The sequence below is a fragment of the Crocuta crocuta genome, unplaced genomic scaffold, assembly GCF_008692635.1.
Source record: "Crocuta crocuta isolate KB4526 unplaced genomic scaffold, BGI_CrCroc_1.0 scaffold331, whole genome shotgun sequence".
NCBI lineage: Eukaryota > Metazoa > Chordata > Mammalia > Carnivora > Hyaenidae > Crocuta > Crocuta crocuta.
Window position 1 is genome coordinate 1,225,139 of NW_027531015.1, and position 72,089 is coordinate 1,297,227.

General features: G+C 37.2%; 2 protein-coding genes across 3 annotated transcripts; one reads left to right on the forward strand and one right to left on the reverse strand.

Annotated features, from left to right (window-relative positions):
• Window positions 1-13,302: 13,302 nt before the first annotated feature.
• Window positions 13,303-17,158, reverse strand: LOC144237222 (centrin-4-like). Its single transcript, XM_077770896.1, has 5 exons — window positions 17,028-17,158; window positions 15,726-15,863; window positions 15,007-15,135; window positions 14,272-14,400; window positions 13,303-14,095 (listed from the first exon to the last, which is right to left on the reverse strand). The coding sequence occupies exons 1-5, from the start codon at window positions 17,028-17,030 to the stop codon at window positions 14,006-14,008; spliced, it is 489 nt and encodes a 162-aa protein (XP_077627022.1). The 5' UTR covers window positions 17,031-17,158; the 3' UTR covers window positions 13,303-14,005.
• A 198-nt stretch (window positions 17,159-17,356) lies between these two features.
• On the forward strand, window positions 17,357-29,979 carry BBS12 (Bardet-Biedl syndrome 12). Of its 2 annotated transcripts, XM_077770902.1 has the most exons (3): window positions 17,357-17,482; window positions 25,160-25,221; window positions 27,756-29,979. In XM_077770902.1, the coding sequence occupies exon 3, from the start codon at window positions 27,766-27,768 to the stop codon at window positions 29,905-29,907; it is 2,142 nt and encodes a 713-aa protein (XP_077627028.1). In that variant the 5' UTR covers window positions 17,357-17,482; window positions 25,160-25,221; window positions 27,756-27,765; the 3' UTR covers window positions 29,908-29,979. The 2 variants fall into 2 exon arrangements, with proteins under 2 accessions (XP_077627028.1, XP_077627029.1); XM_077770903.1 differs by lacking the exon at window positions 25,160-25,221.
• The last annotated feature ends 42,110 nt before the right edge of the window (window positions 29,980-72,089 follow it).

Below are 72,089 nucleotides of genomic sequence, written 5' to 3' on the forward strand. Positions count from 1 at the left end.
TTTCATGAGTGTATATGCATATATGTATACACATATAATAACATATATACACTAATCAAAACTGTAACATAACAATTGTATACATATAGGAATGTGTGTAACATAGGAATTATAAACATATGATTCGTTTTTAGAGTTTAAGGACTTAAGAAGGTGGCTTTTCATGTTAATAGCTTGATTGAGGACAACTTGGGGAGAAATTTTACCTATTAATAGGTTTGATACTTTTGGTCCACTCATGTAGTTCTTTCCTTTCAGGACTTGCTTCATAACAAATAATGGCAGAATTTACTAAAATAATAATGACAGTGTTTCTTAAAAAAAACTATTGTAATTTGTGAGAAATGAAATGAAGAAAGTTGGTAAATATAATGAATAGAAGCAAAAAACAGATTGAAGAGACAGATGTGTTGTGGTAATAAAAAAGGTTTTACCCTGGTTGGATAACTGCCTTAATTCTCTGTCTCATTTTGATCCTGTTAAAGGAGTTGATGAATGACATGAATTTTAACAGGATACTTAGTAACTTCAAAAGTGGTGTCCTAAAAATGATCATACTGATGATCAATTCAATTTCCAGCTATAAAAAAATATGATTATTTGCCCTATTGTGTATGTATATATTCAAAATTGTAAGATCTCTTTTATATAGACAACTCCTAAGGAGTTGAAATTAAGGTTGTGGCCATTAAAAGCCCACCAACCTGACAGAGAGAAATGTTCAGGTTTTCCTTTGAAGGTTGTAACCGTCTTAACCTAAATCTTCTCATGAATATTATGTATATTGCTCAACAGTGTGGCATAGACACAGTCCTTCCTCCCTTCAAACAGGGAAAAATTATGATGATTTCTTGACATTTCATGCCAAAGATAATTGATAGGTTATCCAAAAATGGTCTTATTTGAATACAAGAAGAATATTCTAAAAATTTAGAGTCCTTTAGATTGAATAATAAAGATCTAAGGCAAGGGGAACTGTAAAGCTATACAACTGCCCCATGTTGACTCCTGTCAGAGAACTTCCCCCCCCCACCAAATAATGCAGAGAATCTGCATAGCACAAATTAGACAGATATTTATTGGTTCATCACTCAGAGAGCCACATATATGTATAGGATTATTCACAAATGGTCACATGTATTAATTTTTAAATATTTTTCCACATCCTCTGGCTTAGACAGGCATCATGTTATAGTGATAAGAACAAGAAATGGATAGATTGACAGGCATGGAAAGAGGGAAGACGGGACAGTGAAGGGAAAAATGGATTCATTACGACATGCAAATGTCAAGTTCCCTAGCTAAGACCTATGAAGCATTTTAAAAATACATGTAAAGGTATTGCTTGGTACTTTTCCATTAATTTTTCAAAGGTCTTGACCTCCTAAAGAAAAATTTCTGACTAAAAGGGGTTTTCCTCACCACTCAGTTCCTTCTTCTGCTGGGTCCTACAGAGAAATAATGCTCCTATATTTGGCCCTTCAGACAGTTGCCACGGAAATGAGAGCTGCAAACACTTTCAGCTTTCTGGCTTCGCTGTGGGATCCAGCAGAGACCATGATTAAGCTGTCAGAGAACCTCCCTAAGTACAGTTTTACCTGATAAGTAAGAGTTTCCAGAAAAATGGTGACACATACAGGAAGGAAAATAGATTGTTTAACTCACTCTGAAAAATCCCTTTGATTCATAGACTGTCTCATGATTGAAACCATCTCTTTCTCTAATCAGACTCTTCTCAATTCATGGATGAATACCTCAGGGGGCAAGTAAAATGCCCCTACCTTTGCATGAGGAGGTGTCACAGTAACAAAAGGTAATACATTAACAAAAGGAACTCAGGGCTCCTCAATGCAGAAGAAATAAGAAAGCAAAATGCTAAAAATGGGGGGACCACAGTGAATAAGAAGGAGAAAATCAAATGGCATTTAAGCCATTTTAAGGAACATTAAATACCCAATTTGAAAAAAAGAAAGAAAGAAATTACTGTGGATGTCAAAGTATGCTGGCTTTTCACAACTAGAACCAGAGATGATTGTCTCATGAGGCACTCTACTGTAGTGGACTTGAAACTTTATTGGTTATCTTTTGTTCCCAGCAAATGAGACCTGGCTTCTCTGGGAAAGAACTCTTCTGAGTTCTACTTAGTTCTTCTACTCCATATCATTGACCCCTAACGAAACTCTATTGATTGAGTAATGTTAGTGTTTTCCATATTGGGATTAGAGAAGAGAACACACCACTCCACATAGCACCATGGCCATAAATGAAAGAACTGGTTGACAGAAGCCATTGTTTAGACAGCTACTTGGAAGAAGACTTTCCACATAATGGAAACAAAGTTGCAACTTGGACCGATTGTACCTTCTATCTCGGAGCACCTGGGTGGCTCAGTTGGTTGAGCATCTGACTTCAGCTCAGGTCATGATCTCACGGTTTGTGAGTTTGAGCCCCACATAGAGCTCACTGCTATCAGCATAGAGACTGCTTTCGATCCTCAGCCCCTCTCTCTGCCCCTCCTCTACTTGCTCTCTCTCTCAAAAAAAACAAATAAACATTAAAGAAGCAGAAGCAGAAGAAGAAGAAGAAGAAGAAGAAGAAGAAGAAGAAGAAGAATCATCCCCTGTCATCTATATACTTGCTGATGGGCATCTAAAATATTGCAACCATTTTGGAGAACAATTTGGAAAAACCCAGAGAAGTTGAAGATGTAGATTTCACAGATTTCATACAAGCTAGCAATTTCACTGTTGGTGGATGCTATGGACCACACTGTGTCCTCCCAAAATTCCTAAGTTGAAGCCCTAACACCCAATGTGACTATATCTGCTGATTGGGTCTGTAGTAGGTAATTAAGGTTAAATGATGTCACAGGGTGGTGGGGCCCTAAACTCATAGCATAGGAAGAGGTAGATCTCACTCTCCTCCTCTCTCTCATTCTCCCTCATTCTGCCATGTGATGACATAGCTAGAAGGTGACTGTCTACAGGCCAGGGGAGAGCTCTCACCAGAACCCAATCACACTGGCACCCTGATCTTGTACTTCTAGCTTTTGGGACTGTGATAATATAAATTTTGGTTGTTTAAACCACCTGATGTATGTTATTTTGTTATGGTAACCCAAGCTGATTAAGACAGTGGCTATCCCAGAAAATGTAAGGATGTTAATTATAGTGCTATTCTGAATAGTACAAATATGGAAACAATCTAACTTGTTGTAGAAAAATATATAAACTGTTCACATAACAGAATTGTACAGAGCAGTTGAAATGAATGAACAATAGTAGCATATATCGAATGTGAATGGATCTCAAAAATATAACGTCAAACAAAAAATCAAACTGTAAAGAATATTTATACATGCTTTCTATCAAGTAAACTTTGGAATACCAGCAACAATAGTTTATAGTTTTAGCAATACATACTTGTATAGTAAAAGGATAAACATATGGTTGGAAGTGATACACACCAACTACTTCTGAGAAGAAAGGGAGAGATGATAGTGAAGGCAAGAGAATGACTTTTGCTCTATCTGTAATGTTTTATTTCTTAATAAGAAATGAGATTTGTGCAAATTTCAGCAAACTGCATCTTTTAAATCTAGGTGGTAAATGCATAGTGCTTATTGTATAATTTTCTGTATTATATTTAATAAGTATGTAATCTGGGTTTTCCCTTGTCATCTGGGTTTTCAGTAGTTCAGTGGTACCTTTTAGACAGTTTTCTTATCCACCTTTTATGTATGCTGCAACAGGAAGCCCAGAGAAGTTAAGTGGCATGGACAAACTGTCCAATCTAGTTAAACGGTGACTTGAGGACTAGAAAGGCGTTGTGTGTGCACACTCCATATGTCTGTTAATTTTCTGCTATGGAGACAATGACTCCAACTTCATCTTCTAAACCGGAAATAATCCAAATCATGCCCAGGTGTGGAAGAGCACATTTGAAGCCGTTGGACCTTTTCTGTCCCCCAAGTCATACTCCACAGTTGATGTGTTACGTATTTTGCTTACTTACTGGGCATCAACACTACTTAGGAGAGTTCAGATCTTCCACTTTTGAGAAAAAAAAAAAGGACCTAAGGAAACAGGACTAGTCATCTGCAAATTTTCTGAAACAATTGAGAAATTGGTAGAAGCTTTGTTTGTCTTCTTATTTATTTATTTAGAGAGAAAGCACATCAGCAGGGGAGAGGGCCAGAGGGAGAGAGAGAGATAAATCTCAAGCAGGCTTCACATTCAGTACAGAACCTGACAAGGGGCTTGAGTCCATGACTCTGGGATTATGACCTAAACTGAAATCAAGAGTCGGATACTCAGCCAACTGAACCATCCAGGTGCCGCTGGCAGAAGCTTTAAAAATGGTAGTTTTACTGATTATTATCAATTTTGATTAGATTTTAATTAGGAAATATTCTTTGTAAGATAGATTTTTTTAATACTGTTCAGCATAGAGTTACAACCTGAGAACTAATAGCCATTTATACTGAGTTTCTGAATTAATCTAAGTAATTGAGTTTTGGAAAAATAAATGACATGAAGGATTTCATGATATAACATTGAAACAATGGGTAGGAAACACACAAGGACATTAAGAATAAGTGTTTTTTGGGGCGCCTGGGTGGCTTAGTCGGTTAAGCGTCCGACTTTCGCTTAGGTCATGATCTCGCGGTTCGTGGGTTTGAGCTCCGCGTCGGGCTCTTTGCTGACTGCCAGCTCAGAGCCTGGAGCCTGTTTCAGTCTGTGACTCCCTCTCTCTCTGACCCTCCTCTGCTCATGCTGTCTCTCTCTCTCTCCTAGAAATAAATAAAAATCTTAAAAAAAAAAAAATAAGTGTTCTTTCTGCCAACACCTAACATATTCAGACAAAAATAAGCATTGTTTAACACATGTTCTTTATCATGTTTTACAAGTTGGGGCAAGAAATTTTGGCTTTGTTAATTAGGTAGTGTCAACTCATTTTAGACAACTGATAGGATTCATTAATCTACATTTTATATAAAATAAATAAAAAGGACTTGGAGGACTGAACTTATTTTGAGAAATAATGACTAGATATATGATTATGCATAATTTCATACTAAAATTTATCAAAAATACACATTTGGGGAAGGGGGATGTTATTCACACACAGTAGCTGCTGTACACACACACACACACACACACACACACACACACGCACACACCATGCTTAGCCAGGCATGGGTAAGAAAATGGTCTCTACACTTGCTCAAATTAGATAGCTGCTTTCTCCCCATTACCTATGTTTTGCTGATTCTTTAGTGTGTCCCAAGGTATTCTCGGCTGTTGCTTCCATCATCAGAGCCTTTATCTCTATATGCTTATCTGACTGCTCAAAGTTAATTTTAAATCTTATCTTGTAAGTAGTTTTCCTAAAATATTCTCTCTTTTCAACATGCTTGGCAAAAAGTTTGTGTGTCCTTTGTCCTCTGGCCAAATGCCTCGAAGATATTCCCCTACTGTGTTGATGATGAAAGGGGTATTTCAACTTTAGTCCTTTGGCAAGAAGCCCTTTGATTAAATTAGTAGTAAAAACATGAGAGTCATGACACTTCTTATGTCCAGTCCCTAAACACTCCTGAGGGCACAGCAGGTCAAGGGTGTTTAGTAAGTGATAGCATGGGATTGCTACTCACAGTTATAGGTGTTTAAGTCATTATTTTTATACAGTTTGATATAAATGCAGTTGATACATATACAGTTTGATATGTGACTTATCCGCAGCATTTCCAAGGTTACTAGATAAATTAGATTGCTAGATAAATTACATCTCTAATTTCGATCTTTCTTTAAATCCTTTTCTAATTTATGTCAAACTATCAAAACAAGCATAAATCAAACCACACCTTCATTCGCGACACTGAGACAAGACCTTAACGCCCTCTAGTGGGGTGACCTCTATCCTTCATCCTGTGTGACCAACTCCCTGGATATGAAGTACCGTGAACTCTTAATGCTCTTAGCGTTAAAGTTGTGCTTCTCTCTTTCACTCATCCAGCAAATACTTAAATGTGTACTTTAAGTTTTCTGATTAAAATGAGCCATCACCAAGAAAACAAGAGAAAATTACTTGTGGAGGAAATGTCCATATAGAAAACATAAAGCAATAACTTTCATCACTATAATCAATCTCTGATCTTCCAAGTTATCCACTTGCCTTGACTGCCTACTCTTGGCCACCTCACAACTCTCTACTATTGAAATCATGAAGATTTAAATCTATTCTTTTATTTACAAAAGAAAAACAGATTCATCTTTTTCTTTGGTTTCACTTCTCTGGATTTATCACTTTCCCAAAGAGTTAATTCCACTTACTTTTCCAAACAATAACAAAAAGTGCTCAGGAACTAATGCATCCATTTGTCTCCTTTTCTCCCTTTGGAATATTGGCTATCAACCCTCCCTACCCCATTTAAAGGATCACACCTGTTGCAAGGATTGATGAGAGCACAGTGGCGGAATCAGCAGGCCTGACTCAAAGTCCATTTAATGTCCATGTGATGTTGAGATAGTCACTTAAACTCTCTGTATCTTAGTTTTCTCATCTGTAAAATCAAAATGATAATAATAGTGTCCAATAGGCATAGGATTTAAGCAAGTCCATGTAAAGGTGGTAGAACAGTGCCTAATTCAGTAATTGTTCCTTAATATTACTCTTTCATCAGAGTTCTGTGAATGAAAATAAGATAAGATGAATGAAAGATTTGAATCTCACCTCTTTTTTTTCTAAACCAAATGCAGCTATCTATTATGTCCTCACCATCCCTTGTTTAAATGATTGCAGTAGCCTCTTACCTGGCCTTTCAGCCAACAGTCTCTCCCAGTGCCAGTCCAGGGTCATCAGTCAGATTTATTTTCCTGAAAATAATATTGGCATTTTTAGTTCAGGATATGATAAACTTTTCTTCCTGCTGAAAACAACTATAAAAGCTGGTATATGAAAACACTGTGTGAAGGAACAGGTAAGTACCCAGTTCAGTTCAGACAAGATTGGAAAGGAAAAGCTACAATCCTTGAAAGAAGAGAAGCACTGGAGGGGAGTGCCACACTCATCATGAATTTTTCCCTGAGGGCATTTTCCAGTTCAAAAAACAGGGGACATATCCCTGATGATGAGTGATGTTGAGCATCTCTTCATGTGTCTGTTAGCCAATCTGTATGTCTTCTTTGGAAAAATGTCTATCCATATCTTCTGCCTGTTTTTTAATTGGATTGTTTTTTGAGTGTTGGGTTTTATAAGTTCTTTAGATATCATCTCACATCCATCAGATGGCTAAAATTAACAACACAAGAAATAACTGTTGTTGGCAAGGATGCAGATAAAGAACAATCTTATACTGTTTGTGGAAATGCAAACTGGTGCAGCCACTTTGGAAAACAGTATGAAGTTCCTCAAAAAATTGATAATAGAACTACCCTATGATCCAGCAATTGTACTACTAGGTCTTTACCTAAATACAAAAATACTAATTCAAAGGGATGTTTATATCAGCATTATCAACAATAGCCAAATTATGGAAAGAGCCCAAACGTCTATCAACTGATGAATGAAGAATGAATGTGGTATACATTGTATGAACGAATAAAGAAGATGTGGTATACATATGTATACAATGGACTATTTTCAGCCGTAACAAAGAATAAAATCTTGCCATTTGCAACAATATTGATGGAGCTAGAGGATATTATCCTAAGCGAAATAAGTCAGTCAGAGAAGGACAAATACCAATTGATTTTACTCATATGTGGAATTTAAGAAAGAAAACAAAGGAGCAAAAGGAAAAGAGAGACTAACCAAGAAACAGACTCTTAACTGTAGATAACAAACTGATGGTTACCAGAAGGGGAGGAAAGTGGGGTGATGAGGATTAAGGAGTGCACTTGTGATGGGCACCGGCTATTGTATGGAAATGTTGAGTCACTATATTGTATGCCTGAAACTAATTTTACACTGTGTGCTAAGTGGAATTTAAATTAAAACTTTAAAAAAAAATGAATAGAGAAAATAGGCCTCAAGCAAAAAGGCAGGAATCTACTGAGCTGAGGAGAAACAGGTTGGAATTTGGGGATGACAAAGTATCTAGCACTTGGGAGGAAAAATTATAGAGAGCTGGGATTCAAGGTAAAGTTAACTGAAAAACCATCCAAATACTCCTACCTCACTGGCTAATTCCTTAGTTACACATGCCTTGGGCGAGACCCCAAAAACCCAACAGAAAACAGCATCCAAGAGAACAAAGAACTAGGTGAAAATTTAATTAAATAGCTGTGTGATGCTGCGAAGATTAAAATTTGACTTTAAGCCCAGGCAAAATGAAGGGAAACAGGGATGTCTGCAGATACCCTGGGCTTTCAGTCAACACAGAAGTCATACATTTGGGAGTAAGGGCAAACATGAAATAGAAAATCCTTAATAATGACTAAAACTATTTATCAAAAGAATCAAAATTATCCTCCTATACTTTATATACCAGCTGGAAAAAAACTTAAACTTCTGTGAAAGAAGATGATAGCATTTATAGTCTCTCCAATTTTGCATCCACAATATCTGGCAAAAAAAAAAAAAAGAACCAAATAACTAAAAGCCAGAATTTAAAAGAACAACAAAAATGGACCTAGAAATAAGATATTAAAGTAATAAGACAAGGATTTTAAAGGTAATTCATGGGTTCAATAAAACTGAGGAGAATATGGAAAATTTTAACAGAGACCTGGAATCTGTGAGAGAACTTCTGGTAAACTGGAAAATGATGAGGGATCATTAGACAAGCAGACAGGGGCAAATATCCCCCATCCTCCCTCCCACCCCCAGGTGGGATGTGTGTGATATTCCTCAAGCACTCCTGGCTGCCCAAGAAGAAAGGAAAGGGGAAAAACAGGCGGTTAACTGATAGAGATCATAGTCCTGCAGGACCTATGTCTCCATCACCCCTCCATAGTGATGTGGGAAACAAAGGCAGAAGGAAATGGCAGATAGAACTAAATTTCCTTATATCCTGTACCCCACTGACAAGTACTTGAGACTGGTAGAGTAAAATGTTTCTCTAGGAACTCCTTACTGTCTTAATGCTAATACTTTGCTAGAGGGAAGAACAACCTTAGCTGGACAATAACTAGGCCTCCAGTATCCTGTGAGTCTTCAGCATATGAAAATCTCACCAGAAACTTCCACTGGACTTAACCTCCCCCCAACCCCAGAGTGTATAACCAGTTTCTCCTCGTGGTCCTGGGGCAGCTCTTCCTGCTCACGAGTGCTGTCCTTGTGCTTTAATACAATCACCTTTTTGCACCAAAGACATCTTCAAGAATTCTTTCTTGGTTGTTAGTTCTGGACCCCATGAACCCCACTATCACCCCCAAAAACCTCATCAGAAAACAAGTCAGTAAGCTATATTTAAATTTGAGGCATGGAGAGAAAAAAGGATAGAAAACCCAGAAAAGAGTGAGAGATAATGAAGAATGGTGATAAAGTCTAACATGCATGTATTTAATTGGAGTCCTAGGAAGACACTCTGTGAATCTCATGTAGAATACAAGCATAAGGAAAACCACACCTGAGTATATCACAGTTATACTGCTAATAACCAAGACAAAGAGAAAAATCTTAAAAGCACTCAGAGGGGAAAATAATCCCACACATTACCTTCAAAGAAGCAACAATAAAGCTATAAACTTACTTTTCAAAAGAAATTATGAATATCAGCACATAATGGAATGACTTTAAAATGCTAAAGCTTTAAAAAATACCATTCTACCACACCTAGGACTCTATACACAATAGAAATTATTCAAAAAAAGAAGGCAAAAATTAAGGCCTTTTCAGACAAACAAAAGCTGAGAGAATTTATTACCAATAGATCTTCACCATAAAGACTTATTCAGGCTGAAGAAAATGATTCTATATGGACCCACAGGCTTCCATAAAGGAATGAAGAGAACCAGAAAGGGTATGTAATTAAGTGAAACAGACTGGTTTATATGAGACAAATATAATAAAAAAAATAATAATAATAAATGGATTTGATTATAAATAGAAGTAAAATATATGACAATAGCACAATAGATCAGAGAGATAGATGGAGTTACAAATTTACTGTTGTAAAATTCTCTACTTGGGGGAAATTGTAAGAGTACTAATTAAAGGTAAACTATAATAAGTCTAGGATGAATGCTGTATTCTATTGTTGCTCCAAAAACTACCCTAAAATGTACTGGTTTAAAATAATAATAGGGTTTATTATGGGGCGCCTGGGTGGCTTAGTCGGTTGGGCGTCGACTTTCGCTTAGGTCATGATCTCGCGGTTCGTGGGTTCGAGCCCCGCGTCGGGCTCTGTGCTGACTGCCAGCTCAGAGCCTGGAGCCTGTTTCAGAGTCTGTGAATCCTTCTCTCTCTGACCCTCTCCTGCTCACACTCTCTCTCTCTCTCTCTCTCTCTCTCCTAGAAATAAATAAAACATTAAAAAAAAATAATAGGGTTTATTTTGCTTATAAATCTATAATTTAGGCAGGGCTTGGTGGACTCATCTTGTCTCTCAGAATCAACTATGGTGGCTCAAAGGCTGGATACTGAAACCATCCAAAGAGTTACTAACTTATCTGTCTGGTAGTCCGCACTCCCATTGGCTGGAATCTCCATGGGACTATACCCAGAATACCTTCATGTAGTCATGCCATATGGTTGCCTCACATAGCATAGTGGAAGGATTCCAAGGCTGGGTGCTCAGAAAAAAGAACCAGGCAGAGGATATATCACCTTTCCTAACTTATCATCAGAAGTTATGAAGTGTCACTTCCGCTACATTCTAGTGGTTCAGAAGCAAGTCACTATGTACAACCCACATTCGGAGAGAGGGAAAGTCAAACTCTTCCTGTTGTTGGGAGGAATGTCAAAGAGATTCGGAGAGAGGGAAAGTCAAACTCTTCCTGTTGTTGGGAGGAATGTCAAAGAGTAAGTTTTAAAAGCACACGTTTTAACAATATTCAAGTTGTATATTCTCCATATAAGTATTTAGTCAGGCATATTTATTGAAAATATCTTTTTCCAATTAATAGCATATGTCTCATTCTCTCCTTTCATGAAGATAAGTTCTTACTTATAGTACACTTTATCAAATGTTTTCCCTTAAAGATAATGGTTTTTGTGTGTCCTAATTAGGAACCTGACCCCAAGGTCATGATGATATATTCTTACCTTTCATGTCTTGATCAACAATAATTTAGAATTAATTTTTATGTATAGTATGAGGTTGGGATCATGTTTTCTTTTATTATTTTTAGATATCCTGTTGACTAGGAACAATTTATTATAATGGAGATGTCCCACTGCAGTTACTTGTGTCTTAAATCAGTGGCATATACATATGAGTGTGTTTCAGGACTTTCTGTTCTATTCCATTTGTCAATTAGTCTATCCTAGTGACCACCACACTATTTTGTTTAAGTTTATTTATTTTGAGAGAGATAGAGTCAGCATGAGCAGAGGAGGGGGAGAATCCCAAGCAGGCTTCGCACTGCCAGCACAGAACCTGATGTGGGGCTCAAACTCACAAACTGTGAAATCATGACCTGAGCCTAAACCAAGAGCCGTTAGTTCAACTGACTGAGCCACCCAGGTGCCCCAACATCACACTGTTTTAACTACTATGACTCTATAATAATTCTTGATAATCAGGTAAGCTGGCCTCTCACCTTGTTCTTTGAGTATCAGCCCCTTGGATTTCCACATAAATTTTAGAATTAGCTTGTCAAGTTTCACATAGGTTAGGATTTTGATTGCACTATAGCTACAGATCAATAAAAGAAGAATTGACATCTGTATAATACTGAGTCTTCCAGTCCATGAACATAATATTCTTCCATTTATTTAAGTCTTCTTTAATCTCTCTCAGTACTCTTTCATAGTTTTGATGTTGAAGACCTGTATGTCTTCATTAGATTCAGTCATAAGATTTTTATATTTTTAATACTATTAATCGTCTCTTAAATTTCACTTTCTAATTATTCATACCTGGTTTATAAAAATATAATTCCGTTTCTATTTGTATTTGCATAACAACTTGCATCCAGCAATCTCTAAATTCTTTTGAGTATGTATAAATATAATGTCATCTGCAAATGGAAAGAATTTTATTTCCTCCTTTCTGGTTTCTTTGTTTTCTGCTTCTTGCCTTAATGTACTGGCTAGCACTTCCATACAATGTTGAAGTAGCGATAAAGGACATTCTGTTTGGAGAGAACTGGGGATTGATGAGGAGACTTCTATTTAGAACTCTTAGAACTTGTTCATGCATATAATTTTTAAGTGTATTACCCACTTAAAAATATAAATCATTTAACAACTTGAAGGCCATAATTTTCACTTATGAAGCATGTTTATTAGTTATATTTTTCTTTAGCAGGAAATGCTAATTATGAATTAAAGATCCTGTGGAACACAGGATACGCATAATGCGCATAAGCATATATATGCCATTCCAGCTTCAATTAAAAAAAAAAAACCTGTGTTGACAGACTCGAGTCTTCATTTCAGTTGAACTAAAAATGAACTAAGTGGGACAATTAAAGTTATATTTTCTGCAAGCCTTTCTTGCCCCAAAAACCATTACTTAAGTTTAGGAAGAGTTGGTGTCCAGCAAGTGGCACCTGTTGCCTTTATCAGGAACAGAAATCTGAGAGCTTCTGCCAGTGCATCTTGGTATCAGTTTAGTTGCCAAAGAAAACAGAATGCAATCAGCTACTTGGTGGAACAATTCTTTACTCATATAGAGAAAAGACCAAGCAGTATCAGTTTCAGTAGTGTATGTCAGTTTTCCATGGCCAAGTGGTCCCTCCCAGAAGCCAATATAGGGCAACTGGCCTGTACCAACCCATCCTGTTGCACAGCAGAAGGACCCCACCCCCTGCCAAAGGGTATATCCTCTTTTCAAAGTGGAGTTGGCCAGGTGTCATATTACATATACAGGCACTATATTACACACAATGCTTAAGCAGAAAAAAGCACACATTGAGTCTGAAGTGGAAAGATATTCAGACAATTCCAGCACAAGCTATAGAGACTCTGTCTCTTGGTAAAGAAGTGTACTGGGCCCAAGGCCCAGTCTTGTGTGACCCAGTGGGAAATCAAAAGACTGTATCTTGAGACTGCCTTTGTCAATAGATTGGCTCTTTCATAGGAAACAAAGTTAAATTACAAGAGTCAAAATATTAAATGAGTTAGAAAATATATACTTATCCTGAGAGTTTTTATCCATAGCGAAGCTGCATAATGAAGCATAAGGATACAAGATTTACAATCCATGTTTTATTATCTATGAGCAATTGAGCAATGTTTAAATTTCTCTGAACTTTAGTTTTCTTGTATGTAGTAAAATGGAGCTAATACCACCAGCTTCCAAGTTGTAACATATTAACTGAGATAACATGTAAAATCCCTACCACGGCCCAAGACAGAGTCATTAAATGCTCACTTGCAGGGTCAAACTTACAGGAAAATCTGGGTAGTATAAGTGCTTTGAGTTTCTTTATAAGAAGAAAACTAGCAAATAAAGTATTTGCTAGGCAATTTTATTTAATACTTTACATATCTGAATAACTGATTAAAAAGCAAATATTTATCAGTTTTTAAAGAGTTACACAAAGGAAAATAATAGGGAAAGTAATTGTTTGTTTGCCAAATTCATTTGGATGTGGGCTCAGTTTCATTAAACTTGAAAAAATTCTAAGTCTTTAGACCCTGGGAGTCCAAAAATAGCAGTTGGAATTAATACTGGTTTTGGATTCACGGTTCACAGAAATCATTATATTTTCTTTCTTGATGCTATAGATGTTTAACAACATGTTGATAGAAGCCTAACTTCTTGGATGGATTATACATCAAGTCACCAATCTGTGCAAATAAACTAAAAATTGAAAATGAATACATTCAGATATTATGGAACTGTTTTTCAAATACAATGTTATTAACTTTACAGAATGAATTTTAAAAAGTATTAATAAAGAGTGGTCTTTTTCATCATTCTCAAAAATTCTTCCTCATTTATTTCTCCATCCCTATCACGATCAGCTTCATCAAGCATTTCCTGTAAAACAAAATGTAAATATGGTATGTGAAATCATTAAAAGTGAATGATACAATACTCAAATATATATACAAATTTTATTTTGAATGTATCTGAGTCCATCTAAACAATAAAACTGTAAATNTATAATTGTATATAAATTATAAATGTAAATTATAAAAATAAGTAAAATTTACCTGAAGTTCATCATCTGTTAAATTTTCCCCTAGTTCCTTAGCAACTCTCTTGATATCGTTTAGTGTTATGCTTCCAGTATCATCATCATCAAATAATTTGAAAGCCTTCAATATTTCTTCTTTTTCACTCTTTAAAAACAGAAACAACTAAATGTCATTAGATCTTTCATTTATTTATCAAATTGGACTTAATGGGTGTTTGAGGTCTAGAGCAGCAATGTGCCAGGTAGCTGAGTTTACTTACTGTTCTAGCTTTTAACAATTATTCCAATCTCACATCTGCTCTCAGGGTATTTAAATTCAGAATTTGTTCAAGTGGAAGAAGCAAGGGTGATAAAAATAATGGACATCTATTAGTAATTGATATCAATTACCAAAAATGTAAGCTCTAACAGGGAGGTCGTCTCATCCAATGCTCTCTAGAATAGTGCCTGGCAAAAATAGGCACTCAAGAGTAGTTTCCTGAATTCAAGTCTTCAAAATGCTGACCTCATTTTCTCCATCCAGCCATTTATCCTTATTATTTCCTAATAACCTTCTCCACACTGGACAGTCTTCATTACTACCCTGAAAACGTCTTTAATCTTGCTATTCCTCTCTATCTAAATCCCACCTATTTTTAAAGACCTAGTTCCAATTCTTTGATTGCTCCAGCCAAAAATAATAATAATAATAATAGTAATAATTAGAAGGTTATTGCTTGTATTTCTTTGAAAAACAAAATCACTACTATACCATTTTTACAGTCATTATGGCCAAAAAATCTTCGAAACTAATGGTGCCAATTCCTTCTTTGTCGATTTCAGCTATCATTTTTTTAATTTCTTCTTTCTTTGGTTCAAATCCTAAGGCTTGCATTGCAATCTGAAATAGAAATCAAATAAATAATAATATGCCACAATCTCGTTCCTAGCTTTTAAATTACCTATTACTAGATTTTCTCTTTTTTACTATGGACTAGGCATAAACCTAGCAAGTCAGTTCAGCAGGCCTAGGTTCCAATCCCATTGTGCCATAGGATATGTTACTACTGTTACACCTTGAGTTTTTGCTGTACTCATTCATAAAATGAGAATAGATATCATTTTGTTATTATGGGGCAGGTACATATACTGATGGTGTAGGTGTCCACAATAAAGAGACTTTATACCAAGCTTTTAGAAGGCTACTGTTGGGGCACCTGGGTGGCTCAGTCAGTTATGTGTCTGACCTTGGCTCAGGTCATGATCTCACGGTTGTGGGTTCGAGCCCCGCATCCGGTTCTGTGCAGGCAGCTCAGACCCTGAAGCCTGCTTCAGATTCTGTCTCTCTCTTTCTCTCTCTCTGCCCCTCCCCCACTCATGCTCTGTCTCTCTTTCAAAAATAAAAAGAAATTTAAAAACTATAGAAGGCTGCTGTTAGAGATTGAAAGATTTGTTTTTAAAATGTTTTAGAGTTAGAAGTAATTTCAAAACCTTCAATTCTTTCACATCTATGGTTCCAGACCCATCAACATCAAATAAATCAAAGGCCTCTTTAATTTCTTGCTTTTGGGTTTCATTCAATTCAAGTTTTGCTGCTCTTTTCTTCCATTGGTCTGAACTTGTGGATGCCTGTAATAAATACACATGTGCATGAAAAGCTACATAACAGGAAAAGTTACCAGAACCAGAATAATTGATGATAAATTAAATAAGCATGTTCAAGAACCCTATTCCCTAGTACATAATGACCATCACCAATCTCCACCTTTTCCCTTTGCTAACATTTATGCTATTAGTTATTAATATCTTGGTGGAAAGCCTGATGGTTCTTTTTACCACTTGTTTTTCCTTCAACCTAGTACCTTTTGAGAGAAAGAGGCAAAGGCAGGCATGCTATAACATAAGATGTTATGACAGAATAGGCTGGTCTTACTTGGTATATCTGAAAATAAGTGTTTAAGGCATACCTTTTACCTAGGCCTTAATAAGATTTATTTTGTGGGATATGCTTAACTGAAACGTGATATCCTTTCCCACCTTTTAGCCTACTTTTCTGTATTGCAGAGGCTACGAAGTGAAAAACTACATCTTCCAGGTGAAAAACTACTCCAGTGATCTGTATAAGAATAAATGTTAGGCCAATTATCAGTATCCAGGCAAAGTGGGTCATCTGCCTGCTGTTGTTCCGCAGCCTTATTTCAATATCTTGTCTCCCCATCTTTGGGTTAGGAAGCCGTAGCAGCAGAGACGGCAACTGGACTCCGCGCTCCTGTGCACCTAGTCACTAGTTTCCGTGGGTTCGTTGTGGTAGCGGCAGATTCTTGATCCCTGGACAGCGAATACACTGGTGTGGTCCCTAACTCCACAGTTCACCCTTCACAACCTTCACCTTCCCACCAGTGGCAGAGTTCGTAGCTACCCTGGCCAGTCACTTTTTCGGAGGTCAGGACCTCTTTTCCTAGAGCCCTAGACCCTCCAACAGACTTTTAAGTTTCTTATTCTCCGTATTCAATTCCTTTCTGGCTAGTGGTTTCTATTTTCATCATGGAACCTATAGCAGAGTGCTGGTATTAGCGGCTGGCGGGGGTAAACAGGAGAGCCGCTCCTGTGTCCCTAAGAGCCTTGGGCAATGTGCTTCCATTTGATCACGAGAGGAGGGGTTACTAAACGACACTCGAGGATCAGGTAGGCGAATAATGTATTTCATATACCAAACACAATTCCTTTTTTTTATCCGGAGAGAATCTTCAGCACCAGCCCTGGCCCAGCAAGCGGTTACAGCTTCACACTCACCATGTCACCAACTGATGCCCTCAGCCAGGACCTCCCGGTCTCAGCCGCCGGCAGCTCAGCCCAACGGCAGCCCTCACAGTTCAGAAATCGTTGCTAAGGCCGCTCTGGCTGGCCTCACGAGCAGCCCCGCCCAGAGAGGCCTACTGATTGACAGTAGTTCTACCCAATAATCAGAAAAGAAGGATCTTTAGGCCAACCCATTCTCTCTACTCTCTACCAATAAGGTAACGCTCTGCCTTTCCCAGCCAACCCTTAAGCAGAACTTTTCCTCTGGTTTCTTAGCGACCAGCTCCACCCAGCCAGCCGGCTGCCCCGCTTCGCACATGCGCAAAATGCGGGCGGGGAAGGGGGCGTCTTCTCCCCGGCGCTTCGGTGTCCCAGGGCCAGCCAGAACCGCGTCTGGCGGTGGGAAGCCGGGGACTGGAGCCTCACATGAAGATGGAGAAAAGAACGAGGTTAGTAACGAGGTGCTTCTACTGACTGCTAAGTCTTCAGTGCAGACGGGGAGAGCCCTTATTTGCTTTTTTGACCTCTTCGTGCCCGGGGTTAAGAACGAGAATCCAGGGCCTGGCGGGTCGGGTGAATTGGTCCAGTCTGGGTTTACCATCCGGCTGGGGTTGCCAGAAGTGGAGAGGACTGCCCTTTCCATACGCCGCTCGATATTTCTCAACCCCCACAGTGCTTGGGGATTGGCCTTTAGCATTTCCCTCTGGTTCGGAGAGATTCTGGCGCGGTAGGGGTATGGCTGGAAGGAGGTGGGGATGGAGACTGGAAGGAAGCGGGAATGGGTGTTGTGAGGCACCAAGCCTCACCACATAGGAAATGGTTTTTACCTGTATTGTAGTAGTCATTCGCCTGGCAGGACTGTGGCCCCACACATAATTACTGTCTGACTTCTNGGCTTTCCAGACATCTCCAGCATAGAGCCACAGTCACGAGTCAGACACAGGTAGCTTGATAATCCAATAGACTCAGTAACTGCCGAGATTTAGAAGCCCATAACTGCTGAGGCACATTCTTGCCCAGAGGGCCTGACTTGCTGGTTTGCCCAATCATGAATCTGGTCAGGGACCAGCTTAAAGGTGGGAAAGAATGAGGTGGACCTCTGACTTCCTGGTTGGAATGAAGAGGTGATAGCCCCTTAAAACCTAAAACCCTAATTGCTTACACATCAGGATTCTTTTTATGCCTCCTGCAGTACCTTTTGTGGAGTAAGTACTTTACTTTCCAAAAATCATACTGGATTCTCCAGCAGTAAGTGGATTCAGGAAGAACATTAACTTTTGCTTAGATTGTTTTTTCCTTTCTCCCACTTACTCCTTGAAGGTAGGGCAAAAAACTGTGCAAAGTACATTCTTGAAGAAGTCTCCCAAATCACTGTTCATACTGTAGTAAGTAGAAGTATGGCATGTTTTCCGAAACCATCATCCTGTCTGGTTCACATTATATCCCAATCAGACACCCAAGCTTTATAATCATAGATAAACAATTCACTAGGATTCTGGAAAATAGGTAAGGTTATTCTAATATTAGAAGGTTTTTTTTTCTGTATAAAGTTGTTCCAGTGGGAATTAAAAAGAGGCAAGCTCAAGATATTTTGTGAACTAAGTAAAAATACTCATTCACTTATTATAATACAGCTAACCCTTGAATAACATGGATTTGAACCGTGTGGGTCCACTTATACATAGATTTTTTTTTTGGAGGTTTTCCACTATTTGAAAAGACTCCCGGTTGAACCTCGTAGCCTAGAGATCTGAAAACATTTTAAGAAAAAGGTATTATTGTAAAAATACAGTATATAATACACATGACATATGAAATATGTGTTAATCGATTGCTTATGTTACTGGTAAGGCTTCCAAACAACAGTAGGCTATTAGTAGTTAAGTTTCGGGTGAGTCAAGAGTTATATTTCGATTTTCAATTGTGCAGTGGCTGGGGGCCCCTAACTCCCAGTGTTTAAGGGTTAACTGTGTATTGATTTTTCAGGCCATTAGTCTCACTGGGAAAGTTCTCTTGATCAGTTTCAAGGACATTCACTTCATCTTTTCTGTTAACATTAAGAGGATTTCTGAGGCCCAGAAATGAATAGTGACCAAATATATAGAACCAAATTCTAACCTACATAAAGTTTGATCTTATGGCAATTAAAAGGCTGATGTAATATGTTTACCTACTTTTATATCACTTTATGATTTAGGTTCTTATATTTGGGAAATTAACTTCTAGTAAAAATGATTTTTAGATTATAGGCTCAGATTGCAATTTCTAGGTCTTGGGTAGGAAGTACTTAGTCTTGAAAAGTAGCTATTACTAATGTAATTGTATTATAAAACAATAATAGTAATAATAATTAGTCTAAGAAAATATTAAATCCATTGGCACTCTTAACTAAACCTATAATTATTTAATACTTTCCACATGTACTGTGCCAGCTATTGGGTGGGTGAGTTTGAAAGGAACTGAATGTAGAGTGAAAAGAAAAATAAAGGCAAGGAACCTAAGATTAGTGGGGGAGAAAGGCACAGACACAGATACAGAATTTGAAATTCACGGTGCTAAGTGCTTTAATAGATGTGTGTAGAAAGTGCTTGAGCACAGGAAGGAGGCACTACTTCCAGGCATTGGGGAAGGTTATATCAAAAATGTGGCATTCGCCTTAGGTCATGAAAGATACATAGCATTTGCCAAGGTGAATTAAGGGTAGGATATTCAAATCTGAATATAGCATGTATATAAAAATGAAAATAAATATATGTTCTAGTGTGGCAAGATCATAGAATTTATAAAGAAGGGTAGAAAATGAGTCATAAATTACACTGAGGTCCAGTTATGGGACACTTATGTCAAGCTTGAGAGTAAAGATTTCATTTTCTAAGATAAATAGATGTTTTTAAGCAACGGACTACTTTGATTAGGTTTGTGTTTTTCAAAGGTAATTCTGACAACCATATGAAGGAGGTACCATTTTGGAATTACAGTATCTCACCTAAGACAGGGCCCTATAGGAATCACATCAACTCTAAAGGTGATTGAAACTTAAATTTGTGGTGGGGGAATACTGACAGCAACATCTGTTTAATCTTGTCAATTTTGTACTTAAAAGTTAAGATAGCAAGTATGGTGAAAGCCATTTCTTCATTTGCTCACCAGATAGTTCTTGAGTGTCTACAGTATGTCAGACAATATTTTTGGTATATGGGATACCTCAGTGACTAAAGTTGTCCTCTTGGGAATCACATTCCAATGGAAGGAGATAGTTGATAACTAATAAATAGATATTAAACTGTGTACTGTTTTATAAGGTGATAAGTGTTATGGAAAAAAAGGAAGTAGAGCATTAAAGGGAATCCAAGTAGCTAAAGTTAATCCAAACAATTAAAGGGGATTCTACACTTAAGAGGGAAAAGAGGAGTTTGTGGTGTTAAATAGGGTGCCCAAGGGTGGCCTCCGTGAAAAGGGGAAGTTGAGTAAATACTTCGAGGTAGGGAGGCAATAGATTTCTCCGGGAGGAGCATCCCAGAAAGTGAGAACAACTAGAACAGAAACTCTAAGTTAAGGAGCTTGCCTTGTATGTTCCAGGACCAGAAAGGAGGCCAGAGCCCAGTGCTCAAGGGATAGAGATAGCGTAGTAAGAAACAAAGAGAGGTAAGAGGGAGGAGTGCAGATTATTAGGGCTTAAAGACCTTTGTTTTCTTTCCTAGTGAAATAGGAAAGTGTCGCAGGATTTTGAGCAGAGGAGTGAAAGGATCTGAGGTAATTGTTTAAAGGGGGTCCTGTGTAAGACAAAGGAGCAAAGACCTTTATGTTCCAAGTTGAAGGTTTTTAAGTAATGGAATCACGATTAGACTGCTGTATTGGGAATAGACGAGATACGCAAACTATAACTTTTGATGATGAAAGAAGTTAATCATGCCAGTCAGAAAATAATAGTATTTTTAAAAATTCAGCTCCTGAAAAGCATTGCATGTCTTAGTATTCTAAAACAAATACCTTAGATAAGACTAGGCGTGATAAAAGGAAAAGAAAGCTGCTTCACATGTCAAAACCCAGTGAAGTAGTGTGACTCTGCTTCTATTAAAGCTTTAAAAAGTTAAAGAAATATTAAGCTGGCAAGTAAAGTTGTTAGGGATCTCAATAATAAAACAGACAACTGTTTGTGGAAAACAGTGGTGCTGATGTATTGCAGAACAAGAAGCAGAGTGTGTTGATTCAATGCCAAAAATAATTACCAGAGGTGTTTTTATCTTTGAGATTATCTATTTCACCATCCACTTCACTGTGTTTGTCCTTTTTATACTCCACTTTTTAGGAGATAAGGGATTTTTATTATAAAAAATAAGTTTGTATTTTATGTGAATTAACTAATCTCTCCAAAATAATTACTTAGAAGCTTTTCTAAACCTAGGACTGCTAAGACTTTCTTTTTTAATTGCTGCTTAAACTTGGAATAGAGTCTTCAATGCTGAAACAGAATTTCTCTCGAATATTTATTTATTTATTTATTTGTTTATTAATATTTTATTGAATAGAGTTGACACACAGTGTTACATTAGTTTCAGATATATAGCATAGTGATTCCACAACTCTCTATGTTATGCTATGCTCATCACAAATGGAGCTATCATCTGTCGCCATACAACGCTCTTACAGTACCATTGACTATATTCTTTATGTTGTACTTTCTTCCCTGTGACTTATTCTTTCTATAATTGGAAGCCTGTACTTCCCACTTCCTTTCACCCCTCTTTACCTATTCCCTGTACCCCTTCCCTCCAGCAACCACCAGTTTGTTCTCTGTATTTATGGATTAGTTTCTGCTTTGTTTTGTTGTTGTTGTTTTAGATTCTAGATGTAAGTGAAATAATTGAATATTTTTTTTATCAGTTTTATGTAACTTTTTGTCTGTATATTAGTTTTGTTTAAGTAATTTCATGTCGTCCCTGGGAAAACCTTGTTCACAGAAATTAAATATAGACTTTGAAAGTTTGAGTAAGTTTTAGGGGCACCTGGGTGGCTCAGCTGTTTAAGCGTCCGACTTCGACCGAGGTCATGATCTCACAGTCCACGAGTTTTGAGTCCCACATCAGCCTCTGTGCTGACAGCTCAGAGCCTGGAGCTTGCTTCTGATTCTGTGTCCCCATCTCTCTCTCTCTGCCCCTTCCCTGCTTGTCTCTGTCTCAAAAATAAATAAATGCTTAAAAAAAAATTAAAAGAAGAAAGTTTGAGTAAGTTTGAAATAGCCCATGGCTTTTTCCTTTTGCTCTAAATTCTCTTGTAACTTTTCCATTCATATAATAATATCTTGTGATTTAAACATAGTGTAGAGGGGGCGCAGGAGTGGCTCAGTGGGTTAAGCATCCTACTTCGGCTCAGGTCATGATCTCAAGAGTCGGGAGTTTGAGCCCCATATTGTGCTTTCTGCTGTCATTGCAGAGCCTGCTTCGGATCTTCTGTCCCCCTTTCTCTCTGCCCCTCCCCTGCTCATACTTTTTCTTTCACTCTCAAAAATAAATAAACATTTAAAAAAATGGATTGCAAAAAAGTGTTCATAGAGAGGAAACCATAACAAAGACTCTGATGCTTGGGGAAGAAAGAGCATACCCACATTAAGGGCATGAACAGGCTTAGAAGAAGGCAAGAAGCTTTGAAAGTGGGAAATGCAATGGAAGATTCTACAGAAGAGAGGTGGGATTGCTATCATGTTGGCTCAAGGGGCAGCCAGAAGGCAGTAATGTACAGTACTTAATAGTATGGGTCTTTGGCTTTACACAAATCTTGGTTTTAGTTCATAACTTACCTCTTACTAGCTGTAAGATCTTGTAAATTACTTAACTATTTTTTCATTTTAATAGGCTTTTTGTACTTCATTATATTGTGAGAACTATTTCACATAATGCATGTGTACTACCTCATACTTAATAAGCTCTCAAAGCATGTTAGAAATGAAAAACAAGCAAAAAGCCAGTCTTTTTTAAGCTTGTCTTTTCAACGAATTATTCTGGAGTAACTGGATATCCAGGAGGGAACAAAATGACCTCTGCCTCACACCATTTACAAAAATCAGTTTAAAATGAATTATAAACACAAATATAAAAGCTAAAACAAAAAGAACAAAGTTGGACTTTCACACTCCCTTGCTTCAAAACTTACCACAAAGCTACAGCAATCAAAAAAGTGTGTTCCTGGCTTAAGGATGAACCTATAGACCAATCAGGTATAATTGAGAGTCCATAAATAAACCCCCAAATCTGTTGCCAATTGATTTTTGACAAAGATACCAAAACCACTCAATGGGGAAAGAATAGTCTTTCAACAAATGGTGCTGGGACAGTTTGACATCCCAAATGCAAAAGAATGAAGTTGGACCCCTATTTCACCCATATACAAAAATCAAATGTATCAATGAACTTAATATAAGACATAAAACTGTAAAACTCTTTGAAGAATACACTGGGTCAGATAAATGTGATTTTGGATTTGGCCATAGATTCTTAGATATGACACCACAAGAGCATGAGCAACAAAAGAAAAAATAGGCAAATTAGGCTTCATTAAAATGGAAAACTTTTATGCAACAATGTACATTATCAAAAAAGTAGAAAATACAACACAGAAAGAGAGAAAATGTTTCTAAGTTATATTTTGATAAGGTTCTAGTTTCCAGAATATATAAAGAATTCTTACAGTTCAACAACAAGACAACCCAAGTTTAAAATGGGCAAAAGATTGGAATAGATATTTCTCCAATGAAGATACGCAGATGGCCAACCAGTAAATGAAAAGATGCTCAACATCATTGGTCATTAGAGAAATGCACGTCAAAATCAGAATGAAACATCACTTCATATCCACTAAGATGTCTATTTAAAAAACAAAACAAAAAAATGGAATATTTGTATTGGTAAGCATACTGGGTTGAATAGTGTTCCCTCCAAAATTTATGTCTACCCAGAATCTCAGAATGTGATTTTATTTGGAAATGGGGTCTTTATAGAAATTGTTAGTTAAGATGAAGTTATAGTGGATTAGGGTTGGCCCTAAATACAATGACTTGTGTCTCTTTAAGAAAGCCGTGTGAAATAGATGCAGATATTTGAGTTTTATGACTAAAAGCCATAGACCTCCAGGAGGCATCTCGGAGCTGGAAGAGCCTTCTCTGGAGACTTCAGAAGGATCATGGCCCTGCAGACACCTTGATTTCTTCTGGACTCCAGAACTATTAGAGAATAAAAATATATTGTTTTAAGCCACCCTGTTTTTGGTAATTTAGTGTAGCAGCCCTAGGAAATCAAGACAACAAGGATGTAGAAAAACTGAAACCCTCATTTATTGCTGGTAAAGAAGTAAAATGGTTTAGCTGCTTTAGAAGATAGTTTGGCAGTTCTTCAGAAAGTTAAACAGAATTACCATGTGACCACTCCTAGGTATATACCCCAAATAATTGATATTCAAACACTTGTACACAAGTGTTGATAGTAGCACAAATTCACAATAGTCAAAAGGTAGAAACAATTAAAATGTTTGTCAACAGATAAACAAACAAGATGATATATACATACAATAGAATATTACTCAGCCCTAAAGAGAATGAAGTACTGATACATAATACAGTGTGGATAAACCTCAGAAACATGCTAAGTGAAAGAATATTGTGTGATTCTATTTATATGAAATAACCAGAATAGGTAAATCTATGGAGACATAAACCAGATTGGCTGCTAGAGGGTAGGGGAGAGAACAGGGAGAGAATACTTAATGGCTACAGGGTTTTCTTTTGGGGTGGTGGAAATGTTTTAGAACTAGATAAAGGTAGTGATTATACAACACTGTGAATGTACTAAGTGACACTGAATTGTACATTTTAAAATGGTTTATGTTATGTGTTCCCCTCAATTTAAAAAAAAAGATTAAAACAATACCATTTTTAGAAGACATATAGAAGAATATCTTTTGTAGTCAGGGGTAGGCAAAACTTTTAAAAATAAAACCCAGTAAGTGGTAATCTTTTATAAAAAGAAAAAAAAGATAAGTGAATTAGCGAAGTAGATTGTCAGACAATAGTAAGGGCCACTTGAGGTTTAAAATGACACCAACATGGTTGTGTGTGTTTTTCTGTTTATTTTTAGCTGCACCAGGGTAAGCATGGAGTAGACAGAGTTGGATTTCATCAAGATTTGTTGCTTTGCAGGTGAGTAAGATGAACCTAAAGAGGGATAAGGATTTTGAGGGTATATGTGCAAGGGAGTGATTTTAATTGACAAATAGGAATTTAGAATTTAAACTGAGTAAGTAGAGAATTGATAATATGGGGGTGAGGGGTAAAGGACAGCAAAAACATGGTAAAATCAGATAATTTTAAGATACAATGGGTCTCAGGATTAGAGTATTGGAGTCCTGGAGTGTATTTTGATGCTATCTATGGTTATGTCTGAGTGTATCAAGAGTTTTATTTTCATTTTACAGAATTGAAATTTTCACAAAAGAGCGTTTGTACCTGATTTCAGACAATTTATTATACATTTTCCTAGGCTGTACTCACTTTTCTCCTTAGTCCTTGAAAGCTTATAGGAAGCTACTCTTGAGGAATAGTTGTATTTTGGCTTCCTCCTGGTCTTATGGTGTCTCAGATAGTGGTGTTCCTCAGCTTCAAGGATGAATCTAGGTATTATAGAAACAAATTTATCAGGGGCACCTGGGTGGCCCAGTCAGATCAGTGTCCGACTTCAGCTCAGGTCATAATCTCATGGCTTCTGAGTTCCAGGCCCATGTAGGGCTCTTGCTGACAGTTCAGAGTCTGGAGCCTGCTTCAGATTGTCTGTCTGCCTCTCTTCGCCTCTACCCTGCTTGCGCACTTTCTCTCTCTCTCAAAAATAAACAAACATGAAAAATAAAACTTAAATCATCCTAACTGCCAGGACACCTGGTAGCTCAGTCAGTTAAGTGTCTGACCTCAGCTCAGGTCATGATCTCATGATTTGTGGGTTTAAGCCCTGTGTTGGGCTCTGTGCTGACAGCTCAGAGCCTGGAGCCTGCTTGGCATTCTGTGTCTCCCTCTCTTTCTGCCCTATCCCTGTGCGTGCTCTCTCTCTCTGTCTTTCAAAAATGAATAAACGTTAAAAATAATAATAATAAAATAAATAAATAAATCACCCTAATTACCATACATCATTTAAAAAAGCTATAAAAAAAGAAAAACAAATTTATCAAATGAAGAACAAAAATCTAAATTGTTTGCTTTTAGATATTTTGGATTTAAAAGATTGTGATGGGGCGCCTGGGTGGCTTAATTGGTTAAGCGTCTGACTTTCACTTAGGTCATGATCTCGCAGTTCGTGGGTTCGAGCCCCGTGTCAGGCTCTGTGCTGACTGCCAGCTCAGAGCCTGGAGCCTGTTTCAGAGTCTGTGACTCCCTCTCTCTCTGACCCTCCCCTGCTCACGCTGTCTCTCTCTCTCTCTCTCCTAGAAATAAATAAAACACTTAAAAAAAAAAAAAGACCGTGATAAAAAATATCACTCAAAGAATTATAAGGTCTTAGAATTAGAAGAGAAATTTATATTATTTACAATTTCAGTTCTAGTCCTTTAACTGAGAGCTTGTATTTCACAAGACATTTTATTATAGACAGCTTTTCAATTAAAGGGTATCTGTTAAAAAATTCTTTTTTACTGGGATAAAGTTTTTTTCTTGTAAGTTCTTTTTTATTAGTCTTAGATGTGGATTTTGAAATATTATGTGGAAAAAGCCTAATAGCTCTTGAACTTCTCTTTAAGCAATATTTTCCCCCATTACATTGTAACCAATAACCAAGTACATCTTCTCACCTGCATCCCTCTTCCACATTCCTTATCTGAGGATGATTCTTAGCTGGCCTCTCTGCCTCTAATCAGGCACCCATCTAGTTCATTCCCTATGCTGTTTTCAGAGTGGTAATATATCCAAAACACTGGTAGTCATAGTAGTAGTATTCAGAAGGGATTATATGCCAGACACTGTTCTAAGCACTGTACTCATTTACTCCTTATGATAACCTTATGAAGTAGCTTGTGCTATTGTCCTCATTTTTCAGATGTGAAAGCAGGGTAGAGTAGTTAAATCATTTGATGAAGCCTACACATAGCTAGTAAGCATTAGAGCCAAGTTCAAACCCAGACTTCTAGATTGAGAGCACAGGCTTGCAAACTCTACATCAAACTGTTTCTTAATCTTCCTTACTTAAAACACTTCAGTGATTGATTCCCATCATAGGGTCAGGCTTGGCATGTCACATAATGCCCTTCATGTTCCAATCCTTTTCTCTCCTATAACTTCGTCCCCCATTTCCCACTATTTTCTTTATATTCCCATGAAACTAAACTACTTGTATTACCCAAATACACTATGTTTTTTCACATATCTGTGCATTTACTACCACCTCCTTTAATTTGCTCTTTCAGATTATTCTTCAAAACTCATTTCAGTCACTGCCTTCTTCTGGAAACACTACCAGGATTATTACCTGCATGATCCATTTCCCCTATTGAATGAAGTGTTCCTTCCCTACATGCCCATACGTTTATCTCAATATCATTAGAATACCATGTCACTGCACTGACCATATTTCATGGAAACTATATATATCAGAAACTCCTCAAAGGCAGGGACTATATCTTATTTTTCTTTTATGAGCAATTATAACCATGAATTACACTGAATAAAGTTCCAAGTTTTTATTTTATTTGCAGATGATGATTCATGGTGATGGCTTGCAGGGTCATAAATAAAAGAAGGCACGTGGGACTTCAGCAACTTTCATCATTCTCAGGAACAGGAAGAACCCTCCTAGGCCCAGTAAAATCATCTAAATTTATTATTGATGAAGAGAGTCATGAAAGTATGTTAATCAGTTCAATAGTAAGGCTTCTTGAAAGTTTGGATTTAACCAGCGCAGTGGGACAACTTCTCAATGAAGCAGTTCAAACACAAAATAGCACGTATAAAACTGGAACCAGTACCCTTTTGCTTCTTGTTGGTGCATGGAGCAGTGCCGCTGAAGAATGTCTTCATTTGGGTGTCCCCATTTCATTAATAGTGTCTATAATGTCAGAAGGCTTGAACTCTTGCATTGAAGAGGTAGTTTCCCTTCAAGTACCTATCCACAATGTATTTGACCATGTAGACAACACAAAGACATTTTCTGGACTTGACACATGTAGTGTCAATTTGTGTCCTTTTCTACAAATCCCTTCAGATACTGGTTTACTGAAAGAGCATGATCTTAAAGATGTTGCCTCTCCATCATTGACCATTTACAACCTTTCTGGGATACCTGTTGGATCACCTAAACTCTTTAGACCTCAGGCTGAAGTTGAAGCAAATAAAAACATATTACAAAATCCTCAAATTCTGAAAAAGAGTCTGCTTGCAGACAACCACTGTAGAAAGTCAATACTAATCCACAGTAGGCATTTTAATAGGCCAGATAGTAATCAGTGGATAAACAAACCAGAGGGATTTCTAGAACAACGTGGTGCAGCTACTCCCCATACTTACAGATGTAATGATTTGGTAGAGTTGGAGATGGGTTTGAGTCACGGAGATCACAACAGCATGAAATTAGTAGATGAAGCAGTTCGACTGCAGTATCAGAATTCAAGTATGCAACAAGGCAACTGTTCAGTACCATTTATGTTTGACATTTCAAGAATCTTCACTTGCTGTTTACCCGGTGTAGCTGAAACTTTTTCATGTGTCTGCCCAGGATATATCACTGTTGTGTCAATATCTAATACTACTCTGATCAAGGAATTGCAGAATCAGCCTATCCGGATTATTCTCATTGAGGGTGACCTCACAGAGAATTATCGCCACCTGGGATTTAATAAGGCTGCAAATATTAATACACTGTTAGAAAGCGTGAAGTTTCAACCAGACAGCTCAGAAGAACGGTGGACAAATAATGTATTACAGGTATTAATCAAGTTCGATGTGAACCTCGTCTTGGTACAAGGAAATGTTTCTGAATACTTAATTGAAAAGTGCATACAGAGTAAGCGGTTGGTAATTGGGTCAGTGAACAACAGTGTGATGCAGGCTTTTGCAGAAGCTTCGGGAGCAGTACAGGTGACCTACATTACACAAGTGAATGAAAACTGTGTGGGCAGTGGGGTCTGTGTGAACTTCTGGAGAAGTATTCCCTCAGATGTCATAGATAGAATCAACATAATGACAATCATGATAAAAACGGAAGGAATTAATTTGGTTACAGTAGTACTCACTAGCCCACTGCCTGCACAGATGCAAGCCAAAGAAGATAGGTTCTGGACTTGTGCCTATCGTCTATATTATGCTCTAAAAGAGCAAAAGGTCTTTCTTGGAGGTGGTGCAATTGAATTTTTGTGTCTTAGCCATCTTCAAATTCTTGCAGAGCAATCGCTGAGTAAAAGAAACCACGTCTGTTCAGGATGGCTTCATAATACATCTTCTTGGCTGGCCTCATCTCTGACACTATACAGATCAACTGTGCTGAAATGCCTGGCAAATGGATGGCACAAATACCTTTCAACTCTCATGTATAACACTGCCAATTACTCATCAGAATTGGGAGCCAGCACAGTCATTCAACAACATCTACAAAATGCTACAGACTCTGGCTCTCCTTCATCTTACATCTTGAATGAATATAGTAAACTAAATAGTGGAATTTTTAATTCAGGCACTTCAAATAAACTTGAACAGATTCCAAGTGTTTACGACAATGTTACACCAAAGATTGAGGCATGGCGCCGAGCTTTGGATTTAGTGCTTTTAGTACTTCAGACAGACAGTGAAATTATTACTGGACTTGGACACACACAGATAAATTCACAGGAAACAGAAGGCTTTTTATTTTTGTAGCGTTATCGGCTAAGTCTTTTGGAAAATAATCTTTTGTAATATATCATGCTAATAAATTTCCTAGTTGCCAAATCATAGTATCTAAGATGCCAGCTATTACCAAGAAGGAAATTACTGATGTCTGTCAAAAACTGTAGGGTCTGAGATTTCACTAGACTTACAAGCTAACAGGTTAGCCTGTTACTATTTCATGGTATGCTACAGGATACATGAGACACTTGGGACAGAGACAAAGCACTCCTATTATTCACAAACAAAAATGGTAACCAGAGCTTCCTGTTGGTTTGTATCAGAGATGGAAGATGGCATACACAGTGGGTTGTGTTGCAGAAAAGGAATACTGAGTTTGGGACTTCTGCTTTTATAATAAACAGAAACAATCCTGTTCTTTAAAGGTCCAAGGGGAGTTGTTACCTCATGCCTCAAGGTTATTCAGTGTAAATACATGCCAGAGACATGTACTGGGTAAAGATAGGTCAGGTCCTTGCATTCATGGCATACACAGAAATATGCAGGGTCACTCAGAGCCCATACTGGATAACCTCTTCCAGTACTCACCCCTTAACCTGACATACTCTTGGCCAAACTTGAATTTTCATGTATGGATACCACTCTTTTGGCTAGTACGATTAATCTGACTGGTTGTTTAGTCAATACCAGATCTATTTAGTTTTATATATCAGTTAACTAAGATTGCTGTCAGACTCTGAGTAGCAGGATGAAACTTGTCTGTAGTATTGACCTCAGTGATGCCCCCCAAGGTCTTGAATTTAGTCAATTTTAAATTCCAAGGGAGAGGGGTCTTTTTATTAACCTGAATGTACTGTAAGATCAATGTATCATACATTATGACCCATGCCAGGAAGCTTTGACTGAGTTGTTGGTCTTCAGTGTCACTGACAAAATTACACAAGGCAAATAGATGGCCAAAACACATCCCCCATCCCTAATGGAGAGACCTACTGTGGCCCATTTTCCCCATAGACAAGCACATCCCAACAGAGCGAGGTCACTGTACTTAAAGATTTGTTGTGAAACCTGATTTGAATCACCATTATGTGATTTGATTAAGTCACATAGGTAGTGTCACTAGGTGGTTGCAGCCTTATTGCTATACATGGCAAAATCCAAGGCTACTCAGACATTAAGAGAAGTATAAGATCTGTCAGATTGAAACAAGGTTATGCTGGTTCCTGTGTTTGTACATTTTCACATCTAGAAGCTGCCATTTGTAGCATTATGTACTGCCTCCAATACTGAATAAGAGTCTTATTAAGGGGACAGCATTTGTTTGTTTGGCTCTCAGAGGAATTAAGTGTTACGACTCTGTCTAAATAATGCTGAGAAACTACTTGGCAAACAAAGTTCTGAATTTAGTTCAGGTATATCATCCACTTCTGGTAGAGGAAGATAATAGTCACCATCAGAGCCATCGATCATTGAGACAGGCTTAACCACCAGAACATCATCTATATAGTGAACTTTTGGGACATCAGAACGCAGAAGCACTGGCACTAAATCCCAACCTGCCAAAGGGTTAGGGTGGGTTAGGGTGTGGTAGTACATGGCAGGGAGTTTGTCTCATTTCTCCAGATGCAGTAATACCCTGAATGGGAAAATCTCCTCTGGCACTTTATGACCATTTGTAATATAAGCATGTAACCCCTCAATACCAGTTATATATTTTTATAACAGTTTATTCTAATCTTAGTGTTGACTTTAGTCACTTTTTCCCTCTGTGGGAACATGGACCAAGAAGTGTAACACTGGCACATCCGGGGCTTTAACAGTTGCCAAGAGATTATGTTATCTCCCTTCATCCAAGGAGGCTATTTATCTTTCTTGGCCCTGTCTTTAGTGTTGATGTCATCTTCTTACCTGTGCACTTCCCAGTATCTGGGGAGCACCCAAACTGGGGATCTTTCTTTTTGCCCTCCATATAACACCGTACCTCCTCAGTGTCCTGCAGGCCTTGGTACCTTTGACCACCCTATGCCTAATACCGATTTCTCCTAGACTGGGGACTTGGGCACCTGTATCTAGCAGAGCCACTTTCTTCTCCCCAAGTTTCCCCATCACACTTGGCTTTTTCCTTAAAGCAGCTGAGGTCAGATAGAGGGTGAAGGAATTATCAAGAAGTGCAGAGAGAGAGAATGGCTCCATCCCAGTAAGCAATACTTTGCATTTAATTTTGGTTCTGATCAGCTGCCCAACTTGTGCTCAACAAACTTAGAATTTTAGTGTACTCAAAGTTTTATTTCCTCATTGCTGGCAACATTTGTTTCAGCTTTGAGGACCCCTTGACTTAGCAGCCACAGCCAAATTGCTTCTTGGCTAGAGACGTGGGGCATGCTGCCTTGTTATATTGACATCGTTTCTCTTCCCACCCTGAGGTAAGTCAGCAATAACCAATACATGATTTGGGTGGTTTGTTTTAATCCTACTTCTCACTGCTTATCCTCCAAACATAATTTAACAGTGAGGGTACAGTATGACAGTGGGGACTTATATTCTCCTTCCCCTTTCCAACTACTTAGGTGAAAACATTTACTGTTGGATGTCAGGAAGACCTCTCTTTTAACCCAGCCCATTGGGCCCGTCATATTTTCCAGAAAACTATGGCTCTCTCAGCCAAAACTCAAGAACTGGCAGGGTCTTAGATTTTTGCCTTGTTTACAAGCTAACAATTAAAATTCCATGGGATATTGGCAGAAGACATGAGACTCCTGGGTTGGAAACAAATGGTTATGTAGTAAGCAGAGCTTCATGTTGTTCCTCTATCTTTCCAACTCCCACAGGGGTGACATAAAAGCCATGATGAATTGCTGCATATACAATGGGTTGTGTTACAGGAGAGGAACACCTAACTTGGGCAATTCACAACTTTTACAGTGAGCAGAAGCAAGCCTGTTCTTTGTCTGGAGTGAGGTATATCATCATTGAAGGTTACTCACTGGAAACATGTTACACATGTACTACCTACAGCTAGTAGGTAGTAGAGCAGGAATTTACACTAAGATTTTATCTAGCTCCAAAATATATTTCTAAGTATTAAGTGTGATAGGAAGCTTTTTCTGTAACATAACAGTAACAAAACAAGAAAAGAGAATGTCTAGTTTGTTTATAGGGATAATTTAAATATATTAGAAAATATGATTTGGTTATCCTCTACTTAAAAGAATATAATTTTTGGTTTAGAGGTTGCTTAAGTGTGGTCACATGAAAACTTTGCACAGATCATCATTCTAGTTACATATACTGTCTTTGTTCCAAGACAAAATAACAAGATTAAGTGTTGAACTGTTGTTTAAAATAAAGTGTATTATTTTACTTTACTCTCCTGTGTACTATTAACGCTTAGTTTTTGTTAAAGTATTATGAAGATTATGAGCACCACTAATAGTAATGCAGATGCTTAGATGCTTAGCTCACGTTATAAAATAGATTTTTTGCAAAGTTGGTATTTGCATGTATTAGTACCCATTAAATATTTAGTAAAATCTTGTTATAAATACTTTCCTTTGAAGCTAGAAGTCTCATTTTAATGTAGATTTTGTAGGTTCATTTTGTTTTCAGATTGTAAAAAAAATTTTTACTGTTATGTGGTTTATCTGCAATGTTTCCAGTTTTTGTAAGGAATTCCTTTAAGTTTTAATTAGGGTACTGTTCTGTCCTTGCAGACTGAGGCCAATCCCTCACATAAACTTGATTCATTTAAATAAGTGAGTTTTCCAAGAAGCCCAATGAATAAGCAAGTAGACATTTCTCAAGAGACCAAAGAAGTGTTGCATTTTTGAGAACAATCTGCTTTTTTAAAACTATAGACTACAAAGAGGTTTGTAGTTATCTTACATTACATTATAGCCAGTCTTCCCAAAGATAAATAACTCTTTCTGGACAGGGGTTCACTAGCTCTTCAAAAAATAATCTTCAAGAAATTCTAGCAGTGGAATCCCTACATGTATCAGAATATTAGCAGGGGTACCTGCCTACCTCAATGCTGGACAGAGGCAGTATCAGTAGAAAGGAAGTAGGAAGCAGCAAGTGTGAAGGTGTTACTGACAGATCATTATGAGCTATAGGCCCTAAAATTGTTGAAAGGACTCTACCTGAATGGAAATATAGATAAACGGGATTTGAGAATGGGCATCACATTCTGGGTGAGTGCAAAGCAACAACAAAAATAAAAAACAACCCCACTTCTATGTGTTTGTGTGGATGCAAGAGAATTGACTAGTGCTGTAGTACTCTAACCTCTGAAAAATATCAGAACTATTCAGCACATGTTTCTCTCCAAGAGGACTGAGCCACGGTCTGAGGGGGAAAAATGTTGGAAAGAAGTAAAATAGAGCAGGACAAGAACATTTGGAATAAAGGAGAGGGAAAACTTACACTGCGAATGGTAAAGCAATGTCATTTTGTATGGGTGGCAAGCAGACTCAAGAGGAAAAGACCTTTCTCTATGGAAGGTCTGTAGACTTCTAGGAAACACTGAGATAAAGGCAGAAAATCTTTCCAACTAGACTTCTCATTGACAAATAGAGAAAGGTTACACAAAAAGGGTATATTTTGGGGCCTTTATTTGTAACAGGAGAGAGACCACGGGCCATGCAGCTGAGAAATTGACCTTGGTACATCCCCATCTCCATGGGAAATCCCTCCTATGTTGGGATCCACAAAAGTCCATGTAATTTTGATCTATGAGGGGGAAAAAACATGCTATTTAACCTCAAATGACCTTAATATGAGAAAAAAGATTTAAATGGATTAAAAAATTTTGAACAGACCATAAGAACTGACCAGAAAAATACTCTATTTATAAAGCAGATGAAAATTACTGTTTTAAAATGAGTTAAATAATTTAGATTGGAGTTTTTGAAAAAACAGCACACATTAGAAATGAAGATGTTAGAACAGATTATGGAATAACAGCTGACCCAATTGAGAAAAGAATTGGGTGAAACTACATGTTACACAAGAGCACAAAGTCTCCACAGAAAGCATGGTAAAGGGAGTAACCCAGGAGAGGAATCTCACAAACGCTTCCAAATTTTTATAACAGAGATCTGTATTGTATCATTTTTTTAAAAGATGCTGACTTAAATGGCCAAACTTTACAAAGGATGACCTTCCTATGTAAAGCACAGACCAGTATAACATTAGAGTCACCGTCTGGAACTTTTCTTTTCTTTTTAATTTTTTTAAAATGTTTTTATTTATTTTTGAGAGACAGAGAGAGACAATGTGAGCAGGGGAGGGTCAGAGAGAGAGCGATCCACAGAATCTGAAGCAGGCTCCAGGCTCTGAGCTAGCTGTCATCACAGAGCCTGACGCGGGACTTGAACCCAAGAGCTGTGAGATCATGACCTGAGCCAAAGTCGGATGCCTAACCGACTGAGCCACCCAGGTGCCCCCCTCTGGAACTTTTCAAAGACATTAATGACATTTAAGTTTTGGGGCAGTCCTTGGCTCGCTAGTTCATGCCATTATTCTACAATAAATGGCTCTATTTAGTGAGGGAAAGCAGCCCAAGGGTCTCAGAGAGGCAATGCTTCAGTCACCAAATGACAAGGTTTCCATGAGCATAGCTTTCCAGGCACAAACTCCTGTCAGGATAACAGGAGGAGATCCTCATCAGAGGAATTAACTCTTAACTTGTGCTAACCAAATTCACAGAGAATTAATTGTGGAAACCAAGATGCTGATTTTGTAGTTATATTTGTAACATGACTATTAGAAAAAACAGAATACTCATATGAACTGAACCAAGAATTGTTTCCTCCTGTTTCTGAAAGTCTCTGGGAAGCTAGGAACATTGCTTGTTGAGGCTGGAATTGAAGCCATGGGACCCCTCTGATTCAGTGCTAGCCAGACACCCTCTCTTTGGGACAATGCTGGACACCCACCATGAACCAGGAAGATGAGCTTTTTGCTCACTTCTGTTGTCATACTCTAGTCAGAAATTAAGTTAATGAATTAGACACTACTTTCTTTTTACTCAATTGTATTCTTTTTTTTTAACATTTTTATTTATTATTGAGACAAACAGAGCATGAGTGGAGGAGGGGCAGAGAGAGAGGGAGACACAGAATCTGAAGCAGGCTCCAGGCTCTGAGCTGTCAGCACAGAGCCCGATGCAGGGGCTCGATCCCACAAACCGTGAGATCATGACCTAAGCCAAAGTCAGATGCTTTACCAATTGAACCATCCAGGTGCCCCAACTCAATTGTATTTCTGACCTGCTTTCTGGTGTTAGCATCCTGTGGTAACTTTTGAATGTTAACTTGCTAATTTGAGAGACATCTCTCCTATAGTGACATCTAATAACCACAATCACCCACTTTGTGATATTTGTTAACCCACCAGAACTTAACCTCATCTCCAGATTCTGGAAGCAACAGATCAGTCCCCAGGGACCAGCTAAAGGCTCTCCCTTTCATGATAAAAGAACGATAAAGGGGGAGGTACCTATCAACTTCCAGGATGCACTTGGAGTATAGTTAAATAAGCACTAGACTCAAAACTAGAAGCTCTTTTTCCTAATCTGACTTTGCCCCCTATGTGACCTTGGGCAAGTCACTTAACCTCTCTGTTATTTATCTGTTTATTTATCTGTAAAATGTATTCTTAAAGTGACTTTGAGGTTTAAATTAAATATGTGTTATGATAACCTAACTCAGCTGCATGCAAATATCTAGGGAAATAAGCATTTGGAACATTATTATAAAGCAATTTTGTGAGATTTTGTTTCTTTCCTGACTTTACAATTTTAGTGATTCTCCTTTGTGCCCCTTCCTCCCTGATCCTCCTCATAGTGATTAGATATAACGTCCATGAACACAAAGGTCAGCGTGCCTACTTTGGAGATAAGAGCAATAGGAGGGAAGAGTACTAGGCAAGATGTATTTCACTTCTCAAGATGGCTGGAGGAGAGAAGAACCCAGTTAAGATAATAATGATAACAATTAATAATAGTAGGTTTGGTGTAGCGCTTTACCCTTTTAAATAGTTACTGACCTTGTAGACCACTTCTAAGAGAGCTGGACTTCTCTCTCCCACATGGGTTTGCTGGCCTCAGGGAGCAGAGCCAAGCCCAAGCTAGGGAGACTCAGGAGTGACCAACGATGATTGTAGAACACAACACCCTTCAATCAGCCTTCCTTGAAGTATACCTGTGTCATCTGTTACAAATCATGATGTCAAATTCTTATTGTGATTGCCACCTACTTTACTTAGTATTTTGTTTACATAGAGCAATAGTTCTCAGCCTTGGTTTCAAATAAGAATCAACTGGGGGCCTTTTATGACTGTTAGTGTCCTGACCACATCCATAGATATTTATTTATTTAGTCTGAGGTTAAGGCGCTGGGCACTGGTACTGTTAAGAGCTCCCCCAGGTGACTGGAGTATATAGCTAAGACGGAGAATCATTGACATAAAGTGGTGATTTTTCCCTTGCTCAATGTTCTTCAATCCCTGGCTACACTGTAGTATCACTTGGGGAAGCTTCAGGCAGTAAATCAGAGGCTCTGGAATTGGGTCCTGGGTATGCTCATTTTTAAAGCTTCTCATATGATTATAATGTGCAGCCAGAATTGATCGTTACTGCTATAATGTAAATAGACTATGAAAAGATATGATACAGAGATATGATATTTTTAATACAAAGTAATTGCTATCCATCCTTGGGGCAATTGAATCCACATGTTCAGGGAAAATGCACAGTTTGCAACTTTGCAAAAATATGAAAAATCATGCACTTAGCTCCAGGCTGAGGAGATAATGTTGGAAAGGAGTAGAGAGATAAGGATGAATAAAAAAAGAACAAATTTCCATGTATTATTTTACATGAAACAACTTGAATTGCTAAAATACCAGTAATCAACTTTAATTCAGCAATCATCTAAAGAGGGATCATGCCTCGCAAAGTATCGATCACAGATCTTATCTACCATTAAAGACCACTTCTTCATGCCACACATGAGGAGCAATTTATAGGCAATGGCTCACTTAATCTTCATGGTACTTCTATGAGGCAGACTCTATTATTACCTTCATTTTACAAATAAATTAAAATGAAGATAATAAAAGAAATGATAAATAATAGTACAAATAAACTGAGACACAGAGGCTAAGTGTTTTGCCCAAGGTACAAGCTATTTAGAGAGTTAGTCTGGCAGCATGCCTTGAGATACCCTAATGACAGCCAGTGGTCTCTGAAGAAGGGAAGATTCACAGACAGGAAGGTACTATGTACTGCAAGAGGAATATATTAAAATTTCTACTGCCTTTTTTTTTTTTTTTGTAATTTTAACTTTTTAAAAAATGTTATATGGGGGCGCCTGGGTGGCTCAGTCGGTTAAGCGTCCAACTTTCGCTTGGGTCATGATATCACGGTTTGTGGGTTTGAGCCCCATGCCGGGCTCTGTGCTGACAGCTAGCTCAGAGCCTGGAGCCTGCTTCAGATTCTGTGTCTCCCTCTCTCTGACCCTCCCCTGCTCACACTGTCTCCCTCTCTCTCTCAGAAATAAATAAAAACATTGAAAAAAATTAAAAAAAATAAAAATGTTATATGATTTACATATACTAGTTTTGTAGGACATATATATATAGAGAAATAAATATGCATATCTTGGGTCATCTGATCAAAGTCTGAATATCAATTCCCTAGAAGCTAATGAGTATTCAAATGACAAACACAAATACACAAATTCTACACATGGCAGAATATCAGTCTATTTTGGTAGAGTAGAAAGTAAACTAGGAGCAAATTATTCATGAGACGGTGAAAATCAGAGGTGCCTGGCTGTCTCAGTTATTGGAGCATGGGATTCTTGAGCTCATGGTCCATGGTTGTGAGTTTGAGCCCTGCACTGGATATAGAGATTACTAAATAAATAAATGTGTTTTTTGGTTTTTCTCTTTTAATGCTTATTTTTGAGAAAGAAAGAGAAAGACGGAGCATGAGCAGGGGAGGGGCAGAGAGAGGGAGACACAGAATCCAAAGCAGGCTTCAGGCTCCTAGCTGTCAGCATGGAACCTGAGAGGGGGCTCAAACCCATGAACTGTGAGATCATGACCTGATCAGATGCTTAATCAATGGAGCCACCTAGGCGCCCCAAATAAATACATGTTTTTAACAAATAATTAAAAAATAGGTGAAAATCAAATAGTTTTTGGTTAGCTCTATCTTCTATATGTAAAACATTGTGACATACCTTCAAACATTTTGAAATACTTTTTAAAAATTTTTTATGTCTTTAATTTTGAGAGACAGAGACATAACGTGAGTCGGGGAGGGGGCAGAGAGAGAGACACACACACAGAATCTGAAGCAGGCTCCAGGCTCTGAGCTGTCAGCACAGAACCCGACGTGGGGCTCGAACCCCTGGACCGTGAGATCATGACCTGCGCCAAAGTCAGACTCTTAATCTACTGAGCCACCCAGGTGCCCATTAAAATACTTTTTAATGAGCCATTCTAAAAATTCCAGTTTCTTCATTATTTTTAAATGAGTTTTCATCTGTGACCTTTTAGCAATATGTTTAAATGGAGCTTTTTAGACAGCTTAGATCTTCATTTAAATGAGAGAATATTTTTTAAAAACTAAAATGAACTAGAGAATTTTTAAAGTGTTTTAGATTGACTCCTGGGATAACAGAGACCATGTTGTGCAAGCAGCAAGCATGCTAATGTGCCTGAGCTGTTTTGCGACCTCACTTCCAGATTCCTAGATCATGTGGTACCAGCTCCTACTTCACACCTTAGTGTGTCCTTGACAAATTTTACTGAGTGTTCTGGCACCTCTGTTCTTCCTCAGTACTTGTATTTCTCTCCTCATAGCCAGACCCCATTCTTGTTATCTCTAACTGTGGATCTCCTTTTCTCTTCTGTATTCACATTTCCGTCCTGGGAGGGTTTTTTTGTTTTGTTCTGTTTTGTCTTATAATGCATTCACCTTTTAATTATTTCCATCATTCTTCAAGAACATTTTTAGAGTAAACTCTTAATCTCTTTCCCCCACCCCACAGACAAAAGTAACCATTATTAATATTTGGTATACAGTTTTCTAAGGCCCCTTCTGTATACATTGGATGTATATATGTTTTATCTAATCAATAAGTGAGTTCATACTAAACACACTGCCATATAACCTACTTCCTTCAAGTAAAGTAATATATTAAGCATTTTCCCCAATACCATTAAATAGAGTTGAGTAAAAGAATTGCAGAAGCATCATATTATCCCAGCACAATAACCTACTATAACTTATTTAACCCATATCATATCAGTTCAATTCAGTTTGGGTACTATGATAAGTAAGGCTATAAAAAATGTATTTGTACTGAATCTTATCTCTTATTCATGATTATATCCTTCGGATCAATTCTTAGAGATAGATATCGAGTCCACAGGTGGACATTTTAGCATTTGTCATGTATTTTTGCCAAATTGTTCTTTCAAAAGGCTCTGCAAATTAAAGTGTCATTTCCATAGCCATTGTTGACAGTGTATATTATTAGTAAAATTTTGTTTGACTAATTTGTTGGAAAATGCAATCTCCTCTTAAATAATCTTTAAGTTAGAACAGTGATTTTCTTTATATATTTTTAAAATGTTTATTTCTTTTGAGAGCGAGCATGCATGAACACGGGAAGGGACAGAGAGAGAGGGAGAAAAAATCCCAAGCAGGCTCCACACTGTCAGTGCTGAGTCTGACCCGGGGCATGATCCCACAAACTGTGAGATCATGACCTGAGCCTAAATCAAGAGTTGGATGCTCAACCAACTGGGTCACCCAGGTGCCCCATTTAAAAAAATATTTTTAATGTTTGTAAAATGTATTTTCCTTTGATATTCTTCCTTTGGTGTTAGGCTTACAAAGCTCTTCCCTACTCCAAGTTTATGTTACAATCACATGTACAGACTTCTAGTAATTTTACGGTGTTGTTCATCTTTCACATTTAAATATGAATCCATTAGGGACTTATTTTAGTAAAAGATACAAAATTCTAAAAGAACTTTTTCCAGATGGCTATCCAGTTATCCCAAAATCATTATAGGATATTGTTGCCCACTCAGATATTTCTTAGCAGTGATTAGGGAATTCCAGTGGAAAAAGACATATGTTCTCAGTTGCTAAGAAATGTTTTCATGGCCTTCTAATTATGGGTTCATACTGTTCAGTGTTCTATCCTAGCACGATATACTATTGGAAGAGAAATACTGTAGAAACTTGTCACACTAACAGTGATGAGAATGAAGGTAGCATCCCCATGATAAAAGTTTTCCTATGCCATCTTGAGAGCTACTCTCCCAAAGAAGTGTTTTAAAACACATTTTTGCTTTGTAAGTAAGGGTCATCAGAGCGTTACCCTGGAAAAACCTAAAAGATTTCTTCTTTTGACCTGCAGGGGGCAAACTTCCACTCTTATCCTCGTAAGGTTTTGACCTGCTGGTTTCAAGTCCTCAAAATGGAAGGTGAGATTATTTTAGTGTGGGTTAGCATAAATATGAAGGTAAGGAGATTTAAAGTAAAAGGATAGTGAAAGTTAAATGCAGTTTCTTTTTTATTATTGTATGTTTTGAGAAGGTCAGAGACATGAGTCAGAGTTCCAGCTCTGCTTTTAATTAGCTGTGACTTTGGGAAGGTAATTGAAGTTCTCTTGGCCTCTGTTTTCTCACCTTTAAATCACAAAGTTGAATGAGGTCTTCTCTACTATACTTTCCAACTCTAAATTTTATGATTCTTGTCACCAACATAAATCCCTTACGGATTCTGAGCAATGGTGAAACTCATTTGAAAGGGGGCAAACATGTCAAATTGTTCTTTCAAAAGTCTCTGAAAAACTTCTTAAAAGATTATAATGATTAGTCGGGGCGCCTGGGTGGCTTAGTCAGTTAAGCGTCCGACTTTCGCTTAGGTCATGATCTCGCGGTTCGTGGGTTCGAGCCCCGCGTCGGGCTTTGTGCTGACTGCCAGCTCAGAGCCTGGAGCCTGTTTCAGTCTGTGACTCCCTCTCTCTCTGACCCTCCCCTGCTCACGCTCTCTCTCTCTCTCTCTCTCCCCTAGAAATAAATAAAAATATTAAAAAAAAAGATTATGATGATTAGGCTAGACTTAAAGGGGATTACAAAAGCTTAGTGAATGATGTGTATAACATGGGGGTTTCAAACACTGGCCAATTATGGATTCAAACCTTTAAAATCACTTAGTATAAACCAAAAGTAATACGAGAGAGTTAAATAACTTTTTTTCACTGATACGAAAAAGAATTAACTTAGATTGTTGTCATCACAGCCATATCCATAAATTACAATGATTTCAAAACAAGCATATAAGTTATAAAGCTGCAAGAAACCAGAATATAAAATATAAAACCCAAAGGAAACAGAATAACATATGTATCCCTTTTGTGAGTGGGAGATAAATTAGTGGATATTAAAAAAAAGAGGAAGGGGGAGCCGGTTGGCTCAGTCGGTTATGTGTCTGAGTCTTGATTTCACCTCAGCTCATGATCCCACAGTTGTGGGCCCAAACCCCACATCGGGCTCTTGCTGAGCGTGGAGCATGCTTAAGATTCTCTCTCTCCCTCTGTCCTTCCCCCGTACTCTCTCTCTCAAAACAAACAAATTAATTAATAAAAATAAAAATAAAAAAGAGAGGAAGCACAAAATATTTTTCATACTACAAAAATAAAAATATTTTGAGATGACTGGAAGAACTAAATGTGGCACACTATTTAAGCCTTACTATTTTACTCTTTTTTTTTTTTAAGTTTATGTATTTTGAGATAGAGCCATCAGGGGAGGGGAAGTGAGAGAGGGAGACAGAGGATCCGAAGTGGGCTTTGCGCTGACGGCAGCAAGCCTGATGTGGGGTTCAAACTCATGAACTGTGAGATCATGACCAGAGTTGAAGTTGGATGGTTAACCAACTGAGCTACCCAGGCGCCCCAAAAGGTTACTATTTTAATAGTATAAATATGTAAAATCCAAGCAGCAGTCAGGGTACCCTAAACTCAGGTTAAACCTGACCCAAATCTTAAACACAGTAGCTCTGATCTCAAAAACACTTTTAGGGTGCCTGGGTGGCTCAGTTGGTTAAGCATCTAACTCTTGGTTTTGGCTCAGGTGATGATCTCATGATCTCGCGGTTCATGAATTTGAGCCCTGCATCAGGCTCTGTGCTGTCAGAGCGGAGCCTGCTTGGGATTCTCTCTCTCCCTTTCTCTCAGCTTCTCTCTCTCACTCTCTCTCAAAATAAATAAATAAACTTCAAACAAACAAACAAACACTCTGAGTAGGGCACCTGACTGGCTTAGTGAGTGGAGTATGCAACTCTTAATCTCAGGGTTGTGGGTTCAAGCCCTATATTGGGAGTGGATATTACTTAAAAAATAAAAAAGACTTCTGAGAATTTTATTGTGCACCCTACACACACACTTTTGCCTCTCTCTGCCTTCTGTATTTTATTGGTAAACTATTTTTTCTTTCTTCTTCTCGCCCTTTACTTTTTCAATCTTAATGTTTACAACTGATCTACCTATTCATACTACATACTTATGAGTTTTTAAAAATATTTAAGATCTGAGTAAGTTAGAGGGCAGATATCAAAATGTGGAGTGCTGACCTTTCATTATTTTCTCATTACACCCTTCTTTCTTGCTTTTCCTCTCTCATCCCCCATCCTTTTTTTTTTAATGTTCATTTTTGCGAGAGAGCATGGAAGAGCGGGGTAGGGGCAAAGAGAGAGGGAGACTGAAGATCCAGAGGGGCTCTGTGCTGACAGCAGAGAGCTTGATGCGGTGCTCGAACTCAGAAACCACTAGATTATGATCTGAGCTCAAGTTGAACACTTGCCCAGCTGAGCCATCCAGGCACCCCCACCATCCCCCTTCTTTTTTAATCAGCAAAATTATCCCTAGTCTCAAAAAGAGATCTTCTTATATTTGCCCTTGACTATAAACTCCCATTTTCCAAAAAGGACAGCTCTCCCTAAGAAGATATTAGTAAATACAATTTTCTCCATCTAATTTCTCTGTAAGGTTCACATTTAAATTCCCATTTGAAAAAGAAGGGACAGTTTTTACATGAAGACATGGAAAAATGAATAACTTTGCTCCAATAATACAGTATATAGAGAAGTAACTTTATAGCAACATTTCATACTAGTTAGAGTTGAGAATATATGAAAGATAGAACTCAGTGTTGGTATTGTGCAGAATAGCTTGGATTTATATACATTGCCGGAGAAAATGCGAATCGGTTCAACTTTAAATTGTTCTTGTGCAAAGGTGATAATAGTAGTAGTAGTATAAAAAAGGGAAACAAACCAAATATCGAACAATGGGGAGTATTTAGACAAAGGTGAACATCTTAATATGAAAGAATGTGCCCTATACTGCTTTTAAAAATGTCAAGTATACATTTTACTTCAACACATAAACAAGTTTATTAAGAGTGAAAAATTGAAAAACAGGACTCAAGATAAAATGAACTTTATGGCTATGTAAAAGCAATAGCAAAGATTGGAACCCAGAGCAATGTAAACAATTTCATTTCCTATTAATCTGTAAAGTTCCAAGTTTTAGAAATGATAATAATTCTATTAGTCATAATTAGTCTATCTTGTACTATACCTCTATATACACTAGGACCAATCATTCAAGTCTATTTGAATTGATTCTAATAGTCTGAACCATCTCTGAAAGATTTCTTTTTTCCTTTTAGGATTGCTTTAGGTCAAATTTTTCTAATGTATTAATTGAATCTAAGAATAAACTATCTTTCAAAGCTTAATAGTATGTGACACTCTAAAACTTACCTAGCTGAAGTACAGTCTGAAGAAGAGTCACAGCCTGGAGTGTAAGGTGATATGGCAACTACATGGTAACATGGTGTCCTGGATGGCATCTTGAGACATGAAAAGGACATTTGGTAAAGAGAAGGAAATCAGAACAAAGTATGGATTCTGAATTCTAGTTAATGATTATGTATCAAAACTGGCTCATTAGCTATAATATGTACCATACTAATAAAAGATGTTATAATAAGGGAAACTAGATGTGGAGGATATTCTCTGAGCTACTTTTACAGTATTTCTGTGCATCTAAACTATCCTAAAATTAAAAATTTATTTTGGAAATGCTAATATGTTTAAACAGCTAACCACCATCCAGTATATTGAATTAATGTACTAAATAACAGAACCTAGCTTACTGTTAGTGACCAATTGGTAAGGTGAAAAATTACTATGTCATATTCATACTTATGCAGTATATCAAGAGAACACTTCAATAAGGGAAGATATCTTTCAGTGATGAGAATGACACATTATTAGGGGCTGAGGATGTACAGAGCCCTAAATAAAGCACTACCTTTGCCTTGGGTTTATGTAAACTATCTCTAGCAGGACCAGATGATAGAAATACATTACAAGGGCCCAATGCCAACTTTTAGTGTCTAATAAAATGTTCTTACTTATCAATGTGTAAAGTTGTTACTCTTATACTACATTATATAATCAAGTCTTTTTCAGACTGGGGTGTCTCTTCCTTTTCTGAATTTTTTTTTTCCTTTTCCATTTTGTTTGCCATTTTTCTTGGCAATTGCATTTTAAAAATTTCCCAATGTGTTTATCTGGTGTTGTGAAGAAGATTCTTTGTATATTGTCTACTAGGAATGAAAAGCAAATTGCGAATTTCTGAGTCTGTTGACAACATTGAGACTGGATTGATGTCTAAAAAAAGTAGACCGGTTTCCTGTGTTAACCTCAGAGCAGGAGGTGGAAAAGGCTACTTCCCAATAGGCTTTCACTTTGGACTGATATCAAATTAAAGAAATGAGGCAGATGTAATACATTTTTCCTCTCATCACTCTAATTAAATGATACATTACAATAGTTTAATGTATTAAAAATGTTTGAAACTACCATTTGTGTTTTCTTATTTAAAACCAATAGAAACCTCTGTTGATGAAGTCATTTATTTTTGTTTCAGAAATAATTATTGGTTTCCTACAGTATTTCTGAAACTGCCTTATAAGAAGCACATGGGTCACTTGTCAAAATGCAGATACTCACGGTCTCAAAAATCTAATACAGTATGCCTGAGGGTCTAAGAGACTTTGTCTTACTTAGAGCCTTCTTCTGGTCAGGCTAAGTCTTTTACTGATTAGTTGTTTATAGTAGTTCTTAGTTCTGGCTACATGATACAATTATCTCAAGAATTTTTAAAACTACTAAAGCCCTGGCTTACCCCTTCCAAACCCCAGGTTATAATTTATTTATCTGGAATGGGACCTACGCATCAGTGTTTCTTAACTCTCCTGGTTGATACTACTGTGCAACCAGGGTCTAAAGCTTTAGTTTTGTGCATGGAGTCATAATTAATTAGAAAAACCTGTACTTTACTCTTTAGGCTCCATACAAAAAAAATATTGGCTACTGATCATAGCACATGAATCTCCCAAACATAATGTTAAGAAAAAGAAGCCAAAAGCAAAAGAGAACATACAAATTGGGACTAACTGCTAATAGGTACAAGGTGTTTGTGAGGTAAAGTAGGAGATAGAGATATTCTGGAATTAGATAGTGGTAATGACTGCACAACAGAGACCATAGTAAAAACAGAGACTATAGCAAAAACCATATCGTAATGGTTGTACAACAGAGACTACAGTAAAATGTACACTTTAAAGAGGTGAACTTTATGTTGTATGAGGTATATCTCAATTTAAAAAGCTACTGAAAAAGAGAGAACATTCTGTTTAACCATGCTTGCAAATTTCAAAAACACACATATCTAAACCAAAGTGTTTGAAATCATGTTAGTGGTTATCTTTGGGGAGGTGGGAAGGGGAGCGGCTGGTAAGGTGAACAAGGAGAGCTCTGGAAGTGCTGGCCAGATTCTTATTTCATGGCCTGAATCATGATTACGGGGCTGAATTCACTTTTTGACCATTTTTAGCTGTATATTCATGATTTGTGCTCCCAGAAAATGGAGTTGTCAAGATTAAAAGATATTTAGACTCCTCCACTTAAGAATACCAGAAAGATTGCCTAAGTAATCTGCCTTAATCTATAACCAAAGCACATCTGATGAGACGAAGATAATGTTGACAGTACAGTCATGTGATATTGGAATTGTTTTCCAAAGATGGGTATAGAATCTCTGTCCTTAGAACTCGGAAAAATAGCCTTGCAGTAAAATCAGTTCTATTTTGGGATGGTACCTTATAGTAAATGATCAGATAATATTTTGAGACTTGATCTAGTTCTTTGAGTCTACCTTTAGTTTATATTTACTTTTTACTGTGGGAAATAGCAGACAAAATAAAAGAAAAACTAAGAGAGCTTTGAATTCCCATAACAGAATACTTGCCAAAGAGAATTAGATAATTTGTATATTTTTTAGTTTCAGCAAAACTTATTGTAAATCTGTTTCACCAGTCATCAAACTGAATTTTTCTTTTATATTATCCCCAGTAATTTTTTTCTTAGTTGCCATTAATATGCTGACAGTCCTAGACTCCTTCCTTTTTTTGGGTATTGCTTTTCCAGGCTCTCTGAACTTAGTTGTTCCCATATTCTTTCTTTGTATGTTCCAAGGTTTCATCACTTTATTACCTCTTAGATTTCTTTAGCTCTACTCATATTTCTAAGACTTCTGGTTTCCAGAAATGACTATAACGTCATGAGGTTCTGAAAAATGCCTACTTCCTTTTGCAACAATGCTTGTAGGCTACAGCAATATGGTTCAACAGTTACTCCTTTGCTTCCAGGATTACGTCTTTAGAATTGAGTCAGTTCAGCCTTGCCACTGATTTCATAAGCTCTGGTTTGCATGCCATCTATTCCCTCTGAAATCTTTTCGTGAATTCCCAGAACTCCTTCTTATTCCATTAGCCACTTGTAGACTATGCTTTGATATTCTTATATCTAACATTTTGTTTTGTTTTTTTACAAAGAAAACAAATATCTTAAATCTGCTTTGTTCCTAATTGTAATTTTTCTGAGGACATTACCATAATATAAACACCCAAGATATTAGCCAGGTTCAGAAATAATGAGTAATTTTTTTCTAGTTATTGGTTTTTCCAATAGTTTCCTCGTTGGTTGACAAATCTTATGTCAATTATTTTATTAATGGTGTTATTTGTGTTCATTTAAGGAAAATTAAATCGCAAAAAGAAGAGCATATCTTGTTTCTTAGCTACTAAGCAAATGTATTTTAAATATAATCTCCCTTAATTTGGGGTCAAATCCTGTGGTAGCCACAGATAATTTTGTGGCTAGGAAGAATTTTATAGATTTTTTTTTAATCTCCTTGTCTACAGATGAAGAAACAGACCCAGAGAAATCTATACAGTTAATTACTGATAAAGCCATTTTTCTTCCACATTCTTTATTGTTTCATTGTACTTAATTTACATCTTTTTTTCTATGCAACCTTTTTAACATATAAGCACGCTAAGTCATTTTGGCATTTTTTTTCTCTTAATTTCTTAAAAACTTTCTGGTAAATTATTTAGTTCCTTTTTAGTACCATTCAAGCTAACTAGGTCAGCACTATTTTTTTAAGTTTATTTATTTATTTTTGAAAGAGAGATAGAGATAGCGAGCAGGGGAGGGTCAGAGGGAGAGAGAAAGAGAGAGAGAGAGAATCCCAAGCAGACTCCACTCTGTCAGCATGGAGCCTGATGTGGAGCTCGAACTCACAAACCTCCTCACAAATTATGACCTGAGCTGAAACCAAGAGTCAGATACTTAACTGATTGAGTCTCCCAGGTGCCCCTATTTCAGTACCATTTAATACATTATTATATTAGCACAACTTTAAGTATTTCCTCTGGGGCACCTGGGTGGCTCAGTCAGTTAAGTGTCCAACTTCAGCTCAGGTCATGATCTCCTGGTTCACAGGTTTGAGCCCTGGGTCAGGTTCATGCTGACAGCTCAAAGCCTGGAGCCTGCTTCAGATTCTGTCTCCATCTCTCTGCCCCCTCCCGTGCTGGCATCCTGTGTGTGTGTTTGTCTCTCTCAAAAATAAAGAAACATTAAAAAATATTTTTTAAAGAACTTCCTCAGAACAAAGTACCTTTCTTTTTTGTTGTTGCTTTTTAATGTATTATATTTTTCTCCACCTTTACTGAATTTTCCAAATCTAGCCACTCCCAGAAAAGATCCATCCCTTCACACTCTCATACTCTATTTCCTCTTTTAGGTACACTGGGTAATGATAACAGTTAACGGGGATGCCTTGGTGGCTTAGTCAGTTAAGCTTCTGACTTGTTTTGGCTCAGGCTTTGATCTCACTGTCATGAGATCAAGCCGTGCATCAGGCTCTGCACTGACAGCATGGAACCTTCTTGGGATTTTCTCTCTCTCTCCCTTTGTCCCTACCCCACTCATGTTCTAGTCCATGAGCATGCTAACACTCTCTCTCACACACAATAAATAAATAAACTTCAAAAAAAAAAACCACACAAAGTCAAATTTCACCTAAAAGTGTGAGTCCTTTTCCTTTTTTTTTAAATCTTTTTGGGTTATTTTGTTCCTCTTCGTTCTACTGACTGCATTGAAAATTATTGATGGCTCCATCCCTCTTAAACCTTTCTCCTAGCTGATCTCATAGAATCAACGGCTTCTAAGGGCTGAGACCACAACTTATTTATATTTTCAGTCCAAACACTTAACACAATGCCTCAGTCAAGAGGAAAAACAAAAGCATTGTCTCTAACACAGACATAGTGTTAGAGAAAAAGGCTGATTTCTAGTCTCTGGTTTTTTTATTCACTTTCAACAGTGAGCAAATCACTTACCTACTCTGTACCTGTTTTATCATCTGTAAAGCAAAGAAAATGGGCTCAGTATTCCCTGTCTGTCTCTCTCTCTCTCTCTATCTATCTATCACCCATCTTTCTATTGGTGTGGCAGTATTTTCTTTTCTTTCTTTTTTTTTTATTTATTTCTAGGAGAGAGAGAGAGACAGCGTGAGCAGGGGAGGGTCAGAGAGAGAGGGAGTGACAGACTCTGAAACAGGCTCCAGGCTCTGGGCTGGCAGTCAGCACAGAGCCCGACGTGGGGCTCGAACCCACGAACCGCGAGATCATGACCTAAGCGAAAGTCGGAGGCTTAACCGACTAAGCCACCCAGGCGCCCTGCTGTGGCAGTATTTTCAAATGAAATCTCACACAGAAGCCCAGTTGAAGCCCAAGCAAATTGAAGAAGCTATGCTAGGGTACATGGAGGCTCTCCTGCTCCTCCCTTCTCCCTGTTATGGCCTCAAAGGTTCCCCAAATGCCTAAGACTCTTTAGAGCAGCACCAGAAACTCACTGAACTAGACAGTTCCGATGGTCCTGTCAGGCTTTAAAATGCTATGTTCTAGAAGCAGTACCAAAATCTTTTTTAAAATAGTATTATCACCCCAAATATTATTTAATGACAGAAAAATTTTCTTTTGATTCAATTTTGCTTTGTATTTTTAACATGATGTTTACATTGTAAAGCAGATTCAAAATGAATTCCTGAAGAGATGGAACAAAGAACAAAATAAATTGGAAGCCAATCCATCATTATCCTTTTTTTCCCCCAACTTAAGTCCAATAACACTAAACAGATGGTGAGAAATAAACAAGTCCAGAAATTTTAAATGATATGGGTGCTTCATCTTGTCAGGAAGCTGCCATTCTTGAGTCTGTTGGGAGAAAGGGATATCATTAGATGAGAGCCAGTTATACAAGCTAAGCACTGAACTTTCCAAATGCTTTTGGAACAGTCATCCAGTTAGTTTATCTTAAAGGTCACTGGTAAAACCTGAACCTGGATTGATAATTGTACCTAACAATAAGCATTTACATAGCATTTATTTCATTTAAGTCACCATGCATTTTCTTTGTTGTTATTGATCTACTAGACAAGAGGAAGGTTAACATATTATTTTTGTTCTTTAAATGGTTACTCTTAAATTTGAATATATATATTTAATTTAATGGCATTTAATTGATATATAATCCTCCTACCAAACAATGATCCTTAATATGCAACTGACTTTTTTCCATGCCTATCCGTGGATCAGATGTTGGGATTTTCTGAGCCCTATTAGATGGCTGAAAGGCCATTTTGGGATCTCTCAGACCAGCAGGGCTCAGACCTCTGTTCTAATACTCTACATGCATAAGGCCATATATATGGATGATATAAATCACTTTCTTCCCATGATTATGATCTCCAGCTCTGTAGCTGTATATCTTGTTCTAATGCCTCTGTGCCTGTTTTTAGCTCTAGTTCTTCCTTCCCATCTTGACTTATTTCCTCTTTATTTCATTATTTAGAGATCTCCCTTTCACACACGTTAAAACCTATGTTAAAACATTTAAAACTTTGTGGAATGAGTAGATCTCCAATGTTGGTTTAATCTACCATATTAACTGGAAGTCTCAGAGATGCTTTATTAACTTCTTTACAGATGTGGAGGCAAGCATAGAGAAGTTATGACTAGCCCATGCCAGTATTAGAAAAGAGTAAGCAGACTTTATTTCAGATCTTATGATTCCAACTCCAATATTATTTCCATAATATTGGGATTCTTTCACCTTTCCTCCTTACTGACCCTTTAAAGTTGTTCCTAGATTCCTATTGACTCGTAGAACACTAGTCAAATTTTGCCCTTCCAAAGAAAGTCTCATACATTCATTATCATCCCAGAAGCTTTAGATCCATTTTTGCCAGTAAAATTTTTTTAAGTTTTTTTTTTTTTGAGAGAAAGAGAGTGAGGATGAGCAGGGGATGGGCAGAGAGAGGGAGAGAGAATCCCAAGCAGCTCCACGCTGTCAGCACAGAGCCCAACGTGGAGGTTGATCTTATGAACTGTGAGATCCTGACCTGACTAGCAATCAAGAGTCAGTCGCTTAACCAACTGAGCCACCCAGGTGCCCTGCCAGTATAATTTTTTAAAGCCATGTTGGGGCACCTGGGTGGCTTGGTCAGTTAAGCGTCTGACTTCAGCTCAGGTCATGATCTCACAGTTCACGGGTTTGAGCCCCGCATCAGGTTCTGTGCTAGCAGCTCAGAGCCTGGAGCCTGTTTCAGATTCTGTGTCTCCCTCTCTCTCTGCTCCTCTCCTGCTCATGCTCTGTCTCTCTCTGTCTCAAAAATAAAAGAAATACTATAAAAATTTTTTAAAAAAATAATAAAGCCATGTTAAACATTTTTTTTTCCAAGTTCAGTATCAGGGGTAAAAAGTAGATGCTAAGGTTTTAGATGAATCATGAAAACTAAGCTTTAGTCTTCTTTTACGTCTTATAGTCCGATATAGAGCCTTTCTTACTTAGAAATAAGAACTAGTCTCTGGACTCCTGTGAACCATGCATGAGAGAGCTAGCATCCATAGCCATCAGTATAATTAGCTTTTGAAAAATTATACCTCCATGCCATTAAAAAATTATTTTAAATGTTTTATTATTTATTTTTGAGAGAGAGGGAGAGACGGTGTGAGTGAGGGAGGGGCAGAGAAAGGAGGAGACACAGAATCCAAAGCAGGCTCCAGGCTTTGAGGGATCAGCATAGAGCCTGATGTAGGGCTTGAACTCACAAGCTGTAAGACCATGAACTGAGCCAAAGTCAGATGCTAAACTGACTGAGCCACCCAGGTGCCCTGCTCCATGCCATTTTTATCTTTTTCTTTCTTTTTTTTTTTTTTAAATGTTTTATTTATTTCTAGAGAGAGAGAAAGAGACAGCGTGAGCAGGGGAGGGTCAGAGAGAGAGGGAGTGACAGACTCTGAAACAGGCTCCAGGCTCTGAGCTGGCAGTCAGTACAGAGCCCGACGCGGGTCTCGAACCCACGAACCGCGAGATCATGACCTAAGCAAAAGTCGGACGCTTAACCGACTAAGCCACCCAGGTGCCCCTCCATGCCATTTTTAAAAGCATACTCTTCCTCTGAAGAATTAGTCTGATCTTCGCTGTAACAAATATTTCCACTGTCTTGGCTCACACTGAGATCACACTCAGCTTGCACTCATACACATGTTTCTTAATGTTCACTATCCATCCAATAATCATTTTTAACTGTTATCCCTGGCTAAGCATTAGAATCACAAGGATTAGGGAGGATGCAAATTCACTGTGAAATCAGTGCCAGCATAGTCATATGCAGATTATGCTCTGAAATAAGAAAGAACATTTACTCCTTGGGAGACAGAAGGGGTAGGGTTAGAAAGAGGCAACAGCTTGTGCAAAGTTGTGGAAGTCAGGGCACCTCCCAGAAACTGCAAGTCTGTCTGGGGCTGGGATTTAAGATAGGAAGGAAGCCTGGCAGGGAGGGTCCCAGAGAGGCTGGCAAAGGCTGGGCTGTTTGCCCTGGGTTCAGGTGTTTGTGTTTCATTCTGGAAGCACTGGGCAGCCTTGGAATAATTTTAGGAAGAGAAGTGGATTAAAGTAGGGAAAGCTGGAACCAAGGCAACACATGGCTTGTGGTTGGCACTCAGTGAATGTCAGTTGAATTGTTACATTTAAAAAATGTTTATTTTTGAGGGGCGCCTGGGTGGCTTAGTCGGTTAAGCGTCTGACTTTCGCTTAGGTCATGATCTCGCGGTTCGTGGGTTCGAGCCCCACGTCGGGCTCTGTGCTGACTGCCAGCTCAGAGCCTGGAGCCTGTTTCAGTCTGTGACTCCCTCTCTCTGACCCTCCCCTGCTCACGCTGTCTCTCTCGCTCCTAGAAATAAATAAAACATTTTTTAAAAAATTTAAAAAAATGTTTATTTTTGAGAGAGAGAGAGAGAGAGAGAAAGAGAACAGGTTGGGGGGGGGCAGACAGAGAAGGAGACAGAGGATCAGAAGTGGGCTCTGCACTAACAGCCTGATGCGTGACCTAAATTCATGAACTGTGAGATCATGACCTGAGCCAAAGTTGGACATTTAACTGACTGAGCCACCCAGGCTCCCTGAATTATTACATTTTTATTCATGGATGAGCACCCCATCCCCATACTGGCCTGCACAAATTTAAAAATTTTTACGTGTGGAAGAATAAATGATGTCTGCACAAGGTAGAAACTAGCTTGGCTAGACCACTTTCATTGTTTACATTTCACATGCTCAAATATCCTCTCAATAAAAACAGGCTCATTTAGCTTGCTATTTACTTGAAGCAAAAGTAGCTCTCTATCTGACCTGAGTGGGCAGAATCCTTGCTTAGGTTTTGAACACAGGATGTGTTCACAGGTCGTCTTTGATTACTCAGAGCCTCTGTTACTCTATTTATAAACCAAATCCTTTGCTTTTCTTCTTCTTATTCCTTCTGATGTCCAATGTTTTACATTCACATTTAAGGACTCTTCACACTCACAGGTAGTGGGGAGAATGAAAAAAGAAAATACGTTGATTTTTATAAGTATTTTTGTAGTAAGGATTTTCACTAAAAGTTTCCCTAAGTTCTATGTGCTTCCCTAACAACTTTAATATCAGAGGCATATTTATGTACTTTGAAAATCCGTTTCTTTTGTAGAGAAAATAGCCATCCCACCTAAATTTTGTTTATTTGGAAAACTACTTACATAACAATAAAATAAAATTTCCAGGATTACTGACTTATTTTTCTGACTTTTTTTCTTTATGAACAGTTAACAATGACAAGAAAAAAGAGAATTCAGGACTTTTGTCTTAAATATTTCAATAACTTCAAACAATTTATGCTCTATACTTTCACTGACATCTGAGTTAAAGTTTTAAATATTTGATGTACCGTTTCTTCTGAGCCAACCCAGACTATCTTTTCAAAGTATTTATAGGTTTTGTATTTACTGAGATGCACTTATTGGTGATACAGATGAACTTGTAAAGGGTAGGGGCATGGCTAACAAATAATTGAAGCATTGATAATCCGTGTATTCATTACTGAAGATGAGACTAGGGTGAGAAATAGAAAATGTGTCAAATTTTTATTCCTTTAACTACAAAATTATGGTTTGTTTTTAATTCTTTATGACAAGTTTGTTTTTCTGTTTTTTGTGTTTTTTTTAATGTCATTATCTACCTGTGTCAAGCAGACAGCAAGCAAGGTCACAGCAAAGGCCTGCCAGAATTGGCCAGTAAAGACAATGAGCCCTTTTTAGCTTTAGAGAGTTTATTACTGACTTAGAGAAGAGTAGCCAAAGGTGCTTGTTTCACAGCCCAAAAGGCATGGCACGGAAACTAAAGGGCCAGAGGGTTACAAAACAAGTTGAAATACTCTCTATTGCCAAGCGCAGAATTCTAGATTGCAACTGTGGTTTTATAGCCTACATTTCTGTCTAAAAGGGAGTGAGGCAGAAAGCCTCACACCTCATCAGAACCTGGGAGGCAATGATAAACTGCCTCATGTCAGTCTTCCTGACAGATAGGAAAGCAAGTGACAAATGTCCTGGTAACCTCTCCTCACAAGCCTTCAGGTTCTCATATTCCAAAAAGACTATAAGGAGGATCCGCCAGACCTAAGGCAAGCTGACAACCAAACCTGGCCTCTTTGGATATGTGTGAGGTCACCAAGGTGCCATGACAGAGCTGCTCCCCCACAATTTACTGGTTACCTCCCTTACCTGTGGAGTCACTAATCTCTTCTAATCTTCAGTGATATTTTTCCCCTTTCCTGTTGGTGAAGTAAAGCTGTATGATCCATCTTCATAGAACTTAATCACTGTCTGTTCTCCTTAGTTCACTACCTTTTCCTAAATTATCTAGTATTTTCTACTATGCTGGCAAGAATAAGAAGAAAAAATTTGAGCTGTATATTTCTGTGTAATAAACCACACCAAAACTTAGTGGTTTAAACCAACAACCATTTACTATTTCTCAAATTCTGTGTGTCAGCTGGGTGCTACTGGTTTTGCCTGGGCTTATAATTGGAGGTTCAAGATGGCCTCAGGCACATATCTGGCAGCTCTTGCTTCTCCAGTGGCCTCTCATCCTCAGTGAGCTAAACTGGCTGTCTTACATGTCAGTTTCAGCGATGCATTCTCAAAGAACCAAGATAGAAGCTTGGAAGTCATAACTTCACTTCTATCATATTCTTTTGGACAAAGCAAGTGACAAGAACAGTCTAGGTTATTTTTTTTAATTTATTTTTTAAATTTATATCCAAATTAGTTAGCATATAGTGCAACAGTGATTTCAGGAGTAGATTCCTTAATGCCCCTTACCCATTTAGCCCATCCCCCCTCCCAAAGCCCCTCCAGTAACCCTCCATTTGTTCTCCATATTTAAGAGTCTCTTATGTTTTGTCCCCTTCCCTGTTTTTATGTTATTTTTGTTTCCCTTTCCTTATGTTCATCTGTTCTGTGTCTTAAAGTCCTCATATGAGTAAAGTCATATGATATTTGTCTTTCTCTGACTGACTAATTTCGCTTAGCATAATACCCCCTAGTTCCGTCCAGATAGTTGCAAATGGCAAGATTTCATTCTTTTTGACTGCCGAGAAATACTCCATTGTATATATATATGACATCTTCTTTATCCATTCATCCACTGATGCACATTTGGGCTCTTTCCATACTTTGGCTATTGTTGATAGTGCTGCTATAAACATGTGGGTGCATGTGCTCCTTCAAAACAGCATACCCGTATCCCTTGGATAAATACCTAGTAGTGCAATTGCTGGATTGTAGAGTAGATCTATTTTTAATTTTTTGAGGAATCTCCATGCTATTTTCCAATGTGGCTGCACTAGTTTGCTTTCCCGCCAGCAGTGCAAAAGAGATCCTCTTTCTCCGCATACTCACCAGCATCTGCTGTTGCCTGAGTTGTTAATGTTAGCCATTCTGATAGGTGTGAGGTGGTATCTCATTGTGGTTTTGATTTGTATTTCCCTGATGATGAGTGATGTTGAGCATTGTTTCACATGTCTGTTGGCCATCTGGATGTCTTCTTTGGAGAAGTGTCTATTCATGTCTTTTGCTCGTTTCTTCACTGGATTATTTGATTTTTAGGTGTTGAGTTTGATAAGTTCTTTATAACAGACTAGATTTAAACGGTAGGGAACAGACTCCTCTTTATAGGATGAAGTGCAAAAGGCATGTGCCTGTGTTTTTCAATCTACAACATAAAGAGACTTGAGTAAGTACCTTCAGGTGAATAGGTTCACTGAAGCCCAAACAGAATCTGACTTTACTTTTTATTCAGGTAAGTAAGAATGACAGTTGACTAAATATCTTCAATTCTGATCACACCAATAAAATCACGGTAACGCTAACAGATCACAAGGATAGAAAATTAAGAAAATTGTCATAGACCCAGAAAATATTTGCAAGAGGAAGTGGAGGTACTAAGTCTTATTTCTGTAGGCAAAGTGACCGAAGTGTGGTTTCCAAACCTCAGAGAGTTATTCCAAACCTCTGTAGTTAATAATAGAATGGAGAACACCAGCCAAAGATTTTGTTACTTACAGGGAATTTGCGAATTAACTCTCTTAAGTAATGATTGGTTGGCCAACACTCACTGACAGAAGTTTGCATTTTTACCATCTACCTTGTACAACTGATGAAAGCAATGTTAGATAATTAATGTAATGTGCCTAGTGTAATACCTGGCTTACTTTTGTCTCTAAAAAGATATATTTGTTACTATTATTTTATTTGAGGCTTAAAGAATTTACATTGTTTAATGATAGATAGACATTCTATTAGATACTTGATGTATTTTATAGTCAAAGTGTGCACTTAATAAACTTGCTTTAAAAACTTTTCAAGCTAAAACTATCATTGCTGTATTCTGTGGGGTCAAAAGTTTAGAACCCCCATTTTCTAGTTATTCATGCGTTGGAAACTGACCTAGCACAGTTGCAATAGTTGACTATTGGTGTGTTAACGACCACCCACGGTGTCACTTAACAAAAGCTTTTATTTCACCTATAGATCTGTGAAGTGGCTAGGGAAGATGTGCCTCTGGCCTGCAGCTCCTGGCTCTGCCTCATGCTACAAGTCTACAGATAGGCTAGGACATCTCTGCTCAACACTAGATTATTCCTAGGCCCAGATGAAAGGGGCAGCAACTATCCCAAGTAAGTTCATCTCATGGTAATGGCATACATTCAAGAGAACAAGCAAAAATATTCAGGATCTCTTAAGGTTTAGGTTCAGAACCAGCATACTGTCACTTCTGCCCAAGACACTGGAATGGCCAACTTGACCTTTCATAGAAGGAACTACTAAGCAACAAGGCAAACTCCAAATTACAATAAGGTATGAGGAATTGAAGCCAATAATGTAAATTACCACAGTAGCATTTAAAGAATCTTGGCCTGCTGCAAGAAACTCCCTGCTCCTACCTCCATAAAGAGGCATGCATCTGGGTTAACTTTCTCAGACTTTCTCAATAGGGCACAAATCCTTGGGCTGATTGACTGTTGAATCTTGTGATTGCAACCTCAAATAATAACATAGATGTCTGCCTGTTAGTTACCTAACAGAGTATATTTTTGAATTCCAAATTATGCTGCCTCATAGTTATAAAATCTCAGTTTGGAGAATCACATTTGTGGAGGATTTCCTAATGGGTTATCTTTTTCTCAAAATAATCTAAATTTCATACTTGGATCAAGCCAGGTTACAGAAGAGTCTCCATGTATAGCATATCAAGTTGGCCTCTTGTAAAACTGTTTTTACTTAACTATGCTTGGGTGTTAGGCTTTCTGCCTACATCAAAGAAAACTATAAGGAAATTGATTTATGGATCTATTAAAATCAAGGTTGACATTGGTGTGCTGTATACATTTCAGCTTTTTTAAGCTCCATGAAAGAATTTTCTCCTGGCTCACAAAAACAAGAAATTTTCTGGGTTACTGCTGACAGATTGTCTTATTTTTAATTTATAGTCACTATGATGTTACTTATCATTGTTCCATTTTTCAGTTGGCCACTAGGGAGCTCTGATGCAGATTTATAAGCCATCTCTGCTAGAGAACAGAGACTCATGCATAGTATAGCCATTGTGTGTCAAGCTTTAAGTGAGTTAATACATATTAAGTCCTTACAAGTGCTTTGTACATAGGAAGTGCTATATATGTTTGCAATTTTATAATTATTATTAATTTATTTATTCATTTAATTTTTGAGTATAGTTGACACACAATGTTACCTTAGTTTCAGGTATACAACCTAGTGATTTGACAAGTTTGTACATTATGCTAGTTCACCATTATCTGTCCCATGATGTCACTATTACGGTATCAATGATTGTATTCCTTATGCTGTGCTTTATATTCCTGTGAATTACTCTTCGCATAACTGGAGACATGTATCTCTCTCTCCACTGGCCCATTTTGCCCAACCCCTACTACCCACTTGCCCTCTGGCAACCATCTGTTTATTCTCTGTACTTAAAGTTCTGATTTTGCTTTTTGCTTCTTTATACTTTTTTTTTTTTTTTTGGATTCCACGTGTAAGTGAAATAATATGACATTTATCTTTCTCAGTCTGATTTATTTAACTTAGCAAAATACCTTCTGGCTCCATCTATGTTGTCTCAAATGGCACAATCTCATCCTTTTTCATGGCTGTGTAATATTCGTGTGTGTGTGTGTGTGTGTGTGTGTGTGTGTGTGTGTTTGTGTCATATCTTCCTTATCTATTTGTTTATTGATGGACATTTAGGTTGTTTCCGTGTTTTGGCTATTGTAAATTCTGCTGTAATAAGCATGGGGGTGCATATCTTTTCAAGTTAGTGTTTTCATTTTCCCTGGGTAAATATACAATAGTAGAATTATTGGATCATATGGTATTTCTATTTTTATTTTTTTGAGGAAACTCCATTCTGTTTTCCATAGGGGTTGTGCCAATTTACATTCCCACCAGTAGTGCACAAGCGTTCTTTTTTCTCTACATCCTTGCTAACACTTATTGTTTTCTTAATTTCAGCCAGTCTAACAGGTATGAGGTGATATCTCATTGTGGCTTTGATTTGTATTTCGCTGATAACCAAAGATGTTGAGCACCTATGCAGGTACCTGTTGTCCATCTGCATGTCTTCTTTGGAGAAATATCTGTGCATGATTCTGACCATTTTTTAATTGGATTATTTGGTTCTTTGGTGTTTAGTTGTGTAAGTTCTTTGTATATTTTACATACTAACCCTTTATCACATAGGTTATTTGCAAACAACCTCTTTTTATTTTTTTAATGTTTATTTATTTTTGAGAGATAGAGCATGAGGAGAGGAGGAGCAGAGAGAGAGAGACAGAATCGGAAGCAGGCTCCAGGCTCTGAGCTGTCTGCGCAGAGCCTGACATGGGACTCAAGCTCACAAGCTGTGAGATCATAACCTGACCTGAAGTCAGACGCTTAACCAACTGAGCCACCCAGGTGCCCCTGCAAATAGCTTCTTGATTCAGTAAGTTAGTTGTCTTTAGCTTTCTTGATGAGTTCCTTTACAGTGCAAAAATTTTTTTATTTTGATGTAGCCCTAATAGTTTATTTTGCTTTTGTTTCTTTTGTCTTAGGAGACATATCTAGGAAAATGTTGCTATTGGCAGATGTCTGAGATATTACTGCCTGTGTTCTCTTCTAGGATGTTTATGTTTTCAGGTTTCCATTTAGATCTTTAATCTATTTTGAGTTTATTTTTGTATATGATGTTAGGCAGTAGTCCAGTTTCATTCTTTTCTATGTTTTTCTATGCAGTTTTCCCAGCACCATTTATTGAAAAGACTGTCTTTTCCCCATTATATATTCTTGCCTTTTTTGTCATGGATTCAATGACCATAAAATTGTGGGCTTATTTCTGGGGTGTTTATTCTGTTCCATTAATTTATGTATCTGTTTTTGTGCCAGTACCATACTGTCTAAATACCACAGATTTGTAGTACATTTTGAAATTTGGAATGTGATACCTCCTGCTTTGTTCTTCTTTCTCAGGATTGCTTTTGATGGTTGGAGTCTTTTATGGTTCCATACAAATTTTAGTATTATTTGCTCTAGTTTTGTGAAAGATGCTCTTGGTATTTCATAAGGATTACCTTGAATCTGTAGATTGTTTTGTGTAATATGAACATTTTGACAATATTAATTTTTCCAATCCATGAACATAGAATATCTTTTTGTTTGTGTAATCTTCAATTTCTCTCAACAGTGTTTTGTAGTTTTCAGAGTACAGGTCTTTCACCTCCTTGATTAAGTTCATTCTGGGTACTTTATTATTCTCAGTGCAATTGTAAATGTTGTTTTTTTCTTTTAATTTCTCTTTCTGCGACTTCATTGCTAGTGTATAAAAATGCTACTGAGTTCTGAGTATTAATTTAGTATCCTTTCACTTTACTGAATACATTTATTACTTCTAGTAGGTTTTTGGTGGACTCTTTAGGATTTTTTTATGTATATCTCATGTCATCTGTGAATAGTGACAATTTAATTTCTTTACCAATATGGATGCCTCTTATTTCTTTTGCTTGTTTGATTGCTGTGTCTAGGACTTCCAGTACTATGTTGAATGAAAATGACCAGACTGGACATCTTTGTCTTGTTCCTGACTTCAGAGGGAAAGCTTTCATTTTTCACCATTGAGGATGATGTTAGCTATAGGTTTTTCATAGATGACCTTTATTATTTTGAGGTATGTTCCCTCTAAACCCATTTTGTTGAGGGTTTTTCTCATAAATGGATGTTGAATCTTGTCAAATTCTTTTTCTGCATCTATTGAGATGATCATATGATTTTTATCCTTCATTTTGTTGACGTGGTATATGATGTTGATTGCTTTGCGAATACTGAACCATCCTTGCATCCTGGGAATAAATTCCATTGGATCATGGTGAATCATCTTTTTAATGTATTGTTGTATGTAGTTTGCTAATATTTTATTGAGGATTTTTGCATTTATGTTCATTAGGGATATTGGCTGGAGTTTCCCTTTTTTGTAGTATATCTGTCTGGTTTTGGTCTCAAGGTAATGCTAGCTGCATAGGATATATTTGGACACATCCCTTCCTCTTCTGTTTTTTGAAATAGTTTGATGAGAATAGGTATTGGCTCTTCTTTAAATGTCTGGTAGAATGCACATGTGAATCTTTTTGGTTCTCATTTTTTTTTTTTTTTGGTATTTTCTTGATTACCAACTCAATTTCATTATTTGTAATCAATCTATTCAGATTTTCCATTTTTGCCTGATTCAGATGTTTTGGAAGATTATATGTTTCTAGGAATTTATACTTTTCTTTTGGGTCATGCAGCTTTTTGGCATATAATTTTTCATAGTATTCTTTTATAATCCTTTGTATTTCTGTGATGTCAGTTATTCCTTTTTCTTTTTCTCTTGATGAGTCTGGCTGAAGGTTTGTCGATTTTGTTTGTCTTCAAAGAACCAGCTCTTGGTTCAATGAATTTTTCTACTGCTTCTTTAGTCTCTATACCATTTATTTCTGCTCTGATCTTTATTATTTCCTTTTTTTCTACTCACCTTGGGCTTTGCTTTTCCTCTTTTTCTAGTTCCTGTAGGCATAATATTGGATCATTTATTTGCATTTTTTATTATTTCTGAGATAGGCCTGTATCTCTATATACTTCCCTCTTAGAACTGCTTTCACTATGTCCTGGAGGTTTTGGACCACTGCACTTTTGTTTTCATTGTCTCCATGGTTTTTTTTTTAATTTCTTCTTTGATTGCATCATTAACCCATTGGTTGTTTTTGGTTGTTTAGTATCATGTTGTTTAGTTTCCACATATTTGTGTTTTTCCAGTTTTTTTTTCTTGTGATTTATTTTTAATTTCATATTTTTGTGGTCAGAAAAGATAGATTGGTATGTTTCAGTCTACTTAAACTTATTGAGACTTGTTTTGTGACCTAATATGTGATCTGTTCTGGAGAATGATCCATGTGCACTTGAAAAGAATGTGCATTTTATTGTTTTTGGGTGGAATATTCCTCTATATGTCTGTTATATCCATCTGGTCCAGTGTGTCATTCAAAGACATTTGTTTCCTTGTTAATTTTCTGTCTGGATGATCTATCCACTGATGTAAGTAGAGTGTTAAGGTCCCCTACTATTATTGTATCACCATCAATTCCAATCTATATGTCCATTAATATTTGCTTTATGTATTTAGGTGCTCCAGTGTTGGGTACATAGATATATATACAATTGTTATATCCTCTTGTTGGATTGATCCCTTTATTATTGTATAATACCCTTCTTTGTCTCTTGTTATAGTCTTCTTTTTAAAGTCTATTTTGGGAGTGCCTTGGTGACTCAGTTAAGTGTCTGACTCTTGGTTTCAGCTCACATCATGATCTCACAGTTCATGGGATTGAGCTCACATCAGGCTCTGTACTGACAGCATGGAGCCTGCTTGGGATTCTCTCTCTCTCTCTCTCTCTCTCTCTCTCTCTTTCTCTCTCTCTCTCAACTGCTCCCCTGCTTGTGCATTCTCTCTTTCAAAATAAATAAACTTTATACATAAATAAATATATACATACATAAATACATAAATAAATAAATCTTTAACTTCCCTTTTTATTCCCATCATATTTTATGAATATGTTGTTATATTTTACATCTTATTATTCATATTTGTCTAATGTCTAATTATGGACATTACTTTTCCACTTAAAGAAGTCCCTTTAACATTTCTTGGAAGGCTAGTTTAGTGGTGGTAAACTCCTTTATCTTTTGTTTGTCTGGGGAACTCTATCTCTCCTTCAAATCTGAATGAGAACCTTGGCAGGTAAAGTAGGTTGTAGGTTTCCTGTTAGCACTTTGAATATTTCATGCCACTCCTTTCTGCCTTGTGAAATTTCTGCTGAAAAATCACCTGATAGCCTTATAGGTTTTTCCTATAAGGAAAGTTTGTTACCAACTTTCTTGTTACCAGGAAGCACAGAGAGTTCCAAACAAGATGAGCCCAAAGAAGTCCACACCATGACACATAATAATAAAAATGTCAAAGTTTAAAGATAAAGGGAGAATTTTAAAAGCAGCAAGAGAAAAACAAAAAGCTCCCTATAAGGGAAAACCATTTTTATTATTTTGTTATTATTATTATTATGGGTAATAATGGGATAAGTTGAATATATATAAATAAGAGAATGTGATCCTAATATCTGACCCCTTGTTTCATTTTGGAATAAAAAGAGCTGAGTTCATCTGTTGCTTTTCAAACTTTTGTAATCAAATTACCTAATAAATAACCAGGCCAACTATTGGATAGGGAAATTATATTTTCCTTCAACTTAACTAATGTTTTACTGATTAAGTTTAAGTTTGTATCATTTAGATCAAAATAGATTTCCACTTCTTGCCATGAATACTTACAATGAAATAAGTGAAAGCTTCAGTAAAGAACAGGGTAAATATTATTAAAGAATGAACAAGAGCTTGAAACTCTAATGGTTTGGTGAGATGAAGTTGGGGAGAGTATGAGGTCCAACAGGGAACTCTCTTCTTTACAACAGCTAGTATTTTGCCTAAGCTGGGCCAGTAAAATATTACTTCCTTCCCTTGTTCTTTAATGAAAAAACACAATAGATAGAGTTCATATATGTTTATGATATCAAATGATTATCTGTAAATCAAGAAAATAGAGGAGTGTCTGGGTGGCTCAGTCAGTTAAGCGTTTGACTTCAGCTCTGGTCATGATTTCACGGCTCATGAGTTCAAGCCCTGCCTTGGGCTCTGTGCTGACAGCTCAGAGCCTGGAGCCTTCTTCAGATTCTGTGTCTCCCTCTCTCTCTTCCCCTCCCCTGCTTGCACCCTGTCTCTCTGAAAAGTAAAATAGGCAATAAACAATAAATAAACATCAAAAAAATTAATAATAAAATACTTTATATTTGTATGTGTAAATATCTACTTATATGTCACTGTATCATCATCATCATCATCATCCTCATTAATAAAAACCACACTTGACATGTACCACACACTATTCTACTATTGCTATTATTAATCCTCACAACAACTCAGTGAGGGAGCTAGTTATGCCCTTGTACAGATGGGATTCCAAGGCAGTGAGAGATCCTTGCCCTACAGTCACACAGCTAGTACGTGACAGAGCTGAAATTTGCACCCAACTTGCTTGGCCTCCAAATTTGCCTTTTCAGCTACTAGGTGATGATGCTTCCCTGTCATGTACAGAAAAATGGATGGGGGTGTGGAGGGGGATAAGCAGCAGGTGGTTAATACCTGGAGAATGGAACTGTTGGGAATTTTTATTTTCTACATTAGCGTATTTGTAACATTTGGATTTTTATGATAAAGTGCTCCTTTTGTAATTTACCAAAAACTAGTTATAAATTGAAGAAGGGGTATAAAACACTAAGCAAATATCTAAGACCATTCACCCTAACTCACTTTTATTAGCTGAAGTTTTGTAAGAAACCATGATTTTGTAAGAAATCTTACAGGGCTTATAATGCTACTTCCTCCACGTCCAGTGTTTAGGTTTCACTCATGCTCATTGGTTAGCTAGTTAACCAAGCTCTCTGACTGCAAGTAACTAATACCAATTTTGCTCACTGTGGCACTGTCTTAAAACAGAGTATTATCAGAATTCCTTGTCCCTCCACCTTGCAGTCAGATAGGTAAGCCGCTGGATTCTGGCTCCTACATTTATATATGTAATTGAACCTTGCTGCTGCTCTTTTAATGACCATGTTAGCATGAAAACTCTAGCTTGGACATTATGGTCCTTTTAGATCTTGATTTCAGTTAAATAATACCAGCAAGTTTTAGTTTAGGCTGCTGTAACAGAATATGACAAGCTGGGTGGCATATAAACAACAGAAATTTACTTCTCACAGTTCTGGAGGCTGGGAAGGCCAAGGTCAGATTCAGTGTCTAGCGAAAGCTTGTTTCCTGCTTCATAGACTGCCATCTTCTCACTGTGCCCTCACGTGGTGGAAGTGACAAGGTATGTCTCTGGGGTCTCTCTTCTAAGGGCATTAATGCCATTCTTGAGGACTTCATCCTCACCACTTTAAAGCCTAAACTAGATTACCATCACTTTTGGGATTAGGATTTCAGCATATGAATGTTGGGGAAACACAAATATTCAGTCTACAGCAAACAACATAGCAAATTTATAAAGCTGAACCTTATAACAATTTCAACACTTCCAAACCCCCAAATTTCAGAGATGTTCCAGACCTAAAGCAGTGCTATAAATAACCTTTCCCTTGCAATTCTTATAATTCTTATAATATTTTAACACCATTGCTACAATAGTATACTATACTATTCTATTATTTATCAGTACATTTATAATAGTGTGTACTATCACACACACACACACACACACACACACACACGATGTTTACCATGTTGATGAGGGATGCAGATAATTGAGGACCGTTCGAAATTTAAACTTTCACCAGAGCATTGTTTGAATAGCTATATTCCTTGTATCTTAAGACTTCTAGTGCTAGTGGCATTTAATCTTTTCATGACAATGGATTATTATTTAGTAAAACACTGAGGCAAATTTAAAATATTAAGAATAAGCAGTTATAAAAATCTGAAGAGCATTTTTCCTTCTCAAGAACCTAGATCTCTGTCAAGAGCCTACGTCACCTTCACAGTTAAGATGATGGTAGATATTACAAATTCAGCTTGTTCCTGGTCTCAGTTGGGTTTATTAAGATACAGTAACTACTATATGTGGTCATACACTGATACTATAGATATGACAAGATGTAGCTTTAATAACTGTAGGTTTAATAAGAGCTTTTATGTATCTGCATGGGGTAGAGATCCTGGCTTGACCTTAAAGTAGATCTATGGTTTTACTGACAATCCCCACCCACCTTCTGCCACTATTGGATAATCAGGAGTCCTTGGGAGCTTGGTTTGGAACAAATCCAATCACCAAACATGCCCAGACATGCTGGAACAATGTAAGATTCCACTACTTATAATTTAGCACAGTTAATGTTATGGGTCTTCCACATTATGTCGGTATAAAAGAGAAAGATTTTTCTTTTACTTTTTCAGTAGGATCCTTTATATGCATGTTTCCCTCTGTGTGTTGCCTGAAGATAAGAAATTACAAAAGTCCGTGGGATAGAAAATTAACCTCTAGTTGGCCTCGTTTCCTTATTATTTCAGCCTACTGAATCAATCTTTTTCATTCTTTTAATTCCGGAATCTGGTCCTAATTTAGCCATCTGATTACTAGGAATTACTTCTGAAGTATAATATTACAAGAAGACTCAGATGAAAAGAAGGCATTACACATAGGATTTCCTGTTTATAGATTTGCAAAATACTTTAAGACCCTAATTAAATAATTAATGGGGGAGAACAGAATACATCTAAACAGTGTACTCACCGCAAGTTTCTACCAAATGCACTGGATAGATTGCTCTAATGCCTGACTCAGAGCAAACACTCTGGTGCATTCATATACACAAGAAAAGAAATATGACCTCATGCTAGATGGATCTAAATGTTGGAATCTACTAAGAAAGAAGTGGCAGTGTCTAATACTTCATTTAAAAGATTTCACTCAAAATACAATACTGGAATGCTGAATTTCTTAAGTGACAAATTGTGTCAAGTCGTCAAATTGTCTAGCGACACTATCCAGTTTCTGTGTCTTTATAATTTTCAGCTTCAATTCTCTGTTCTTTTTTCCCACTAGTTTTTGAAAATGAATACACAAGAAAATCACCAACAATGAACTGTCATCATTTTTATCCTTCTAACCTCAAGCAGGTGTTGACTGCTCCCTCTTTCTACAGTATTTCTGATTGTAAAGTGAGGAATTTTCTGATTTCTTAATAGCAGTAGCAATACTTGGAATTTCAGTGTCTGGGTTTTTTTCTCTAAAGGGCACATTAATCTTATGTACTCTCTCCAAGAATTATGATTGTTTCCACAATCTCATTAAGACTTTTATCTATGCACAGAGAATTCAAAGAAAATTAGTACTCAGTACTCATCATCAATTAAAAAAAGATTTTCTCCACATTTTTGGCAAATGTCACAGAGTTCCTCAAAGTGTTTAGAGAAGAAAAACCAAAATAAAGTAAAGAAAGAAGGGAAAAGAAATAGATACTGTTCAGGCAGCTCATAAGATTCTTGACTTTGAGACTTTGATGAAGTTATAATATAAACAGCTTGAGGGAATATGGGATTTGAAAGCAGTTTATATTTGGAAAACAAGCAGTATTTTTATGAGGCTAATATTGGAACATATACCAATGCCAATTCCTGCTTTTAGAGCAAATGAAGTCTTCCGTTACCAGTCCCTTAGCCAACCTGTTCTATTCCAACCTAACTTTTGTAGTGTATGCTTTCCCAAGTAAAAAAAACAAAAACAAAAAACAAAATGACAACAACTACAAAAAGCTGTCACTAAATGAACATTTTACTAAATATACTATTTTCCAGCTAGTTTTCTTCCTTGTTGCTCAAGTACAAGGATAACAAGTTATTTCTTCCGGGTTCCATGTCTGAAACTCTAGTGATAGGATTGTTGTAAAGGTCAGAAAGACACTATATATAAAAGTGCTTTGGAATTCTAAAAGAATCAGTGTTCCTCGGTGGCTCAGTTTGGTTAAGCATTTGAATCTTGGTTTTGGTTCAGGTCATTATCTCATGGTTAGGGAGTTGGAGCCCCAGCTTGGTATTCTCTCTTTCTTCTTCTCTCTCCCTCCCCCCACCTCCCCACCCATATGTGAGCTAGTTCTCTCTCTCTCTCAAAATAAATAAACATTGCTTCTCGACCTTTTGGGTAAGATCTAGCATAAAATAAATTAAAAAATATATATATATAAAGAATCATACAAATATAAGTCAGCGTCATTACCAAATCACTTTGTGATATGCACATTTTCTCCTTTTTTTTTTTTGTTTCTCTCTCTTATTCCATCATTATTTTCTGAATAATCAAAACTATTATACTGGAAATTATAACATTGTTCAGTTAGGTTGAAAATAGTAACCATTGTTGGTTTTGCCTTTCAATAAAACTAAAAAAAAATTTCTACCTTGCAAATTTTTTACTCTCAATCAAGACTGGTATATTTAAAAAGATTAGAAAACATGATCTAAAGATCTCATTTTCATTTTTTAAATTTAATTAATTTTTTAAATTTAATTCTAGCATAGTTAACATATAATGTTATAATAGTTTCAAGTGTACAATAATGGTTCAACATTTCCGTATATTATTCAGTGCTCATCAAAGTAAGTATACACTTGGGGCTCCTGGGTGGCTCAGTCAGTTAAGTGTCCAGACTCTTGATTTCAACTCAAATCATGATCTCATGGTTCATGTGTTTAAGCCCCACATTAGGATTCTCTGTCTCCCTCTCTCTCTGCTTCTCTCTCTCTCTCAAAAATAGATAAAAAAGATTAAAAAAACAAGTATACTCTTAATTCCCTTCACCTATTTCATCCATCCCCTTACCAACCTCCTCTCTGGTAACCATCAGTTTGTTCTCTATATTAGGAGTCTCTCTTGGTTTGTCTCCTTTATCCTTTGTTTGTTTCTTAAATTCCACAGATAAGTGAAATCATATCCTATTTGTCTTTCTCTGACTGGTTTATTTCACTTAGCATTATACTCTCTAGATCCATTCATGTTGTTGCAAATAGCAGGGTTTCATTATTTTTTTGTGGCTGAATAATATTCCTTTGTACATATATAAATCTTTTTTTTATTTAATTTTTTTTTTTACAAATAGTTTATTGTCAAATTAGTTTCCNTATATAAATCTTTATTCATTCATCTATTGATGGACATTTGGGCTGCTTCCATTGTTTGGTTCTTATAAATAATGCTGCAGTAAACATAGGGGTGCATATAGTCCTTCTAGATAGTGCTTTTGTATTCTTTATATAAATACCTGTTAGTGTAATTACTGGATCGTAGATCACCTCTGTTTTGAACTTTTTGAGGAACCTCCATACTATCTTCCACAGTGGCTACACTAGTTTGCGTTCCCACCAACAGTGCAAGAGAGTTCCTTTTCTTTTCATATCCTCCACAACACTTGTCGTTTCTAGTGTTTTTGATGTTAGCCATTCTGACAGGTGTGAGATGATATCTCATGGTTTTGATTTGCATTTTCCTGATATGAGTGATGTTGAGCATTATTTCATGTGTCTGTTGGCCATCTGGATGTCCTCTTTGGAGAAGTGTCTGTTCATGTCCTTTGCCCATTTCTTCACTGGATTATTTGTTTTTTGGGTGTGGAGGTTGATGAGTTCCTTATGGATTTTGGATATTAGCCCTTTATCTGATATGTCATTTGCAACTATCTTTTCCCATTCCGTTGGTTGCCTATTAGTTTTATTGATTTTTTTTCCTTTGCCGTCCAGAAGCTTTTTATCTTGATGAGGTCCCAATAGTTCATTTTTACTCTTGATTCCCTTGCCTTTAGAGATGTGTCAAGTAAGAAATTGCTATGGCTGAGGTCAAGAGGTTGTTTCCTGCTTTCTCCTTTAGGGTTTTGATGGTTTTCTGTCTCACATTCAGGTCCTTCATTCATTTTGAGTGTATTTTTGTGTATAGTATAAGAAAGTGGTCTACTTTTATTCTTCTGCATGTTGCTGTCCAGTTCTCCCAGCACCATCTGTTAAAGAGGCTGTCTTTTTTCTATTGGATACTCTTTCCTGCTTTGTCAAAGATTAGTTGGCCATATATTTGTGGGTCCAATTCTGGGTTCTCTATCCTATTCCATTGGTCTATGTGTCTGTTTCTGTGCCAATACCATACTGCCTTGATGATTACAGCTTTGTAGTAGAGGCTAAGTCTGGGATTGTGATGCCTCCTGTTTTGGTTATCTTCTTCAATTTTACTTTGGCTGTTAGAGGTCTTTTGTGGTTCCATACAAATTTTGGATAGTTTGTTCTAGCTTTGAGAAGAATGCTGGTGCAATTTTGATTGGGATTGCATTGAATGTGTAGATTGTTCTGGGTAGAATTGACATTTTAACAATATTCTTCCAATCCATGAGCATGGAATGTTTTTCCATTTCTTTGTGTCTTCTTCAATTTCCTTCATAAGTTTTCTATAGTTTTCATCACACAGATCTTTTGCATCTTTGGTTTGGTTTATTCCTAGGTATTTTATGTCTTTTGGTGCAATTGTGAATGGGATCAGTTTCTTAATTTCTCTTTCTGTTGCTTCATTATTGGTGCATAAAAATGCAACCGATTTCTGTACGTTGATTTTGTATCCTGCAACTTTGCTGAATTCATGGATCAGTTCTAGTAGGCTTCTGGTGGAATCTGTCAGGTTTTTCCATTTAGAGTATCATGTCATCAGCAAAAAGTGAAAGTTTGACTTCATCTTTGCTAATTCTGATGCTTTTTATTTCCTTTTGTTGTCTGATGGCTGATGCTAGGACTTCCAGCACTATGTTAAACAACATAGGAGGTTTCCTCTCAGGAGGAAAGCTCTTAGTGTTTCCCCATTGAGGATAATATTAGCTGTGGGCTTTTCATAAATGGCTTTTATGATATTTAAGTAAATTCCTTCTATCCCAACTTTCCCCAGGGTTTTTTTAAGAAAGGATATTTTGTCAAATGCTTTTTCTGCATCTATTGACAGGATCATATGATTGTAATTTTTTTTTAATGTGATGTATCACATTGATTGATTTGTGAATATTGAACCAGCCCTGTAACCCAGGAATGAATCCCACTTGACCATGGTGAATAATTCTTTTAATATGCTATTGAATTAGAAATGCTAGTATCTTGTTGAGGATTTTTGCATCCATATTCATCAGAGATATTTGCCTCTAGTTCTCTTTTTTTGCTGATCCTCTGTCAGTTTTGGGAATCAAGGTGATGCTGGGTCTATTTTTGGAATAGCTTGAGAAGAATGGGTACTAATTCTGATTTAAATGTCTGGTAGACTTCTCCAGGTAAGTCATCTGGCCCAGAGCTCTTATTTGTTGGGAGATTTTTGATAACTTATTCAATTTCTTTACTAGTTATGGGTCTGTTCAGATTTTCTATCTCTTCCCATTTGAATTTTGGAAATGTGTGAGTGTTTAGAAATTTGTCCATTTCTTCTAGGTTGTCCAGGTTGTTGGCATATAAATTTTTATAGTATTCCATGATAATTGCTTGTATTTCTGAGGGATTGGTTGTAATAAATCCATTTTCATTCGTGATATTGTCTATATGGATGCTGTCTCTTTTCTTTTTGAGAAGTCTAGCTAGAGGTTTGTCAATTGTGTTTATTTTTTCAAAAAACCATCTCTTGG

What these genes read in the sequence shown, in the direction of transcription:
- BBS12 (XM_077770902.1), top strand. Translation starts at nt 27,766, where the DNA reads ATGGTGATGGCTTGCAGGGTCATAAATAAAAGAAGGCACGTGGGACTT.
- LOC144237222 (XM_077770896.1), bottom strand. An exon ending in TAGATGTGAAAGAATTGAAG is followed by an intron (nt 15,136 to 15,725) that starts GTTTTGAAATTA and finishes TTTCTATTTCAG; the next exon opens with ATTGCAATGCAAGCCTTAGG. An exon ending in CCATAATGACTGTAAAAATG is followed by an intron (nt 14,401 to 15,006) that starts GTATAGTAGTGA and finishes CTGTTTTTAAAG; the next exon opens with AGTGAAAAAGAAGAAATATT.